This window comes from Electrona antarctica (genome assembly GCF_951216825.1).
Source record: "Electrona antarctica genome assembly, chromosome: 6".
Classification (NCBI taxonomy): Eukaryota; Metazoa; Chordata; class Actinopteri; order Myctophiformes; family Myctophidae; genus Electrona; species Electrona antarctica.
In genome coordinates, this window is record NC_136811.1 from 56,298,754 (window position 1) to 56,370,842 (window position 72,089).

Below are 72,089 nucleotides of genomic sequence, written 5' to 3' on the forward strand. Positions count from 1 at the left end.
TTTAGCGGTTATACTTTCGAAACACCATACGAAACAGAACTGTCAGTGAGAAAGGGTGGCATTTGCCAAGGTGTTATATGTTCATTCCAATCAGATTCCCTGAATAGACAGAGTTCCTCATGCTTCTTATTTTCAGTAGGTTGATCAGTGTCTGGCTGTCTGCCAGTGGTGGAAAGTACCTAAGTACTTTTACTTAAGCACTGTACTTTATTTACAATTTTGAGGTATTTGTACTTTACTTGAGTATTTACAATTTCCAGTACTTTTACTTCTACTCCACTACATCTCGGAGCCAAAATGTGTACTTTTACTTCACTACAATTATTTGAAAACTTTAGTTACTAGTCACATTCATTAAGCACTTCAACCCTATACATTTCGGCCATTTGAACAATATACTTACACTTGTACACATTTTGAACTTGTGAACTTGTAAAGGTCTGAGTGAGGCCTCACTCAGACCTTTACAGCGTTGTATGAATGTTGTGAGTGTCATGGCCGCCCCAATGCATTTCCAATGGAGGTCACATGGTCTGTTGTATGGCTTTCAGCTGTGTTTCGACTGCCCCCTCCCCCTCACACAACACAAATGTTGTGTCAAACCATGTGACCTCCATTGGAAATGCATTGGGGCGGCCATGACACTACACAACATTCATCCAACAAGCATACAGCAATGCAGTAAAGGTCTTTACAACAGATTGATGCATGCTTGCTGTATACAAAGGGTGTGACACAGCTTGCCCCAATGCATTTCCAATGGGAGTCACATGGTCTGACACAACACTTGTGTTGTATGAGGGGGAGGGGCGCAGTCGAAACACAGCCGAAAGCCATACAACAGCTTGTAGTCCAAAATGTAGTCCTCAAACCATGTGACTTCCATTGGAAATGCATTGGGGCGGCCATGACACTTACAACATTCATACAACAAGCATGCAGCAATGTTTTAAAGGTCTGGGTGAGGCCTAACAAAGTAGTTCTAAATTGCAGTATTGGTACTTTTACTTAAGTAATACAATTGAGTACTTTTTCCACCACTGACAATTGGACCCTTAAGGCCTGACTCACACGTGCACAACATATTGATGTATGCTTGTTGTATGAGATGTATAGCTGATGCAAGCTCGCAATGCATTTCCAATGGGAGTCACATGGTTTGACACAACATTTGTGTCGTATGAGGGGGTGGGGGGCAGTCGAAACACAGCCGAAAGCCGTACAACACAAATGTTGTGTCAAACCATGTGACTACCATTGGAAATGCATTGGGGCAAGATGTATCACACCCTTTGTATAAATCTAGCATGCATCAATGTTGTATGTTAGATCGAAAGGTGTGAGTCGGGCCTTACAGGTCCGTTTGTACACTCCGAGTTAAATTGTACAATTGCTTGTATAGCCTATATACTCTGTTTGGTTGTTGATTGATTTAAACAATGGAGAACAACAATGTGATTTATCCATTTTGGAACTGTTGTCAATACATTGTTCTATTCTATTTTAATCAAGGGTCGGGCAATCTTTTTGACATGAAGTTGTCTTGATAGTTAGGCCTCACTCAGACCTTTACTGCATTGCTGTATGCTTGTTGGATGAATGTTGTGTAGTGTCATGGCCGCCCCAATGCATTTCCAATGGAAGTCACATGGTTTGTAGTCCACATTTTGGACTACAAGCTGTTGTATGGCTTTCGGCTGTGTTTCGACTGCGCCCCTCCCCCTCATACAACACAAATGTGGACTACAAACCATGTGACTTCCATTGGAAATGCATTGGGGCGGCCATGACACAACATTCATCCAACAAGCATACAGCAATGCAGTAAAGGTCTGAGTGAGGCCCTAGGCTGAGCTCACACCTTTCATGCAATTCTCTGTGCTCGTTGGGTGTTGTGTCATGGCCGCCCAGCGGCCCAATGCATTTCCAATGGAGGTCACATGGTTTGACCCAACATTGTGTTGTGTGAGGGGGAGGGGCGCAGTCGTCCGCCCCTCCCGGGTTTCCGAGGCCACTGACATAGAAACAGAAACAGAAACAGTCATGATTTAGAAGACATTTTGTAGAATCAAGCTTAGGTCTACAAGTACAACATTTGAATGGACCTTTTTCCTGACGAATTAAGGCCACAGAGGCCGAAACCGTGCGTGCACCTCCTGGGATGTGCGCGCACCTCCTGGGATGTGCGTGCACCTCCTGGGATGTGCGCGCACCTCCTGGGATGTGCGCGCACCTCCTGGGATGTGCGCGCACCTCCTGGGATGTGCGCGCACCTCCTGGGATGTGCGCGCACCTCCTGACCACTAGGGCCTTTTTCCACCACTGACGTCCACCAGGTGGAGGCCACGGAGCAGCGAGGTTCGCCCCGGAGCGCGTGAGCGGCGCGTTGGGGGGGAGCGTGACGCTCGCCACCCCGCTGCTACGTCCGCCAGTCAGCTCGCCCTTCCTGTCGGTGACCTGGACGTTCAGATGGGACCGCGGCACGCCGCTAACAATAATAACCTCCACGCCTGGCTCCAACGTAACGGCGCCCGGGTACGAAGACAGGATCACGCTGGTCGGGTCCGCGGCGGCGTGTCTGGAGCTCAGAAACCTCAGTCTGAGCGACGGCGGAGAATACCGAGTCAGCGTGGAGCCGGACGCGGACGTGACAATAGAAGGGCTTTTCATGCTGGAGGTCTACAGTGAGTATTCTGCCTCGACTGTGTGAGATTTATATAGATTTTTGGGCACAAATAATATAGAGCGTCGCAGTCCCGCCCCCTTTCATGATGACACTATAGAGCGTCGCAGTCCCGCCCCCTTTCATGATGACGCTATAGAGCGTCGCAGTCCCGCCCCCTTTCATGATGACACTATAGAGCGTCGCAGTCCCGCCCCCTTTCATGATGCCGCTATAGAGCGTCGCAGTCCCGCCCCCTTTCATGATGACGCTATAGAGCGTCGCAGTCCCGCCCCCTTTCATGATGACGCTATAGGACCAGTCCCGCCCCCTTTCATGATGACGCTATAGGACCAGTCCCGCCCCCTTTCATGATGACGCTATAGGACCAGAAGTCAGTCCCGCCCCCTTTCATGATGACGCTATAGGACCAGAAGTCAGTCCCGCCCCCTTCCATGATGATGCGATAGGACCAGTCCCGCCCCCTTTCATGATGACGCTATAGGACCAGTCCCGCCCCCTTTCATGATGACGCTATAGGACCAGTCCCGCCCCCTTTCATGATGACGCTATAGGACCAGTCCCGCCCCCTTTCATGATGACGCTATAGGACCAGTCCCGCCCCCTTTCATGATGACGCTATAGGACCAGAAGTCAATTCATCATTAATTTTTCCCATAGACATTTCAAGTAAGTATTTATTTAAAGACGTTTACGCCACGGAAAAAGCCAACTCGAGTTGTGACAAATCATGACAACAAACACAACATTTTGGGCCGATCAAAATTACAAAGAAGAAAAACACAAAAAAGTGTTGTAACCTTCCGTTTTCTTCTTCTTTCTAATAGGCCTATCTCACAGCCCGTTTTTCACGCCCACTTCCGGTAAATAGTGGTGACTTTAACATGGGCATTTACACGTTTTTTTCTCTGGAGAATCTAAGTACATTTTCTAATGTAAAAATGTGACAGACCAATATTATTATGAAGCAAACAAGATGGTAAATCAGGTCGAGCAGATAGAACAAACCTTACCTTGAGAAAACAAAAGTTGTAGACTTCTTAAATAACCTCTTTTAACATGTAGCGTCTATGGAGTGACGTCACGCTATCACCACTAACCCCGAAAGGGGGCGTATTTAGGGGGGCGGGGAAATTCTGTGAGATAGGCTTATTATTTGTTCAGCCCGAAACATTTTGTTTGTTGTCATGATTTGTCACAACTCGAGTCGGCTTTGTACGACACTTAAAAGGTCTTTAAATAAATACTTTTTGAAATGTCTATGAGGAAAATGAACGGGGAATCATTTCCTGGTCCCTGGTAGGGGGCGGGACTGCGACGCTCTATATTAGACGCTTTTAATCCAGAATTGATCGATTGAAACGAAAATAAAATGAACAAACTACAAAAAAGGGCACTGTTGTCCAATAGGGCAGGTGCTTTAATTAGCACCGCTTAATGTCTATCTGTGCACGTCCCTGGAAACAGCCATCTAGCCGTGCTTAAACTAGGTGCAACCACAGACAGCCCATTCAAACAGAAAAGTCCGATCTGATTGTATTAAACAACGTCAAACTCATCAACATTGCAGCTGTACGGAAAGCTTGAATCATCCTCTTTCAATCTGTAATGTTTTAGTTTCGTAAAAATGAAGTACCCTCAAAAATGTATGTAATTGGCCGCCGACCCCCATCTGAAAATATGTAGTTCCAAAAATAGCAGACCTACAAGCTCGTAGCGCGGCACTCGGTGCCGCGCTACGAGCTTGTAGATCTGCTATTTTTCAGTAGCTAAAGTAGAACACAATGCTTAAAACACCAAAAGGGGTTCCCGGCGTCCCGCCCAGAATGGGTTAAAGTGTCAGAGTTTGGAATCGCTCGTTGGAAATCACTCAACAGCCATGCGTACACCTGTTTTGAATTTGCACATAATGCAGGAGGCAGCAGGAGGTTGCTTTACTAAAAACGAGCGCTTCCAAACTCTGACACAAAATACTCATCTGTAAGGAATTTCTTGACAGGAAGTAGCACATAACAAGTCTAGGCCTACAGTGGAATTTTTTAAGAAACAAACAGATTGAAAGAGGATAATTCAAGCTTTCCGTACAGCTGCAATGTTGGTGAGTTTGACGTTGTTTAATACAATCAGATCGGACTTTTCTGTTTGGCTGAATGGGCTGTCTATGGGAAGTTGCACCTAGTTAGCACCTTGCTGGCAAGATGGCCGCGCCGCTGCGGTCTAAATATCGCCAATTGGATGATGTTTGGGTGTGTCGGTGTCTGACTGGTCTGAATAGTGTGTCTCCTTCACTGGCATTACTTTGTCTTTCAGATCCACTTCCTCCTGGCCTTTCAGCTGCTGAGGCTGCTGGTGTCATCTCTGCCTGTTGTACGGCAGCCCTACTGCTGGCCTTGATAGTATGGACAAAGGGGTACGCGCACGCACGCACGCACGCACACACGCACGCACGCACGCATGCACGCACGCACGCACGCACGCACACCGGACTCCCTCAGGGCTCTCTCTAATAGTGTCTTTCCTGTTAAAACTTTACCGATCTACAAGCTCACAACGCGCTGCGCTCCCACCCGCTGTGAGCTTGCATATCCTCTGAACCTTCCGCCAAACCTTAACCCTTCTAAATTAGTCAGAAGGTTCATTGTTCCGAAATTACTATCCCTATATCTCTAACCCTAACCTAAACATAACCGCAAGCACGGGAGCAGTGCATGTTCGCCAACCTTAATGCATGTTCGGACTAACGGATCTATGGGCAGTTCCCCAATATACGGATGCTCAGGTTTTAACTTGTCTTTCTCCCCCCCCAACATCCAGAAACCAGACCTGCTGTGTGTCATGTGATGCAACAAGTCCATGTGATGCAACAAGTCCATGTGATGCAACAAGTCCATGTGATGCAACAAGTCCATGTGATGCAACAAGTCCAAAAGGTCTCCCTGTGCAGAAGACGTGAAGAAGTCCACATAACGGCTCCCTGTTTCTAATATATAACTCTATGGTGTGTTAATACTGTGCTGTGCTGTACTGTACTGTACTGTACTGTCCTGTCCTGTCCTGTCCTGTGCTGTGCTGTGCTGTGCTGTGCTGTACTGTACTGTACTGTACTGTACTGTACTGTACTGTGCTGTGCTGTGCTGTGCTGTGCTGTACTGTACTGTGCTGTGCTGTGCTGTACTCTGCTGTGCTGTGCTGTGCTGTACTGTGCTGTGCTGTGCTGTGCTGTACTGTACTGTACTGTGCTGTGCTGTGCTGTGCTGTGCTGTGCTGTGCTGTGCTGTGCTGTGCTGTACTGTGCTGTGCTGTGCTGTGCTGTGCTGTACTGTGCTGTACTGTACTGTACTGTGCTGTGCTTTGCTGTGTGTTAATACTCTATGGTGTGTTTCTATTTATGGTCTGTGGGCTACTTCAAAGTAGCCTACTTTTTATTTTATTTTTGGAAACTTATTGTGTGAGGCGGTTAAAAGACAACAAGAAATCCCAATACATGTGTAAACAATACAAGTACACAAATGCTATAAAACTTTAAAAGGCCTACTTTTAAGAGGAAAAACTCATACTTAAAAGCGTAATATATTAAAATCCATATGGAGCAATCTATATATAAGTACTGTAAAAGCAACCAACAGACTTTGGGCAGTATTATGCGTGTCTTAAGTACCAGGTCTTATTACTTAACTTAAGACCTGGAGGCGTGATCAATGCCATTTGGCTATTCTGAGTGGCCAAACAGCATTGACCACGCCTCCAGGTCTTAAGTTAAGTCATAAGACCTGGTACTTAAGACACGCATAATACTGTTATTTGCCTCATGTCTAGGTGTTGTGTTTATAGAGCACCGAAGTCCTGACGTCACTTTCAGTAGAGGGCACCAACACACAGGTTTATAGCTTTTTATTTGTATTGAAATCTCCATAGGGCGATTTTATGTCGCTTCATATAAGAACTGTGTTTGAAAAATAAACCGATCACCCCGGCCTTTTCACTCATATGGATATGAAGCATCGACTGAAGGTGGAAATGTACAGTACAAATATACCCAAAGAGTAACAAAATAAGCGTTAGAAACGAGCCAAACAACCCAGAGACTACATTTCCGGGTAGGCTGCTTCTGCCCGCAGCCCGTCGCACAACAGAAACTGAACGTTAATTACGTTTATTTTAATTTAAATTGTATTGATATATAATGTATCGTGGTTAGTACGAGTCGAGTCACCACCAGCTGAGCTTACGTCAACGAGGAATCTCAGGAACGCAATATGTTGACAGCTGGGCGTGACGTATATGCTCAGCGACATTGCATTCATATGTAGTTTCAAGGCTTTTGCGGTCACATTAATTCCATTTTCTCTAGAAACTGGCTGTATCAAATATGAATGGACATCATTAACGACGCACAGCCACTCCCCTGACAGAAACGCCGGGGTGGTCGGTTTATTTTTCAAACACAGTTCTTATATGAAGCGACATAAAATCGCCCTATGGAGATTTCAATACAAATAAAAAATCACACCCGTGTGAACTGAGTGGTGTAAGGTTTTATATAGCATGGTCAGCTGTGGTCTGACGTAATGTCTGACGTAATGAAATAAGGTAAGGTATTATGTAGCCTGATCAGCTCTGATCTGACGTAATGAAATCACATCCGGATGTGATTTCACAACTGGCTTTTTCTGTGCAGAGAAAATGACCATGGTTGCTACGGTCATCCAGTTCACCCGGGTGTGATTTAATTACGTCAGAAATTATTTTGAACATAGCAACCATGCTCATTTTTTTCTGCACACAAAAGCCAGTTGTAGGAGTGGTTTACACCACTCAAAAACCTATAAACCTGTGTGTTGGTGCCCTCTACTGAAACCTATAAACCTGTGTGTTCGTGCCCTCTACTGAAACCTATAAACCTGTGTGTTGGTGCCCTCTACTGAAAGTGACGTCAGACTTCGGTGCTCTATATAGAGCGTCGCAGATCCAGCAGCCTGCGACGGAACCGTAACTTCAGAGAATGTCCCATTCATGTTCCCATAAAGACGTTTCAGAAAGTATTTATTTAAAGACCTTTAAGCCTCGGACAAAGCCTACTCGGCTGCTGACAAACAGTGTTGTCAACAAATAAATACTAGACTAAAATGTTAGGAAGGGACTAGTGGACAAGAGATCCAGTACAAGTCATTTTACACTTTGTTGCATGCTGAAAATAGCAGATATACAAGCTCACAACGCATCGCGCTGCGACGCGTTGTGAGCTTGTAGATAGTCATTACGACGGCCCGCCAAAATACATTTTAGTCGACTAAATCAACTGTAGATTTAGTTGCTGCCAAAAACAACACTGCTGACAAATCATGACATTAAACACAATAAAAAAGGGTAGGCCTACAACACTTTTCTTTTTCTAATGATTTGTTCGGCCCAAAACATTGTGTTGTCACAAAGATTTGCAAAATGTCATCATGCTTTAAGTAGCAGTAAGTTTTTCCCTCACTGTATATGTTTATTTTCCCCTTTTACCTCCTTTATGATGAATTCCTGTTCTGTTCTTTGACTATATAGAAGTGTCTATTTGTACGCCTCTAAATGTTTTGATGAATTGAACATGGTGGACCCTCTTGTAAACAAGTGTAATGCTTAATTGGGTCGTCCACTCACAGTTAACAGCCTTTGTATTGAGTTTGTGCTTGAAATGTACTGTAATTCTGCAAACTGTTAATAAATATTTCAATCAATCAATCAAAAAAAAGCATGTGACGTTGTTGCGGTCCGCCCCTACTTAATTTATTCACGTCACCTTCATTCACGTCACTTCATTCATCCGTCCCTCTCATCCATTCACAAATCCTGTCAGCCAATCACACCACGTCATTTCCCTCACGTTACCTACCCCGCGTCAGTCGAATACTCGACCAGGAAATCACCCCGCTGTCACTGTTGGGGTTCCACCACACCAGCGTTACACACTGTCTGTCAGTGTAAAGTAGCCTATTCCGTGTAGAGCCCGTGCCAGTCCCTGGCCCCGTGTGTACACACTACAGTCCGCGTCGGCAGGCGATAGTTGGACGCAGGCGCGCTACTTGTCATGTCGGCGAGCAGAACAGCTGACAGAGAACCCAGACAACAGACATCATCAACAACGGCGGACCCGGCCATTTAAATCCGGAGGATCTGTCGCTCCATGGTACTGAGGTAACGGGGAGAGACTGTTGGCTTTCGTGGAGTGGGTCGGACCATAGTATGCCTCCCGAAGTGGCCTAGACTAGAGCTCAAACAGACAACGGTCTTTTGAAGAGGAGGATCTGAGCGTTTGGGTTTAGACGTCTATTTTGTTTATTTATTTATTTATTATTAGGGAGGGGCCTGTTTAGTAAACAGTTGATTTATTTTGCATTTGCTGAACTAAACTATTTAAGTTGTTTTTAACCTGAACTGAACTTTACAAATAAACCTTGTGAGGTATAATTTTCATTTAAATAAGGACTCAGTGTGGTTTACTATATGTTTCTTTTCCCTTTTTACCTCCTTTATGATGAATTCCTGTTCTGTCTATAGAAGTGTCTATTTGTACGTCTCTAAATGTTTTGATGATTTGAACATGGTGGACCCTATTGGAAACAAGTGTAATGCTTAATTGGGTCGTCCACTCACAGTTGACAGCCTTTGTATTGAGTTTGTGCTTGAAATGTACTGTAATTCTGCAAACTGTTAATAAATTCTTCAATCAGTGGCAGCGGTGGCCGAACGGATAGCGGCGCGGTCTAGATACCGGAAGGTTCCCAGTTCGAACCAGCCGTCCGACACGTTAAAATTACCACCGCTGAAATGCCCTTGAACAAGGCATCAACCACTACGATGAAATGTGTTCTATGAGCAGGGCCTGGCTGGAAACAAGTTCTTGAGCTTAGCCCAGATACCCTGGGTAAATATAGATTTCATTTCATTTCATTTCAATCAATCAATCAATATTGATACTGAAAGTGAATATAATTGTGTTGGTCCAGTCTATTGTCTGATTTACTGTGTTGTGTTGGTCCAGTCTATTGTCTGATTTACTGTGATATATTTGGTGTTGTTTGTACATTAATGGGTGCATGTTTTAATGCATGTGCCCATGTGGGTTTTGCTCTGAGGTTAAAGGTATTTAAACCCCGAAATATTGTCGGATGAAAAGCCGACTGGCACCCCAAGCACATTTAAAGGGCAATCCGCTACAACGTGTCAAACTAGGGGGTTTTCTAGCCGCAATTTGCAACTCTAGATTTTTTTATAATGGGATGAATCTAGAGTTGCAATACCCTCCATTGACTCCCCACTCATCATTTTGCGTTTGCGATCTGCTTGTCTTAAACGACGTTAAACTCACCAACATTGCAGCTGTAGTCCAAGCTTGAATTATTCTCTTTCAATCTGCAAAGCTTGTTTTTCATAAAAATCCCCCGTAGACATGTTATGAGCTACTTTCTGTCAAGAAATTCTGTGCAAGTGATTCTTTTTCTAAGTGCTGGTGTTTGGAAGCGCTCGTCGTAAGTCACTGAACGTCCCTGCATGCATCTGTTTCGCATTTGCACATAATGCAGGAGGCAGCAGCGCGACCCCTTAATACAAACGAGCGCTTCCAAACTCCAACATTTCTTCTTCTTGACAGAAAGTAGCTCATAACATGTCTACGGGGGATTTTTATGAAAAACAAGCTTTGCAGATTGAAAGAGAATAATTCAAGCTTGGACTACAGCTGCAATGTTGGTGAGTTTAACGTCGTTTAAGACAAGCAGATCGCAAACGCAAAATGATGAGTGGGGAGTCAATGGAGGGTATTGCAACTCTAGATTCATCCCATTATAAAAATATCTAGAGTTGCAAATTGCGGCTAGTGCCCATGTGGGTTTTGCTCTGAGGTTAAAGGTATTTAAACCCCGAAATATTGTCGGATGAAAAGCCGACTGGCACCCCAAGCACATTTAAAGGGCAATCCGCTACAACGTGTCAAACTAGGGGGTTTTCATGATTCTGAATCCATTCCAAGCATTAGTTTTGCACTAAAAAACACTCCTTTGGACTAAAAATTGCAGATCTACAAGCTCGTAGTGCGGCACCGAGTGCTGCACTACGAGCTTGTAGGTCTGCTATTTTTGAAAAATCGTGAAAATGTGGCGCAAATCTTTGAATATATATATTCTTTCAGAGTGAACGTTTTTAACTCAAATCTTTTCTTCTGGGGGGTCCCTGGAACTACATATTTTCAGATGGTGGTCGGTGGCCAATTACATATCATTTTTGGGGGTCCTTGACATGAAATATTGAGCACCACTGATACAGAAACATATAGGTATTTCAGAAAACTGTCAGGATTTAGAAGACATTTTTATTTATTTTGACGTCAGGCCTTATAAGTGGATTAATTATGAGCTGCAAATCAAGCTTGTTTTGCAGCCTGGAAAAATAATCTGACTTTTCACTTCTGTTTTTTTTTTTCCTGTTTACTTCCGTCGCACGTCAACCGGAGCAATACAGGCGCTATAGCGGAACAGTGTTACGAAACGGAATTATCAATAAATATAAACACGACGTCAAAAAGACGATCTCGGCGACGAATGAGTTAATTAGGCCCAATGGCAACCAGTGTTGTTTCTGTCGACTAAAACTAAGACGAAAAATGTTGGTCGACGGAAACTAAATGGAAACTAAATCAAAACTAAGCTATTATGACTAAAACTAAGCTAAATGTATTGACAATTTCGTCAACAGATAGAAACTAGATGTTATGAAGGGACTAGTGGACAAGAGATCCAGTATAAGTCATTTTACACTTGGTTGCATGCTGACAATAGCGACGCGTTGTGAGCTTGTAGATCGGCTATTTTCAACAAGTGTAAAATCAGTCATTACGACGGCATCAAGGCCCGCCAAAATACATTTTAGTCGTCTAAATCAACTGTAGATTTAGTCGACTAAAATCTTATGACATTTAGTCGACTAAAACTAGACTAACACTAAAACATTCCAGGTGACTAAAATGTGACTAAAACTAAGAAGTCAAAGACTATGACTAAACAAAAATAGAAATGTTCCTGCCAAAAACAACACCGATAGCAACACTCGTCTCTGTTGTCAGACGTTGGCGTAGATGGCGTGGTCGTCCATCGTTGTCAGACGTTGGCGTAGATGGCGTGGTCGTCCATCCTTGTTAGACGTTGGCGTAGATGGCGTGGTCGTCCATCCTTGTTAGACGTTGGCGTAGATGGCGTGGTCGTCCATCGCACATTCATACGGGTCGTCATCCACGTCAGCCTGTAAGAAGACAAACACGGGGTTAAAACATAAAATAATCGATAAATAACATATTTACACATTATAGGCTATATGTCGTCCACGTCAGCCTGTAAGAAGACAAACATGGGTTAAAAACTTAAAGATCGTGATTTTTGTACAGTTTTTCATGTGTTTATGAGGTGACAGTATATTCATTAGACAGGGAAGGAGATAGTGTCACCTGATGAAGGCCAAAACAGGCGTGTTTATGAGGTGACAGTCCTTAGACAGGGAAGGAGATAGTGTCACCTGATGAAGGCCAAAACAGGTGTGTTTATGAGGTGACAGTCCTTAGACAGGGAAGGAGATAGTGTCACCTGATGAAGGCCAAAACAGGCGTGTTTATGAGGTGACAGTCCTTAGACAGGGAAGGAGATAGTGTCACCTGATGAAGGCCAAAACAGGTGTGTTTATGAGGTGACAGTCCTTAGACAGGGAAGGAGATAGTGTCACCTGATGAAGGCCAAAACAGGTGTGTTTATGAGGTGACAGTCCTTAGACAGGGAAGGAGATAGTGTCACCTGATGAAGGCCAAAACAGGTGTGTTTATGAGGTGACAGTCCTTAGACAGGGAAGGAGATAGTGTCACCTGATGAAGGCCAAAACAGGTGTGTTTATGAGGTGACAGTCCTTAGACAGGGAAGGAGATAGTCACCTGATGAAGGCCAAAACAGGTGTGTTTATGAGGTGACAGTCCTTAGACAGGGAAGGAGATAGTGTCACCTGTTGAAGGCCAAAACAGGTGTGTTTATGAGGTGACAGTCCTTGGACAGGAAAGGAGATAGTGTCACCTGATGAAGGCCAAAACAGGTGGCTTTATTTATTTGTTTGCGTCAATGAGAGTGGACCCTGGGTTAGGTTCTATTGTTTTTGGCTCATAGGGGTGACGCAACATTGTAATTGGCTGGCAAAAGTAGTGGGAGGAGCCTATGTAAGCGACTGCACACTTTGCAATGTTTCAAAATTGCGACTTTTCTATTTCTACATGACACCACTATAATGTTTAAGACCCGATTACTGAATGTCAAGTCTCCAGGTTTTCCTCAGGATATGTTGTATGACACTGATTCACGACGACACACGTGACATGTTAGGAGTCCAGTTAGTACTAGTTCATGTTAGGAGTCCAGTTAGTACTAGGTTCATGTTAGGAGTCCAGTTAGTACTAGGTTCATGTTAGGAGTCCAGTTAGTACTAGGTTCATGTTAGGAGTCCAGTTAGTACTAGGTTCATGTTAGGAGTCCAGTTAGTACTAGGTTCATGTTATAGGAGTCCAGTTAGTACTAGGTTCATGTTAGGAGTCCAGTTAGTACTAGGTTCATGTTAGGAGTCCAGTTAGTACTAGGTTCATGTTAGGAGTCCAGTTAGTACTAGGTTCATGTTAGGAGTCCAGTTAGTACTAGGTTCATGTTAGGAGTCCAGTTAGTACTAGGTTCATGTTAGGAGTCCAGTTAGTACTAGGTTCATGTTAGGAGTCCAGTTAGTACTAGGTTCTCCAACGTTTTATTTACAAGCACCCCCTTAGCTCTGAGAGTGTATCCACGTTTTTGTGTCATGTCTGCTTATTATAAGCAGACATGTTTGACCTTTGACTTGTTTTTCCTGTAAAGTCACTTGCAAATAAATTATTGGTAGTTGCTGTTTGATGTTTTTAGGGGCTTTATTCTAAAGTGTATAGTAGTTGCGCTTATTTGGGCTTGCTTCCACATTTCTTCACATCAAGGAACCCCAGATTAATATGTAATTGTCCACGGACATCCATCTGAACATATGTTGTGCCTTTTTTGAGTGGTGCAAACCACTCCAACAACCAGCTTTGTCTGTATGTGTGTGTACCTGTGTACGTGTCCGTGCACAGGTGAGCATGGTTACCATGGTCACTGACATTTCGTCAGACCACAGCTGATCAGGCTATATATGCCTTCTCCCTCTCACTAACCACCGCTAAAACCTCCTTCTACCACACCAAAATCCAATCCTGCACTTCTAACCCAAGGAAACTCTTCTCCACTTTCTCCTCCCTCCTTAAACCCCCTCCCACCACTCAACCCTCATCCCTCACCGCGGAGGCCTTTGCCAACTACTTCGAAAAGAAGGTTGATGATATCAGTAGCTCCTTTACCCCCCTCCCCCATAAAGAAGCACTCGACTCAACCAATGCTAACCATAACATACCATGCATGTCCTCCTTCTCTCCTCTATCCCCAGATGAGGTCCTGAAACTAGTCACATCCACTAGACCTACCACCTGTCCTCTCGACCCCGCCCCGTCTCCAATCTTCCAGACCATCGCACCTGACCTGCTCCCCTTCATCACTTCCATTATCAACACCTCAGTAACCTCAGGCTGCGTCCCATCTGCCTTCAAGTCAGCCAGGGTATCACCACTCCTCAAAAAACCAACTCTTGACCCCTCAGATGTCAAGAACTACAGACCGGTATCACTCCTTTCCTTTCTTTCCAAAACCCTTGAACGTGTTGTCTCTAACCAGCTTTCTCTCCATCTCTCAGAGAACAACCTGCTGGATCCCAACCAGTCAGGATTCAAGAAGGCACACTCCACGGAAACTGCACTCCTCGCAGTCACAGAAGCACTACATGCTGCCCAGGCTGCTTCCCACTCTGCAGTCCTGATTCTCCTAGACCTATCGGCGGCATTTGACACAGTGAACCACCAGCTGCTCCTAGGCACCCTAGCTGATCTAGGCATAGGCGGGACGGCGCTGAAGTGGTTCTCCTCCTACCTCTCTGACCGGACTTACCAGGTTTCTTGGAAAGGTTTGCTATCACCCCCCCGCACCCTCCAAACTGGGGTCCCACAGGGATCTGTGCTTGGTCCCCTCCTCTTCTCACTGTACACTAAATCCCTTGGCACCATCATCTCTGCTCACAATATATCCTATCACTGCTATGCCGATGACACACAACTGTTTCTATCCTTCCCCCCCTCTGCCACCCAGGTAGAAGAGCGCATCACTGCATGCCTGGCTGACATCTCACAGTGGATGTCTTCCAACCACCTCAAGCTGAACCCAGACAAGACTGAGCTTCTGTTCTTCCCAGCTAAGTCCTGCCCTATGCGGGAGCTAACTATCTCCGTAGACAACGCCCTGGTAAAGTCTGTCCCGACAGCCAGGAACCTTGGTGTTGTCCTGGACAGTCAGCTCTCGTTCAAAACACACATCACAGCTGTCACTAGATCCTGTAGGTTTACACTCTACAACATACGACGAATTAGACCGTTCCTCACCCAGGAGTCAGCCCAGCTCCTAATCCAGACAACAGTCTTGTCAAAACTTGACTATTGCAACTCCCTCCTTACTGGCCTACCGGCATGTGCACTTAAGCCCCTTCAACTGATCCAAAATGCCGCAGCACGCTTGGTCTTCAACCAGCCAAAATTCTCACACGTCTCCCCCTTCTCCGCTCGCTCCATTGGCTCCCGGTCGCTGCCCGCACAGAATACAAAACTCTGATGCTGGCATTCAAAGCAACCAAAGGCATGGCCCCCCCCATATCTCACAAGTATGATCGTACCCTACAAACCCTCCCGCTCACTCAGATCAGCCAACGCAGGGAAGCTGGAGGTACCTTCACTAAAAACGCCGGGACAACGCTCCACACGTCCCAAACTCTTCTCCCTTCTGGCTCCAAAACTATGGAATGCACTTCCCATTGCAGTCAGAACTGCACCCTCACTCCCAATCTTCCGCCGTAGTCTGAAAACCCACCTCTTCAGACTCCACCATGGCCCGTAGCACTTGCCCTAGCCTAGCCCCTTAGATAGCACATTATGTGGACTTAGATAGTATTTTAAACAGACTTATAGCTTGTTATGTAGACAGCTCTAGAATTGCACTTTATGTAGTCATAGCACTTTATAGTACACATGTATAATATGTTATATAGTATAGTATGTATAGTTTACATAGATACTCCACTGTTACGTTCTTAGTTTACGCATGATTCATGATAACTACTTTTTATACATGTGATGTATGCCATGCTTTTTGTTATTGCTTAATGTAAGTCGCTCTGGATTAAGAGCGTCTGCTAAATGCCTAAATTGTAAATTGTAAATTGTATATAAGACCTTGCACCACTCAGTTCACACGGGTGTGATTTTTTTGTTTTTTGTATGTTTTAAAAACATTCAAATTATTTCGATTTATTCTCAATGTGTTTCTAAATAACGGCTGTACACAATGTGTCGCTGTGAGCTTGTAGATCAGCTATTTTCCTTTTGTGCTTGTTTTCATAGACCTGGCCACTTGTTTCTCTTGCAAAACTGGCAACACAGCAAGAGAAAGAGGAACTTATGCACATGACAAACGCAATGCACTATGGGCTGTATGAAAAAGGTGAATACAAATGGAACCAAATGGACCTTCTACGGGTCCATTTGTAAACTCTCAGAGTTAGACATCATTGTTCTATCATATACTGACCTCCATGTTGCCATAGAGATGATCGTTGGCGTAAACGTTGCAGAACACCATGCTGTCAGTCACTGCCTCTTTCCTAGAGAGAAACACATTAATAAAGACATGATACCATGCTGTCAGTCACTGCCTCTTTCCTTTAGAAACACATTAATATAGACATGATACCATGCTGTCAGTCACTGCCTCTTTCCTTTAGAAACACATTAATATAGACATGATACCATGCTGTCAGTCACTGCCTCTTTCCTTTAGAAACACATTAATAAAGACATGATACCATGCTGTCAGTCACTGCCTCTTTCCTAGAGAGAAACACATGAATATAGACATGATACCATGCTGTCAGTCACTGCCTCTTTCCTAGAGAAACACATTAATATAGACATGATACCATGCTGTCAGTCACTGCCTCTTTCCTAGAGAAACACATTAATAAAGACATGATACCATGCTGTCAGTCACTGCCTCTTTCCTAGAGAAACACATTAATAAAGACATGATACCATGCTGTCAGTCACTGCCTCTTTCCTAGAGAGAAACACATTAATAAAGACATGATACCATGCTGTCAGTCACTGCCTCTTTCCTAGAGAAACACATTAATATAGACATGATACCATGCTGTCAGTCACTGCCTCTTTCCTAGAGAAACACATTAATAAAGACATGATACCATGCTGTCAGTCACTGCCTCTTTCCTAGAGAGAAACACATTAATATAGACATGATACCATGCTGTCAGTCACTGCCTCTTTCCTAGAGAAACACATTAATAAAGACATGATACCATGCTGTCAGTCACTGCCTCTTTCCTAGAGAGAAACACATTAATATAGACATGATACCATGCTGTCAGTCACTGCCTCTTTCCTAGAGAGAAACACATTAATAAAGACATGATACCATGCTGTCAGTCACTGCCTCTTTCCTAGAGAAACACATTAATATAGACATGATACCGTGCTGTCAGTCACTGCCTCTTTCCTAGAGAGAAACACATGAATAAAGACATGATACCATGCTGTCAGTCACTGCCTCTTTCCTAGAGAAACACATTAATAAAGACATGATACCATGCTGTCAGTCACTGCCTCTTTCCTAGAGAGAAACACATTAATAAAGACATGATACCATGCTGTCAGTCACTGCCTCTTTCCTAGAGAGAAACACATTAATATAGACATGATACCATGCTGTCAGTCACTGCCTCTTTCCTAGAGAGAAACACATTAATATAGACATGATACCATGCTGTCAGTCACTGCCTCTTTCCTACAGAGAAACACATTCATAAAGACATGATACCATGCTGTCAGTCACTGCCTCTTTCCTTTAGAAACACATCATAAAGACATGATACCATGCTGTCAGTCACTGCCTCTTTCCTTTAGAAACACATTAATATAGACATGATACCATGCTGTCAGTCACTGCCTCTTTCCTTTAGAAACACATCATAAAGACATGATACCATGCTGTCAGTCACTGCCTCTTTCCTTTAGAAACACATCATAAAGACATGATACCATGCTGTCAGTCACTGCCTCTTTCCTAGAGAGAAACACATTAATAAAGACATGATACCATGCTGTCAGTCACTGCCTCTTTCCTAGAGAAACACATTAATATAGACATGATACCATGCTGTCAGTCACTGCCTCTTTCCTAGAGAGAAACACATTCATAAAGACATGATACCATGCTGTCAGTCACTGCCTCTTTCCTTTAGAAACACATTAATATAGACATGATACCATGCTGTCAGTCACTGCCTCTTTCCTAGAGAAACACATTCATAAAGACATGATACCATGCTGTCAGTCACTGCCTCTTTCCTAGAGAAACACATTAATAAAGACATGATACCATGCTGTCAGTCACTGCCTCTTTCCTAGAGAAACACATTAATACAGACATGATACCATGCTGTCAGTCACTGCCTCTTTCCTAGAGAAACACATTAATACAGACATGATACCATGCTGTCAGTCACTGCCTCTTTCCTTTAGAAACACATTAATAAAGACATGATACCATGCTGTCAGTCACTGCCTCTTTCCTAGAGAAACACATTAATACAGACATGATACCATGCTGTCAGTCACTGCCTCTTTCCTTTAGAAACACATTAATAAAGACATGATACCATGCTGTCAGTCACTGCCTCTTTCCTAGAGAAACACATTAATACAGACATGATACCATGCTGTCAGTCACTGCCTCTTTCCTAGAGAAACACATTAATACAGACATGATACCATGCTGTCAGTCACTGCCTCTTTCCTTTAGAAACACATTAATAAAGACATGATACCATGCTGTCAGTCACTGCCTCTTTCCTAGAGAAACACATTAATACAGACATGATACCATGCTGTCAGTCACTGCCTCTTTCCTTTAGAAACACATTAATAAAGACATGATACCATGCTGTCAGTCACTGCCTCTTTCCTAGAGAAACACATTAATACAGACATGATACCATGCTGTCAGTCACTGCCTCTTTCCTAGAGAAACACATTAATACAGACATGATACCATGCTGTCAGTCACTGCCTCTTTCCTTTAGAAACACATTAATACAGACATGATACCATGCTGTCAGTCACTGCCTCTTTCCTAGAGAAACACATTAATAAAGACATGATACCATGCTGTCAGTCACTGCCTCTTTCCTTTAGAAACACATTAATATAGACATGATACCATGCTGTCAGTCACTGCCTCTTTCCTAGAGAAACACATTGATAAAGACATGATACCATGCTGTCAGTCACTGCCTCTTTCCTAGAGAAACACATTAATATAGACATGATACCATGCTGTCAGTCACTGCCTCTTTCCTAGAGAGAAACACATTAATAAAGACATGATACCATGCTGTCAGTCACTGCCTCTTTCCTTTAGAAACACATCATAAAGACATGATACCATGCTGTCAGTCACTGCCTCTTTCCTAGAGAAACACATCATAAAGACATGATACCATGCTGTCAGTCACTGCCTCTTTCCTTTAGAAACACATTAATACAGACATGATACCATGCTGTCAGTCACTGCCTCTTTCCTAGAGAAACACATTAATACAGACATGATACCATGCTGTCAGTCACTGCCTCTTTCCTTTAGAAACACATTAATAAAGACATGATACCATGCTGTCAGTCACTGCCTCTTTCCTAGAGAAACACATTAATACAGACATGATACCATGCTGTCAGTCACTGCCTCTTTCCTAGAGAAACACATTAATACAGACATGATACCATGCTGTCAGTCACTGCCTCTTTCCTAGAGAAACACATTAATAAAGACATGATACCATGCTGTCAGTCACTGCCTCTTTCCTAGAGAAACACATTAATACAGACATGATACCATGCTGTCAGTCACTGCCTCTTTCCTTTAGAAACACATTAATATAGACATGATACCATGCTGTCAGTCACTGCCTCTTTCCTAGAGAAACACATTGATAAAGACATGATACCATGCTGTCAGTCACTGCCTCTTTCCTTTAGAAACACATTAATAAAGACATGATACCATGCTGTCAGTCACTGCCTCTTTCCTTTAGAAACACATTAATAAAGACATGATACCATGCTGTCAGTCACTGCCTCTTTCCTAGAGAAACACATTCATAAAGACATGATACCATGCTGTCAGTCACTGCCTCTTTCCTAGAGAAACACATTAATACAGACATGATACCATGCTGTCAGTCACTGCCTCTTTCCTAGAGAGAAACACATTAATAAAGACATGATACCATGCTGTCAGTCACTGCCTCTTTCCTTTAGAAACACATCATAAAGACATGATACCATGCTGTCAGTCACTGCCTCTTTCCTTTAGAAACACATTAATATAGACATGATACCATGCTGTCAGTCACTGCCTCTTTCCTTTAGAAACACATCATAAAGACATGATACCATGCTGTCAGTCACTGCCTCTTTCCTTTAGAAACACATCATAAAGACATGATACCATGCTGTCAGTCACTGCCTCTTTCCTTTAGAAACACATTAATATAGACATGATACCATGCTGTCAGTCACTGCCTCTTTCCTAGAGAAACACATTAATATAGACATGATACCATGCTGTCAGTCACTGCCTCTTTCCTAGAGAAACACATTAATAAAGACATGATACCATGCTGTCAGTCACTGCCTCTTTCCTTGAGAAACACATTAATATAGACATGATACCATGCTGTCAGTCACTGCCTCTTTCCTAGAGAGAAACACATTAATAAAGACATGATACCATGCTGTCAGTCACTGCCTCTTTCCTGGAGAAACACATTAATATAGACATGATACCATGCTGTCAGTCACTGCCTCTTTCCTTTAGAAACACATTAATATAGACATGATACCATGCTGTCAGTCACTGCCTCTTTCCTTTAGAAACACATTAATAAAGACATGATACCATGCTGTCAGTCACTGCCTCTTTCCTAGAGAGAAACACATTAATAAAGACATGATACCATGCTGTCAGTCACTGCCTCTTTCCTGGAGAAACACATTAATATAGACATGATACCATGCTGTCAGTCACTGCCTCTTTCCTTTAGAAACACATTAATATAGACATGATACCATGCTGTCAGTCACTGCCTCTTTCCTTTAGAAACACATTAATATAGACATGATACCATGCTGTCAGTCACTGCCTCTTTCCTTTAGAAACACATTAATAAAGACATGATACCATGCTGTCAGTCACTGCCTCTTTCCTAGAGAGAAACACATTAATAAAGACATGATACCATGCTGTCAGTCACTGCCTCTTTCCTGGAGAAACACATTAATATAGACATGATACCATGCTGTCAGTCACTGCCTCTTTCCTAGAGAAACACATTAATATAGACATGATACCATGCTGTCAGTCACTGCCTCTTTCCTGGAGAAACACATTAATATAGACATGATACCATGCTGTCAGTCACTGCCTCTTTCCTAGAGAAACACATTAATATAGACATGATACCATGCTGTCAGTCACTGCCTCTTTCCTAGAGAAACACATTAATAAAAACATGATACCATGCTGTCAGTCACTGCCTCTTTCCTAGAGAAACACATTAATACAGACATGATACCATGCTGTCAGTCACTGCCTCTTTCCTAGAGAAACACATCATAAAGACATGATACCATGCTGTCAGTCACTGCCTCTTTCCTAGAGAAACACATCATAAAGACATGATACCATGCTGTCAGTCACTGCCTCTTTCCTACAGAGAAACACATCATAAAGACATGATACCATGCTGTCAGTCACTGCCTCTTTCCTACAGAGAAACACATCATAAAGACATGATACCATGCTGTCAGTCACTGCCTCTTTCCTACAGAGAAACTCATATTAACCCATTTTGACCTGAGATCAGATTAAAAAAATGTCTTCTACATCCTGACAGTTTTCTGAAAAAGCTATGTTTCTATGTCAGTCGTTCTTCGATTTTACAAAAATAGCAGACCTACAAGCTCGTAGCTTGTAGAAACATATACAGTGAGGGAAAAGGGGGGGGGGGGGGGTATTCAGATTTTACGGGGGCCAGTTTCGAATTGCAGCCATCCGTAGGTGCCCTTTGAGAGTGGTTTTGAAGGAGTCAAGGGATTTGCATGTCTTAATGACTGTTGGTAGGGCGTTCCACATTTTGGTGGCATAGGAGCGAAAATAATTTAGTCCCTTGTTTGTGCCGAATCTGGGTTGTACATGGTTCGTTGCACTCCCTCTGGTGTTGTGGGTGTGGACTTTGTTAACATTAAGGAAGTATTTAGACAGGTACATGGGTATCTTGGTGGTGTATCGAATCTTGTGGACCAGACCCATTGCAAGATGCTGTACTCTGTCGTCGACCCTAAGCCATTCCAGCCTGTCAAAGTGGGCAGGGGTGAGGTGGGTTCGGGGGGTGAGGCCAAGTAGGAGCCTGACCAGTTTGTTTTGGGAAGTCTGGAGCCTAGTTTTAAGGGCCTTTGAGGTGCTGTGGTACCAGGAGGTGCATGCATAAATATTGGTACAGGTGTACAATATTACAATATTGGTACAGGTGATATTGTAATAAAATATAAAGTTAAATCTTGGTACAGTACAGGGTGATATTGTAATAAAGTATAAAGTTAAATCTTGGTACAGTACAGGGTGATATTGTAATAAAGTATAAAGTTAAATCTTGGTACAGTACAGGGTGATATTGTAATAAAGTATAAAGTTAACCGTCTTGGCGCAGGTGATATTGTAATAAAGTATAAAGTTGATTCTTGGTGCAGGTGGATATTGTAATAAAGTATAAAGTTAACCGTCTTGGCGCTGGTGGATGTTGCTCTGTAGATTTGGTTTCATTCATGCCGTGCATGCTGGCTGTCTGCTGGTTACCACGGCTCCCCCTGCTGGCAAATAATGCACATTAACAGAAAATAAATAAATACAAATACATAAAAAAATCAACAAGAGTAATCTAGAGAGCAGTGGTTCTCAAAGTGGGGTCCGGGGACCCCCAGGGGACCCCCAGGGGTTCCAGAATAGCAGGTCTGTGAGCTTGTAGATCTGCTTTTTTCAAATAATTCGCAACATTAATTATTTGCATTTCCAAAGTGTAAAACTATAGGCACATTTTAGTCGACTGAATCAACTGTACATTTAGTCTCTTTTCAGATTACTAAAGTTATGACTGAAACTAAATTACACTTTATTCAAAAGACTATGACTAAAACTAAATCAAAATGTACTGTCAAAATCAGCACTAGTGTAATTATTAGTCATTTTTTTTTGGTGAACTACCCAAAAGGGAACCCCTCTTAGTAGTATAAGAGGGAAGAAGTATCATATTCTTTTGTTCTATATATCTTTTGTTCTATTGTGTGTAATTATTAGACATAATGGACATAATTTCTATAGATTTCTATACATGCTTTGTGTGCTGTTGTCTATAGTATGTACAAAAGAAATCTATTCAGACTCATGTATAAACAAGACTCTTTAGAAAAAGGGTCTTCCTTTTGTGTGTATTTGTGTGCTTATTGTACACTGTTTGTGCATGTGTTTATGGTGTACACTTTCTGTTAATGTGTGACCGTGTCCTGCAGAGAGTGGGATGTTAGAACCGTCTCATGCCTTTTTGTCTCTATTGACAAAAGGCACTCATTAGGATGTCATTGAATTGTAATGTCTGTCTGAGTGAGTGAGTGAGTGAGTGAGTGATCCTATGGAAAGAGGGTCTTTTCTTTTGTGTTATTATTGTGTACACTTTCTGTTAAAGTGTAACCATGGCATGCCTTTTTTTGGCTCTATTGACAAAAGCAACTCATTTGGACTTGTGACGACTCAAAGCCATTGAATTGTAATGTCTGTCTGGCTGAGTGAGTGAGTGTGCGTGCGTGCGTGCATTAATTGCATGGGCTGTCCCCCATGGATTCAGTCTGTCTGTCTGTGTGTGAGAGATGTAAAGGTCAATCTATAGAAAAAGGGCCTTCCTTTTGTATTATTATCCTGTGTATTATGCAGTTTGTGTACACTTTCTGTCTCTGTGGACAAAAGCTACTCATTGGACTTGTTACGACTCAAAGCCCATTGAATGGTAATGCCTGTCTGGCTGAGTGAGTGAGTGTGTGCGTGGATGGAGGCATGTGTGGGTGAGAGCTGTAAAAGACCTTTGGAAGTAGGGTCTTTCTTTTGTTGTATTACCAATAATAGCCTTTCAGGTGTTTGTGTACACTTTCTGTTACACTTTAACAGTCCCGTGCCTTTTTGTCTCTATTGACAAAAAAGCCACTCATATGGACTTGTGACGACGCAAAGCCATTTAATTGTAATGGATAGGTCTGTCTGGCTGAGTGTGCGTGCATTGTAAGGACTGTTCCCCACTTTAGGGGCTCAGTCTGTCTGCCTGTGTCTCACTCATAAAACCTGTGTGTGTGTGTGTGTGTGTGTGTGTGTGTGTGTGTGTGTGTGTGTGTGTGTGTGTGTGTGTGTGTGTGTGTGTGTGTGTGTGTGTGTGTGTGTGTGTGTGAGATGTAAAGGCCAATCTATAGAAAAAGGGGGCTTTCATTGTAATTCATGAACAAAAGCCTTTTGTTATGGATTGGTGACTGCTTAGAACTAATGGACTAATTACTTAATTAGATCTCTCTCTCTCTCTCTCTCTGTGAGCATGTGTTTGTGCGTGCATGGGTGCAGGATGTTTATCCAATAACTTTAGAAATATAATATATATATATAATATAATATTATATATTTATTCCATGGTTAGGCAACAGTGTTAAAACAATGTTCACCCCATAACTCTGAGACATCCTGTGACATAACAGCTGTAACTAGTACTAAAAGTAAAACATTTCGTAAAATACATATAGGGCATGCATGTTTAAAAGTATAATTGACATGATTATGGGCATGTCTTTTAGACCACTAGATTTAGTTAAACAGAACTGTCAAACATTCATGTTTTGACACACTGCAAATAATTACAGTAACTGATGGTCTGCTAACATTTACACATTTTAACCAAATACATGCGTACATGCATACGTACATACATACGTGCATACGTACATACATACATGCATACACGTGTATGCTATTATTATTATGCTTTTTGCATGATTTTATATGACTGGACATGACTATATTCTATACCAAGCACCAACATGATGTTTGTTACATTTATTCAGTACATAAGTCTAACCATTAATCACTGATACCATTTTTTTCTTGTGTTTTAAAGTTACTAAAGTATGTAGAAGTATGAACAAAATGTGTTAGACACACTTTTAAAAAATATACGAAAGTAACAGATCTACAATCTCCCAATGCATCACAATTCACTGTCATTGTTTTATAGAATGCAATGGCAAATTATATTGAATACACACCATACAATTGCAACACCTAGGTCATTCTGCATTATGCTGTATTCTACTGCAATAAGCATGAGCAGAGACCGTTTTTGTTTTCTCTAGTTCTCTAGTTTCTCTGAGACTTGCAAAAGTCACTGAGTCAAGTTTTTTAAAACTGTAGTGTTTATGATAAGTTTATGATATAAATATGCTCACGTAAACAAGTTGAATCATACAACTAGAATCATTATACAAGCTTTATAACATCAGGTGTGTTTTTAACACATTTTGTAAGCCTATGCATACATGCAAATCTACAGTATCATACATATTTTATTCTTACATGTCCCCCGTAGTCCATACTCATACTCCATACACCATACAAACTTAGCTGTAACATTATTCCATGTCTTAATATCTGACAATGTTCATTTCAAATAAAATTATTTTGAAAAATCTATATCCATTATGACAAACCATTAGTATATATATATATTTAGGCTATTGTATGATCTGTCAGTGGTCAGGGGTGGATTAACCCAAGCATTATATGTGAAGGGTGTGCAACAGGGGCTACAGTAATTAGGCAACTACTGCTAGAAAAGCCATATGCTAGAAATGTTCTCACAATGATTGGTATAGTCTAATTGTATTTGTAGTAGTGTTATGATTAGGCCTAATGATCCAATCCTTGTAGGTAGATCGGTAGCGAGACAAATGTTATGCCTCCTGGTAAAAGTTATACTCCCATTGTAAAGAAACTGTGATACGCACACATGCTATGGTAGAATATCAGCATGTGAATGCTCTTGCATAAGATGGTTAATTACTAAACTAGTGTTTTTCTAGGACATTACAGTAGACCTAACTAATTTCACTTGTAGAAATTCATGAAGAATAAGCCTATAGCCTTTTACTAAAGAACAGGCAATATTTTGAAATAAGGCCTCATTATGTCCATGGCAAGGCATATGACTCAACAAGTTACATTTAGACAGTTTATGCTCAAGAGACAATCTTATTATGATATTGGGTCATAGGCACAGTAGGCATGGTGAATATTAACGGTTGTCTGTATCGTTGAACATAGGTAGTATACCAGCAAGTATAACATAGCATCAGCATGACTACCAGTTATTCAATGCAACCTATTTTTTCCTCTAACTATAGTGTTTTTTAGATAGATGCTAGTCCACATCCATGAACCTCTGCAACAAATTAACTCACAATACCAACAAAACCATTAAAAACATCTACACCTTACACCCTACATCACGAGAATGCAAAACACACGTAACATGCAAATACAGAACAGAATGTTCTGTTACAACCAATGTAATATCAAATAAATTGATACAGATCCTATACAGATCCTAGAAAAAACAAAACTATACCTGCAATCAACACAATGGACCAATACCAGATCACCGAAACATAAGTTCATCACAAATGTATAGTGACACCTACAGTATCATCAATAAGGCACTAACATCAACACCATACAATACATCACAACACCGCAAAATCAAACGTAACATGAAACATGCAAAAATAAAAAGTGCCATCTGACTGACTGCTCTATAGTTCAACAACAACTCTTAAGCCAATGCCTCCAATACACATCCATTAGCAAAAGGCATCGTTATCAAACATAATATTATGAATAGTATGATATAGGCTGCAAAGGCAGCAATATGTATGAATATATATATGTATTATAGCATAGAGGTCCATACTACAATCATATAATACACAAAAACAACTATTGCATATTATTCAGAACCAATACACATCACTACCCAACAGCATAAACACTGTACAACACCAATCAATATTAGCTGTACATCTACACATCATTACGACTAATGAAGTGCTCAACAGTCTAGTTCAACAGCCACTTAATAACAAAGTATGTAAATATCTGAATACTTTGCCTTGGCAACGTAACTGTATATGATTTCTCATATAAAACTAATTTGAAACGAATTGACCGGACTATTTAATTTTAGGTGAACACATTATGGTGCTGAAGTTAAGTAGATATTGTTGGTTATAGGTAATGATGAAGCCTTATGTCCATAGGGGATGAAGACGAGTAAGTAAGTAATAGGTAACGATGGCTATAGGGTATATTGATTGCATGATATTTGATTGATTGACATTTGATAGTTAGATAGACTATAGTCTAGACTACAGGGGTATAAACTATGCTGCTATAGGCATACAAGGATGTATTTGCAGTATATTAAGTATATTTTCGATCCAAAAACTGTAGATAGGGTCTGCACACAAAACACACTGTTTTGTGTTGACAATAACTATTGACAACAACAACCCAACATACTAGTATATATGCAATAGTATCAAGCATATATATATATATATGCTATATATATATATATAGAACGGTTCAACTACGTGCTAATATATATATTTTTTTATAACCTCCTAGAAAAAACTGTATGGTGCATACAAAACACATTAACATCAGCATGTCTGATGGTGCAGTGTGTAAATGTAACAAAGACCATTATAACAGGTTATGTATACACTATGTATACTAAAGTATGTAATACTGATATACCGATGGTTTTCCAAGAATTCAGAAACTACAGTTTAGAAAAACGTGTACACCTAAACCTGCACAAAAACCATACATCCTATAGTGTTTATCGTTTCAACGTTCAGATTATTGATATGTACTAGTTATGTTAACTTAATTAGTTTAAGAATAGCGTTAAAGTGTCAGAGAATAGTTGTGCTGTAACTGTAATTGTAACTTTAAAACCATATGGATTATAATCATATGGATAATAAACTTAGGCTAAAGGATTACTTGGGACAAAAGCTGTCCACTTCAATTATTATTATTATTATTATGTATTATATATATATATAACCTGTAGGCTACTGTCTCTACATTTTCTGTAAGAATCCATGTAATGTACCATCTAGTAAAACTAGACTCATTTTTACACTCATGTTTACACTCATGTTTATGGGTCATATGTTATATGTTGTTCGTACATTCTTCTAGACACTTAAAACTACTATGAGTGTATGATATTGTTGTTTGACAAGAAAGTATGTACATGATCATTTAGTTTACGCAGATATGCTATGCATAACGACTGAATGTTACAATTATCCACCAATGGTGGTTGTTAGTTACAGAATATATCAATTCTTAGTTTCATGAGTTTCAGTACTATACCATAATATTGAAAAACATAGATATTTAAAATCCGTACACTACCGTACAATCCCTAACCCAGGCATATATTATCTACATCTAGACATCTACTCTATGTCTGCGCTACTCTATGCCCCCATAAATTATTCTAAATGTTAGGACTACTTAAAGTAGTTTCATGTTCAGTGTATGCTACATGCTTAAATTATAAATATTACACAATATTGTTCAAAATCATATATGTCTAATAATGAACAAATATTGATACATGTACATATAGAAACCTGCACTATTTAGCGATAACTTTGTTTGAAAATGCTGTTGCATCTTGAATTGTGACATTGTAAATGTACGTATGTAAACAATGAATTGAATAATCAATGAGAGGGTGTGGTGTTTGAGTCAGCTCCCTATTTAAAAGGGTGGTCACAGATCTGCAGTCCTGTAGAGAAAAGACATCTAGCGTTATATGCAGCAGATAAGTTAGGAGATAATTCCTCAAGAAACAACTTTTTTTCTTAAATTTGTATTCCTATAATCAATTTTGTCATGGAGCCTATGGGTAAAGCACGTACCCCTAATGAATCAGTGGAACACCAACCGTTATTGCAGACTGAAACAACCGATGCAGATACAATTACAGTACCTAGGTACAGATCATACAACCCTCTCAAAGTATGGGGGTATAATCCGCCAGAGGACAGCTTTGCCTATACCCCTGATTTCGAAATATATGAAGAGAGAGCGGAGGACGATGTTATGACAGCGGACCCATGCTACATGAACATACCTGTATACAGGCCAAGAGATGATGAGGAGGACCTGGTGGACTCTGATCTGGTGGACTTAATAATCGATACGGATGACGAGTACTATGACCAGAGAGATCCGTTAGATTTGACTACAAGCAAGAAAACTCCTGGACTTTCCGAAAATTCACTACCCATCACAATCCCATCCTCCCCAGCACCGAACTATGAAACACAGAACTATTCCAAACCACCGCCATCCCCTGCAGACTCTGGTGATGAGGATGCAACATCCATTCTAGTTGCATCCAAGGCCTGTATCTCGGAGTCTGCTTTACCTACAGTCAAAACGAATTGGCTGAAACACAAAACTAGCTGGATGAAACCCAAAACTAACTGGATGAACAGAATGGAGGACATTCTTCAGGTCCCCACATACGGAATGGGTCGCATGAATGTTAAAGATATAAAGATTGCATTAAAGTTATGGGATATCGAAAACGAACAGAAAAATAGAGATTCACATGAAGGGACATAGGGAATAATAGATATTAATGTAATAGACTTAGTGTAAAAACTACTAAAAGTCATTGATTTGTAAAATAATGAGGTAATATTGAACTGTGTACTACATGATTTAATATGGATATCTGTGTCTATTAAATGTTTCTTGCTAAATAAAAAAATATCAAATACATATTCTTCCTCTTTTTTTATTACGTGTTGTTACCCATGTTAAATTCTAGTTAGATTCTGACAATGTAATGCAGGTACTAACTTGGTAAGGCTATGTCACTGTGGGAGTGGACCTAAAAACGCAGAATGCAAAATTTGTGCTATGACTAATATGACTATTGTGCATGAACAATTATCTACAATTGTCTATTAAAGTAACATTAGTACATTAATCTCTGTATCAGTGAATTAGTGTATTGGTTTTACACTACACATGTGTACTCAATGACTCAATGATAGCATACTAATAGTATTGAACTATTAAACTATTAAAAACATGACTATTACTAACTATTACATGTAAATATTATAGGCCATGACATGTTTCTCGTGAAACAAGATTTGTTCATTATTATACTATCACACAGTATGACCTCAAAGGTAATAACCATGAATAACAAAAGGAGTTATTCTTAGAAGGCTCCGCCTCTCTGAGACATGGTGTTAAATACTGCGGGGACAGGGGCCCCAGCATGAGTGAGTAAGCCTAGACACGAGCTGTCCCAAAGAAAGAAAGAAAAAGAAAGAAAGAAAGAAAATATGTGCTCTACCGGTCTGAGCTATGAGGATGAGGATAGAAAAGTTTGGGCTTTATCGGACAGGCGGAAAATACGGTTGTCTTTTTTTCAGTTCAAGAATTATCCATATATTGAACTCTATACATTGGACTCAGGGGACAGTATCTTTGAAGACAGATTGCCTTACATACGAGTCTATGAATCTGAATTTGAGAGTTTGGTAAATGGTATTTTGGACTTCTGCAATTATCTGCAGTTGGAGCAGAAGCTAAACCCTGCCTATGTCAAACCATCTCGAAGGGTGCGCGTGGATGATACAATACCAGCTCGTAGTGATGATGAGGGCTTCATCGTTGACTGTTCTAGGTCAAAACTATGGCTGTTAGTGAGATACAAATCTCAAGGCCATACTCTTTTTGAATTTCCTAAATCTATAATGGAGAAAGAAAAATACTTTCCAATCCAACTATCCGTTGGTTTGGACGATTTAGGTATTCTAAGGCATGTGTTAAGGGAAGGTACTGTTTTTTTCAAAGCAACTAAAGAGAGCCGAAAGATAGCTTTGATGGAAGAACGGATTAGAGGCTTCAATCGTGTAGATTCAGGGTATTCGGGGGATTGTCCTCGTGTAAAACAGAGGCGTGTGGATTGCAGCGCATGTCCTGGACCTAGAGTCCGTACAGGGATTTCATTTGGTGATTATATACCTAATAGGCATACTGGTATCGATCTCGCAAAACCTGCGGGAGCTACATTATTCTCAATGCCTGATGACAGCCTGGAAACTGACGCACCAACACCAAAATGATGCAGCTACTAAGCCCACCCCTCCTACACTATAGGTAAAAAGACTCACTCCGCAACCTCTACCTTATACTCTGTGTATAATTGTGATATCACCATTCACCATGGAGGACTCTACTTTTTCAGTGTGCGAATCCAGCTCAAGTGGAGGAGACAAAGCTTGGTGGATGGACCCTCGGCGGGTTGTGTATGAGGCACCATCATGGTGGAATCCCACCAGTACTGGGGATACGGACGAAGACGCTGAATATGATGATACGGTTATTGTTGTGTTACACTGTGTGTATTGTTTCACTTGTTTGTTGTGGACCCCAGGAAGAGTAGCTGATACTTCGGTGGCTGCTAATCCATGATCATCATGACAATGATACATATGAATAATAATAATGAATGCTGTGTTCATTCTTGAATATGTAATGATAATAAATATGTAATCATAAAAATGTATATTTTGTTATCATTTTTACTACATACATGGTGTGCATACATAGAGTAGATGTCTAGATGTAGATAATATATACCTGTTTTTCTGTTCGTGTACATGCACAATAGTCATATTAGTCATAGCACAAATTTTGCATTCTGCGTTTTTAGGTCCACTCCCACAGTGACATAGCCTTACCAAGTTAGTACCTGCATTACATTGTCAGAATCTAACTAGAATTTAACATGGGTAACAACACGTAATAAAAAAAGAGGAAGAATATGTATTTGATATTTTTTTATTTAGCAAGAAACATTTAATAGACACAGATATCCATATTAAATCATGTAGTACACAGTTCAATATTACCTCATTATTTTACAAATCAATGACTTTTAGTAGTTTTTACACTAAGTCTATTACATTAATATCTATTATTCCCTATGTCCCTTCATGTGAATCTCTATTTTTCTGTTCGTTTTCGATATCCCATAACTTTAATGCAATCTTTATATCTTTAACATTCATGCGACCCATTCCGTATGTGGGGACCTGAAGAATGTCCTCCATTCTGTTCATCCAGTTAGTTTTGGGTTTCATCCAGCTAGTTTTGTGTTTCAGCCAATTCGTTTTGACTGTAGGTAAAGCAGACTCCGAGATACAGGCCTTGGATGCAACTAGAATGGATGTTGCATCCTCATCACCAGAGTCTGCAGGGGATGGCGGTGGTTTGGAATAGTTCTGTGTTTCATAGTTCGGTGCTGGGGAGGATGGGATTGTGATGGGTAGTGAATTTTCGGAAAGTCCAGGAGTTTTCTTGCTTGTAGTCAAATCTAACGGATCTCTCTGGTCATAGTACTCGTCATCCGTATCGATTATTAAGTCCACCAGATCAGAGTCCACCAGGTCCTCCTCATCATCTCTTGGCCTGTATACAGGTATGTTCATGTAGCATGGGTCCGCTGTCATAACATCGTCCTCCGCTCTCTCTTCATATATTTCGAAATCAGGGGTATAGGCAAAGCTGTCCTCTGGCGGATTATACCCCCATACTTTGAGAGGGTTGTATGATCTGTACCTAGGTACTGTAATTGTATCTGCATCGGTTGTTTCAGTCTGCAATAACGGTTGGTGTTCCACTGATTCATTAGGGGTACGTGCTTTACCCATAGGCTCCATGACAAAATTGATTATAGGAATACAAATTTAAGAAAAAAAGTTGTTTCTTGAGGAATTATCTCCTAACTTATCTGCTGCATATAACGCTAGATGTCTTTTCTCTACAGGACTGCAGATCTGTGACCACCCTTTTAAATAGGGAGCTGACTCAAACACCACACCCTCTCATTGATTATTCAATTCATTGTTTACATACGTACATTTACAATGTCACAATTCAAGATGCAACAGCATTTTCAAACAAAGTTATCGCTAAATAGTGCAGGTTTCTATATGTACATGTATCAATATTTGTTCATTATTAGACATATATGATTTTGAACAATATTGTGTAATATTTATAATTTAAGCATGTAGCATACACTGAACATGAAACTACTTTAAGTAGTCCTAACATTTAGAATAATTTATGGGGGCATAGAGTAGCGCAGACATAGAGTAGATGTCTAGATGTAGATAATATATGCCTGGGTTAGGGATTGTACGGTAGTGTACGGATTTTAAATATCTATGTTTTTCAATATTATGGTATAGTACTGAAACTCATGAAACTAAGAATTGATATATTCTGTAACTAACAACCACCATTGGTGGATAATTGTAACATTCAGTCGTTATGCATAGCATATCTGCGTAAACTAAATGATCATGTACATACTTTCTTGTCAAACAACAATATCATACACTCATAGTAGTTTTAAGTGTCTAGAAGAATGTACGAACAACATATAACATATGACCCATAAACATGAGTGTAAACATGAGTGTAAAAATGAGTCTAGTTTTACTAGATGGTACATTACATGGATTCTTACAGAAAATGTAGAGACAGTAGCCTACAGGTTATATATATATATAATACATAATAATAATAATAATAATTGAAGTGGACAGCTTTTGTCCCAAGTAATCCTTTAGCCTAAGTTTATTATCCATATGATTATAATCCATATGGTTTTAAAGTTACAATTACAGTTACAGCACAACTATTCTCTGACACTTTAACGCTATTCTTAAACTAATTAAGTTAACATAACTAGTACATATCAATAATCTGAACGTTGAAACGATAAACACTATAGGATGTATGGTTTTTGTGCAGGTTTAGGTGTACACGTTTTTCTAAACTGTAGTTTCTGAATTCTTGGAAAACCATCGGTATATCAGTATTACATACTTTAGTATACATAGTGTATACATAACCTGTTATAATGGTCTTTGTTACATTTACACACTGCACCATCAGACATGCTGATGTTAATGTGTTTTGTATGCACCATACAGTTTTTTCTAGGAGGTTATAAAAAAATATATATATTAGCACGTAGTTGAACCGTTCTATATATATATATATAGCATATATATATATATATGCTTGATACTATTGCATATATACTAGTATGTTGGGTTGTTGTTGTCAATAGTTATTGTCAACACAAAACAGTGTGTTTTGTGTGCAGACCCTATCTACAGTTTTTGGATCGAAAATATACTTAATATACTGCAAATACATCCTTGTATGCCTATAGCAGCATAGTTTATACCCCTGTAGTCTAGACTATAGTCTATCTAACTATCAAATGTCAATCAATCAAATATCATGCAATCAATATACCCTATAGCCATCGTTACCTATTACTTACTTACTCGTCTTCATCCCCTATGGACATAAGGCTTCATCATTACCTATAACCAACAATATCTACTTAACTTCAGCACCATAATGTGTTCACCTAAAATTAAATAGTCCGGTCAATTCGTTTCAAATTAGTTTTATATGAGAAATCATATACAGTTACGTTGCCAAGGCAAAGTATTCAGATATTTACATACTTTGTTATTAAGTGGCTGTTGAACTAGACTGTTGAGCACTTCATTAGTCGTAATGATGTGTAGATGTACAGCTAATATTGATTGGTGTTGTACAGTGTTTATGCTGTTGGGTAGTGATGTGTATTGGTTCTGAATAATATGCAATAGTTGTTTTTGTGTATTATATGATTGTAGTATGGACCTCTATGCTATAATACATATATATATTCATACATATTGCTGCCTTTGCAGCCTATATCATACTATTCATAATATTATGTTTGATAACGATGCCTTTTGCTAATGGATGTGTATTGGAGGCATTGGCTTAAGAGTTGTTGTTGAACTATAGAGCAGTCAGTCAGATGGCACTTTTTATTTTTGCATGTTTCATGTTACGTTTGATTTTGCGGTGTTGTGATGTATTGTATGGTGTTGATGTTAGTGCCTTATTGATGATACTGTAGGTGTCACTATACATTTGTGATGAACTTATGTTTCGGTGATCTGGTATTGGTCCATTGTGTTGATTGCAGGTATAGTTTTGTTTTTTCTAGGATCTGTATAGGATCTGTATCAATTTATTTGATATTACATTGGTTGTAACAGAACATTCTGTTCTGTATTTGCATGTTACGTGTGTTTTGCATTCTCGTGATGTAGGGTGTAAGGTGTAGATGTTTTTAATGGTTTTGTTGGTATTGTGAGTTAATTTGTTGCAGAGGTTCATGGATGTGGACTAGCATCTATCTAAAAAACACTATAGTTAGAGGAAAAAATAGGTTGCATTGAATAACTGGTAGTCATGCTGATGCTATGTTATACTTGCTGGTATACTACCTATGTTCAACGATACAGACAACCGTTAATATTCACCATGCCTACTGTGCCTATGACCCAATATCATAATAAGATTGTCTCTTGAGCATAAACTGTCTAAATGTAACTTGTTGAGTCATATGCCTTGCCATGGACATAATGAGGCCTTATTTCAAAATATTGCCTGTTCTTTAGTAAAAGGCTATAGGCTTATTCTTCATGAATTTCTACAAGTGAAATTAGTTAGGTCTACTGTAATGTCCTAGAAAAACACTAGTTTAGTAATTAACCATCTTATGCAAGAGCATTCACATGCTGATATTCTACCATAGCATGTGTGCGTATCACAGTTTCTTTACAATGGGAGTATAACTTTTACCAGGAGGCATAACATTTGTCTCGCTACCGATCTACCTACAAGGATTGGATCATTAGGCCTAATCATAACACTACTACAAATACAATTAGACTATACCAATCATTGTGAGAACATTTCTAGCATATGGCTTTTCTAGCAGTAGTTGCCTAATTACTGTAGCCCCTGTTGCACACCCTTCACATTTAATGCTTGGGTTAATCCACCCCTGACCACTGACAGATCATACAATAGCCTAAATATATATATATACTAATGGTTTGTCATAATGGATATAGATTTTTCAAAATAATTTTATTTGAAATGAACATTGTCAGATATTAAGACATGGAATAATGTTACAGCTAAGTTTGTATGGTGTATGGAGTATGAGTATGGACTACGGGGGACATGTAAGAATAAAATATGTATGATACTGTAGATTTGCATGTATGCATAGGCTTACAAAATGTGTTAAAAACACACCTGATGTTATAAAGCTTGTATAATGATTCTAGTTGTATGATTCAACTTGTTTACGTGAGCATATTTATATCATAAACTTATCATAAACACTACAGTTTTAAAAAACTTGACTCAGTGACTTTTGCAAGTCTCAGAGAAACTAGAGAACTAGAGAAAACAAAAACGGTCTCTGCTCATGCTTATTGCAGTAGAATACAGCATAATGCAGAATTACCTAGGTGTTGCAATTGTATGGTGTGTATTCAATATAATTTGCCATTGCATTCTATAAAACAATGACAGTGAATTGTGATGCATTGGGAGATTGTAGATCTGTTACTTTCGTATATTTTTTAAAAGTGTGTCTAACACATTTTGTTCATACTTCTACATACTTTAGTAACTTTAAAACACAAGAAAAAAATGGTATCAGTGATTAATGGTTAGACTTATGTACTGAATAAATGTAACAAACATCATGTTGGTGCTTGGTATAGAATATAGTCATGTCCAGTCATATAAAATCATGCAAAAAGCATAATAATAATAGCATACACGTGTATGCATGTATGTATGTACGTATGCACGTATGTATGTACGTATGCATGTACGCATGTATTTGGTTAAAATGTGTAAATGTTAGCAGACCATCAGTTACTGTAATTATTTGCAGTGTGTCAAAACATGAATGTTTGACAGTTCTGTTTAACTAAATCTAGTGGTCTAAAAGACATGCCCATAATCATGTCAATTATACTTTTAAACATGCATGCCCTATATGTATTTTACGAAATGTTTTACTTTTAGTACTAGTTACAGCTGTTATGTCACAGGATGTCTCAGAGTTATGGGGTGAACATTGTTTTAACACTGTTGCCTAACCATGGAATAAATATATAATATTATATTATATATATATATTATATTTCTAAAGTTATTGGATAAACATCCTGCACCCATGCACGCACAAACACATGCTCACAGAGAGAGAGAGAGAGAGAGATCTAATTAAGTAATTAGTCCATTAGTTCTAAGCAGTCACCAATCCATAACAAAAGGCTTTTGTTCATGAATTACAATGAAAGCCCCCTTTTTCTATAGATTGGCCTTTACATCTCTCACACACACACACACACACACACACACACACACACACACACACACACACACACACACACACACACACACACACACACACACACACACACACACACACACACACACAGGTTTTATGAGTGAGACACAGGCAGACAGACTGAGCCCCTAAAGTGGGGAACAGTCCTTACAATGCACGCACACTCAGCCAGACAGACCTATCCATTACAATTAAATGGCTTTGCGTCGTCACAAGTCCATATGAGTGGCTTTTTTGTCAATAGAGACAAAAAGGCACGGGACTGTTAAAGTGTAACAGAAAGTGTACACAAACACCTGAAAGGCTATTATTGGTAATACAACAAAAGAAAGACCCTACTTCCAAAGGTCTTTTACAGCTCTCACCCACACATGCCTCCATCCACGCACACACTCACTCACTCAGCCAGACAGGCATTACCATTCAATGGGCTTTGAGTCGTAACAAGTCCAATGAGTAGCTTTTGTCCACAGAGACAGAAAGTGTACACAAACTGCATAATACACAGGATAATAATACAAAAGGAAGGCCCTTTTTCTATAGATTGACCTTTACATCTCTCACACACAGACAGACAGACTGAATCCATGGGGGACAGCCCATGCAATTAATGCACGCACGCACGCACACTCACTCACTCAGCCAGACAGACATTACAATTCAATGGCTTTGAGTCGTCACAAGTCCAAATGAGTTGCTTTTGTCAATAGAGCCAAAAAAAGGCATGCCATGGTTACACTTTAACAGAAAGTGTACACAATAATAACACAAAAGAAAAGACCCTCTTTCCATAGGATCACTCACTCACTCACTCACTCACTCAGACAGACATTACAATTCAATGACATCCTAATGAGTGCCTTTTGTCAATAGAGACAAAAAGGCATGAGACGGTTCTAACATCCCACTCTCTGCAGGACACGGTCACACATTAACAGAAAGTGTACACCATAAACACATGCACAAACAGTGTACAATAAGCACACAAATACACACAAAAGGAAGACCCTTTTTCTAAAGAGTCTTGTTTATACATGAGTCTGAATAGATTTCTTTTGTACATACTATAGACAACAGCACACAAAGCATGTATAGAAATCTATAGAAATTATGTCCATTATGTCTAATAATTACACACAATAGAACAAAAGATATATAGAACAAAAGAATATGATACTTCTTCCCTCTTATACTACTCCTCTTGGTGTTTTTAACGCATTATGTTATACTTTTAGCTATTGCAAAATAGCAGATCTACAAGCTCGTAGCACGGCACCAAGATCTGCTATTTTTTTTAAATCGTGAAAATGTGGCGCAAGTCTTTGAATATATATTCTTTCAGAGCGAACGTTTTTTTTACTTCGGGGGGGGGGGGGGGGGTCCCCTGGAACAACATATTCTGAGATGGGGTCGGCGGCCAAATACACATAATTCTGGGGGTCCTTGACATGAAAATGTTTGATGTAGAAACATGCGTTTTTTCAGAAAACTGTCAGGATTTATAATTTTTAGAATCGTCCTCAGGTCTGTGGGTTGCTGCGAGAGAGTGAGGTCTAGCCAACACCAACTCAGGATTCCTGGATCGCTGCCCTCCACAATGTCCTATCCAACATCATCATCATCAACATGGTCTAAATGGGTTCAAATGGGTTGCTTCCTTGACACCATTGGACGTGTTTGCACTTTACCCAATGACTGCAGAGCATATAATCAACTGAAAACATTTCTCTGTTAACTTACCATTTCTTAGTGACTCCCAGAGCCGTTAAGAATATCACCACCAACACAAAGAGCCCTCCAATGGCAGCCGCAACGTACAGCATCAGAGAGTGATGATCTGTGCAGGGATATATGAAACCAAAACGTCTTCAATACACAGTACATGTTTAAGTATGTTTACAGTACATATTATAAGTAATCAGAAGCGTTGATATTGTAACTATAGATGTCCCGATATACTGTATCGGTATCGGGAAAGTATCGGTGTCAGCCCTTATTTGGTCATATGGGGTCATATCGGTATCGGTGAATATGCCAGTCTGACCACCGATCCGACACAGGGGTAAGGAAGGGGTTGACACTATGCCAGTCTAACCAGCGATCCAACACAGGGGTAAGGAAGGGGTTGACACTATGCCAGTCTAACCAGCGATCCAACACAGGGGTAAGGAAGGGGTTGACACTATGCCAGTCTAACCAGCGATCCAACACAGGGGTAAGGAAGGGGTTGACACTATGCCAGTCTAACCAGCGATCCGACACAGGGGTAAGGAAGGGGTTGACACTATGGCAGTCTAACCAGCGATCCAACACAGGGGTAAGGAAGGGGTTGACACTATGCCAGTCTAACCAGCGATCCAACACAGGGGTAAGGAAGGGGTTGACACTATGCCAGTCTAACCAGCGATCCAACACAGGAAGGTAAGGAAGGGGTTGACACTATGGCAGGTCAATAAAATGTTGGCATGTGGAGTTAGCTTTGGAGTTGCCCAAACTGCAAGTGCACATGTGACTCGAGTGAGGAGTCTGCTATGAACACAACATGATATATATAGCTAGATAGCTATAAACACAACACGATATATAGCTAGATAGCTATAAACACAACACCAGATCACAACACTGCAGGTATTGGTATTCGCAGTATCGGTATCGGCTAACACAGAATTTGTGGTATCGGGATTGGATCGGGAATGAAAAAAGTGTATCGTCACATCCCTAATTGTAACCGCGAGGTATAGGGACGACCTTTTGTTTAAACACCTCAACCCACAACACAACCACTGCTTTATCTACGCTTTAGAGTCGTGGTTTGTCCATAGCTTTTGGCAGGATAGGCTACTCTGAACTCCCCTTGTATCAAATAAATCTCATGCTAAACTAGGAAATTATTTTGAAGTCAAGGTCCACATGGAAAGTGTACAGTACCGTATTGTACTGTAAAGTACTGTACAGTATGCTATGCTTTTGATGTATTCTAACTTGTGGTGTTCTTGCTTACTGGATTAAGAGCATCTGCTAAACGCCTAAATTGTATTATTTGCACATATACATTACCGTTAGAAGAAAAAGCCAGGGCGACGGTGGCATTGATTTATCTTTAACATTAGAGTTTAAATTATTGAGTTATACTTACCATTAGAGTTTAAATCATTGAGTTATGTTTTAGAGAGTAAATCATTGAGTTATAATTTACCGTTATAGTTTAAATCATTGGGCTGTCTTTACCATTAGAGAGAAAAGCATTGAGTTATATAACGTTTAAATCATTGAGTTGTAGGAGATTTATTCTCAGATTGGAAAAGCCAACGATGGTGGCACTCCTTTTAATCAGACAGAGAGAAAACAACGACAACTTGTCGCAGAGGTAAATACGTCAACCTTCGGAGGTGTGTTTCTTCACTCTTAAAGGTAACACACTATATATGCATTGCATTAAAGGAAAATACTGCCTATGGTAAGAGGAACAACCATATTAAACATGGGCAAGAACACAGTGAATTATAAATGTAATTAACAACAGTGAGTACCACAGACGAATAACAGTCTAAGTCCACACTATTGATCCATAATATATAAATTATAGATAAGGGTTCAGGACAACAAGGCCTTTTCGTGGAGGGGTCAGTCTGAAATTTGGACTTAGACTGTTTTTCGTCTGTGGTACTTATTACTGTCCTGTGTGTGCATATCCACCACAGAGTTATATAAAGTTTAAATCATTGAGTTGTGTTGTGTTTTACCGTCGGAGGGAAAGGCCAGGGCGACGGTGGCGTTGCCCTGGGAGTTTCTGGCGTGGCAGTGGGCGGGGCCAGGCGCTCCATGCTGTACCTGCAGAGTCCCGATGGTCACCACGCCGTGCGTCTCCAGCTCTGCGCCGCTGGGCGGGGCCTCATGGTGGCGACCATCGGGGAGAGACCAGTGGATCGTACTGGCGGGCCTGGAGTCCACGATGCACACGCAGGTCACGACCTTCAGCGAGTCCGAAGAGCAGGCCGAGCCCGCCTTGATCTCTGGAGGATCTGACAGGACGACAAGTCTTAAAGGGATATGTCATATAGGGCATTAAGCAACTAGTCGACTAGTTGACGACTAGTAAATCCACTAGTCGACCTTGTTGGTACTAGTTGACTAGTTTTTTTCCCCCCCGATTTTGTAGGCCTCAAGATCAGGTAGATTATAGTTATAGTCACCAATGTACACAGTTAAATTAGTAAATGTACAAATGTTTATTTAAGTCTTTTTTCGTTTGTTTTTTACATAATAGGTAGTTAAACAACTAGTCGACTAGGCAACTAGTCGACTAGTAAAAATGACTAGAAGTGAATGCCCTAATATGTCACTTTCAAACATGTCAGGACTCTGGAGTCAATGTAAGTTCAAACTCCATTATTAGATTCATTGAAAACACGTGTCCTTCATGGTTCTGGTGACTGATATTGGCCTTCTAATACGTGGGTGGGCTGCATTTGTTCCCAATTATTTTTTAAATTTATTTTAAATTTTTAATTAATTTTTAAATTTAAAATAAATGTAATGTATAATGTATTTATTTATTTTGGCCCCAAGAATATATAAAAACAAAACGAAAAAGCCAATTGAAAAACACTGATATTGTCCTCCACAATATCCGTGTTTTTTTTTTTCAATTGCCTTTTGAGTCACAAGTTAGAAGGACAATATCAGTCACCAGAAGTTAGAACCAAGGACAGGTGTTTTCTATGAATCTAGCATGGTTAAAATGGACTTTGAAGTTACAATGGGTTCGTATAGGAAGGGGGCGGGGCAGCTAACATGAACAATCCAATATCTAAATTAAATACTGAAACGAGAAACTTCAAATCTGTCTGAGGTGAAATGGATGCAGTTCAAAGTGAATTTTACTCAGGTATCCGTTTGTCGCTGTCCAGCCTTCCTAGCCTGTGCCATTACAGTAAAACGGGCGACAATGACCAAAGAAAAAAAAATAAGTCAATTGAAAATCGGCAAAAGTGTCAGTTTACAAGATGTTTTGTCCATTATCTCTGGAACGGAAGGTCCAATCTGCTCAGTTCAAAAGCGTGTTGGATGCATGACTTTGAGGGGGGGGGGGCTATAGGCGGCCCGGGGCCCCAGGCGGTCGCGTATAGTTTGCGTATACGGCGGGCCGGCAATGTGGTTTCATGCAACTACATGCAACTAATCGCAACCCTTTCGGTTGCAAGGAGTTGCGTGGGCGAAGTTGCGTTTGGGCATTACAAAGTGGGGGGGGGGGGGGGACTCACAGAGGACGTTGAGGCGCACGGTTTCGGAGGTGTTGGTGGGTTAAGGTTAGAGGGTTAGGGTTAGAGGGGGGGGACGGGGACCTTAGAGTATATATGAATAGAGACGGCACCCGGAGGAAACCCTGAGGCCAAATGGACATAGTGGCCGAATTTGGTATTGCAGCGCTGGGCCAAACTCATGAACGCGCTGGTCCGTTGACTATCATTGCGCACGTTCATGATGACACGTGAACGCTGTTTCAGTGCAATGGCAGCGCGTTCATGAGTTTGGTCCAATCAATCCCAGAATGCACTCTGTTCTTACCCGGGAAGGAGGAGTGAATTCGCCTCATGCGCTTTTGAGCAACTTAATGCAAGTGGATGGGAGGAGAAATCCGGTGACGTCTCTATTAATACGTATATACTCTAACACAGGGGTTCTCAACCCGTGGGTCGCGACCCCTCGGGGGGTCGCCAAATTATTTTAGGGGGTCCCCAAATTATTAAAAAAAAAATCACGATTTTTCAAAAATAGCAGATCTACAAGCTCATAGCGCGCCACTCGGTGGCGCGCTATGAGCTTGTAGATCTGCTATTTTTCAATAGCTAAATTATAACATAATGCTTAAAACACCAAAAGGGGTTCCCACCCAAAATGGGTTAAGGTTATTGTAGCAGTCAATTTATATTGGGGGTCGGGAGGGGGCGGGGCGGGGGTCCCGAGACATTGCCAAAGCATTTCCGGGGGTCCCCGGCCAAAAACGTTGAGAACCCCTGCTCTAACACGGGGACTCACAGAGGACGCTGAGGCGCACGGTGTCGGAGGTGCCGTGGCCCTCGGTGTTGGTGGCGGTGCAGTAGACATCTCCCGCGTCGCGCCTGGTGACGTGGCACAGCGTGTACACGTGGCCCGTGTACCGCAGGGCGCCACCGGGGGCGCCGTACCACCGGTAGATGTGGGCGGGGGGGTTGGCCACGCTGGTGCACGAGAGAGACACGTCCTCGCCCTCGCTCACGCCGTCCTCGTTGTACGAGACCCTCACGTTTACCGGGGGGTCTGCGAACGCGCGCACACACACACATACACACACACACACACACACAGTGTGTGTGTCAAGTTTCTCTTGAACCAGCAAGTGGCAGTGTACGGGTCTGTTGCTTTCTATATGTTCAAATTACTGTATCGGTATCGGAAAAGTATCGGATCGGCCCTTATTTGGTCATATCGGTATCAGCGAATATGCCAGTCTAACCACCGATCCGACACAGGGGTAAGGGGTTGACACTATGGCAGGTAAATAAAATGCTGGGGCATGTGGAGTTTGCTTTCGCGGGGGGGGGGGGGGGGGGGGGGGGGGGGGTGGCGAGTGTCGCTCCAAATTTGGTGACGTCAGTGTTCTCCGCTGTTTTCTAGTCATCTTCAGTGTCATTAGTAGTCTGACTCAGTCATCTTCAGTGAATTAGTACATTAGTACTAATACTACATTAGTAGTCTGACTCAGTCATCTTCAGTGAATTAGTACATTAGTACTAATACTACATTAGTAGTCTGACTCAGTCATCTTCAGTGAATTAGTACATAAGTACTAATACTACATTAGTAGTCTGACTCAGTCATCTTCAGTGAATTAGTACATTAGTACTAATACTACATTAGTAGTCTGACTCAGTCATCTTCAGTGAATTAGTACATTAGTACTAATACTACATTAGTAGTCTGACTCAGTCATCCTCAGTGAATTAGTACATTAGTACTAATACTACATTAGTAGTCTGACTCAGTCATCTTCAGTGAATTTTGTGGATGGCCGCTCTTTCTCAAGTCTGCGCTTCGGATCTTTTTTTTTTTTTTTTTATCCCACGATTTTGCAACCCATTTTTCACCCCTGTGTCAATTATCTAATGTGATCCTGGGCTCTACACACCCTCCGCCAACCTGGGGAGAGCAACAGACATGCTTCCTTCATGCCTGAGTGTCCAAGTTGCTCCTTTACACCTGACAGGGGGGAGTTTCCCTGGTTGGACGTAGCGCGTGGAGGGAACACGTTATTCCAACCAGTTCCTTTCCCCTCCATCAGGCGCCCTGGCTGGCCAGGGGGAGGCAGTTTAGAGACCAGGATTACTGCATGTTTTGTGTGAGGGTACCTACCCTAGGGGACACGGGGAGAACATGTGAGGGTACCTACCCTAGGGGACACGGGGAGAACATGTGAGGGTACCTACCCTAGGGGACACAGGGAGAACATGTGAGGGTACCTACCCTAGGGGACACGGGGAGAACATGTGAGGGTACCTACCCTAGGGGACACGGGGAGAACATGTGAGGGTACCTACCCTAGGGGACACAGGGAGAACATGTGAGGGTACCTACCCTAGGGGACACGGGGAGAACATGTGAGGGTACCTACCCTAGGGGACACAGGGAGAACATGTGAGGGTACCTACCCTAGGGGACACGGGGAGAACATGAAAACTCCACACAGAAAGGCCCTTTCGCCAACCCCGCCTCGGGTATGGGCACTGATGAGTGCGAGATTCTACCAGTTATACTAACGTGGGAAGTTTGGAAAATCCCTTTACACCCAAAATAATATGGGTGTGTAAAACAGCAGACTTCCCTCTCCTGATTAAGATTAGTCACTTCCTCCTGGGGGATCCCGAGGCATTCCCAGGCCAGTTTGGAGATATACGGTAATCACCGCATCTAGTCCTTGGTCTGCCCCGGGGTCTCCTCCCAGTGGAGATGTAATCCATCTAGTCCTTGGTCTGCCCCGGGGTCTCCTCCCAGTGGAGATGTAATCCATCTAGTCCTTGGTCTGCCCCGGGGTCTCCTCCCAGTGGAGATGTAATCCATCTGGTCCTTGGTCTGCCCCGGGGTCTCCTCCCAGTGGAGATGTAATCCATCTGGTCCTTGGTCTGCCCCGGGGTCTCCTCCCAGTGGAGATGTAATCCATCTGGTCCTTGGTCTGCCCCGGGGTCTCCTCCCAGTGGAGATGTAATCCATCTAGTCCTTGGTCTGCCCCGGGGTCTCCTCCCAGTGGAGATGTAATCCATCTGGTCCTTGGTCTGCCCCGGGGTCTCCTCCCAGTGGAGATGTAATCCATCTGGTCCTTGGTCTGCCCCGGGGTCTCCTCCCAGTGGAGATGTAATCCATCTGGTCCTTGGTCTGCCCCGGGGTCTCCTCCCAGTGGAGATGTAATCCATCTGGTCCTTGGTCTGCCCCGGGGTCTCCTCCCAGTGGAGATGTAATCCATCTGGTCCTTGGTCTGCCCCGGGGTCTCCTCCCAGTGGAGATGTAATCCATCTGGTCCTTGGTCTGCCCCGGGGTCTCTTTCCGGTGGGACGTGCCTCAAGGACCTCTATTGGGAGACGCTCGAGAGGCATCCTAACCAGATGCCCGAACCACCAAAGCTGGCTGCATTCCAAACAAACAAGCCGTGACTGAACTTCTCACCCTGGCCTCTATATTGGTCCATGCTAACCCCCTTATCCCCTTATCCCTAAAGTGGTGCAAACCACTCCAATAACCAGCTTTGTCTGTATCTATGTGTCTATGTGTCTATGTATGTGTGTACCTGTACGTGGGGCCCAAAATAATGAGCATGGTTACTATGGTCACTGACATTACGTCAGACCACAGCTGATCAGGCTATATAAGACCTTGCACCACTCAGTTCACACGGGTGTGATTTTTTTTAAACTATTTTGATAAACATCATTATTAGTTAAAATAGCCAATCTACAAGGTCACAACGTGCCAATGTAGATCGGCTGGTTGAACTATTATTATTATATATTTTTAAAGCCTTTCTCGTCTATATCTATATGGTTTAGAACCGCTGGTCTCTTCTTCTTCTCCTTCACTCACATTTCACCCTGAGGACGGCCGGCGGGCTGGTCTGCGTGCGGCCTCCCCTGTACGTCACGGCGCACCCTAGTGGCCGCTCGTGGTCCTCGCGGGCGGCCTGGAAGCTCAGCGTCGAGGTGGCGTTCCACTGGCCGTCGGCCAGCCTGGCCGAGCGGAGGTGGGAGTGGCCGGGGCGGGACCAGGAGAACACGGGCGGGTCGCTGGGGCAGGAGTGAGTGACGGAGCAGGAGGTGGTCACGTTGTCGCCCACACAGACCTCCTCCTCTCTCAGCCAGAACCCCATGGGCTGTGGGGAGCCTGGGACGAGAACAGTTATGTTAGTATCAACATGGGCTGTGGGGAGCCTGGGAGGAGAACAGTTATGTTAGTATCAACATGGGCTGTGGGGAGCCTGGGAGGAGAACAGTTATGTTAGTATCAACAACTCTCTCCCCCAGAACCCATGGGGCTGTGGGGAGCCTGGGATGAGAACAGTTATGTTAGTATCAACATGGGCTGTGGGGAGCTTGGGTCAAGAACAGTTATGGTTAGTATCAATAACTCTCTCACCCTAACCCCAGGGGCTGTGGGGAGCCTGGGAGGACAGAACAGTTATGGTTAGTAGTATAGGGGTGTAACGATATAGTTTAAAAAGCAGGTGGCGTTGGCCTGGGCCGTGGCTCAGCGGTCCAGGCACCTTGGCTGGTGATCCGGTCTGGCAGTGTGTCGCGGGTTCGATTCCCGATCCCGACGGCCTTTACTGCATGTCTTCCCCCCCATCTCTCTCCCCATTTCCTGTCAGCCTACTGTCTGTCCCTCCATAAAATATATAAAATAAAGGCGAAAGCCACAAAAACATTAAAAAAGCAGGTGGCGTGCGCACATCCAGTTCCTGGCTGGTGCTGGACTAAGGTAGATACATACAGAGAAGAAAGTAGTCTGCACACAGGCTTCGCTCCGGTAGTGTTTTATTGTATTTTAAAACACCATAAATTACACGACGTTTCGTCCGTGAACGGCCTTCATCAGGTGAAGGGCCTTCATCAGGTGAAGGGCCTTCATCAGGTGAAGGCCGTTCACCTGATGAAGGCCGTCTGGAGCAAAGCCTGTGTGCGGACTACTTTCTTCACTGTGTGTAACGATATAGTAACTACATCGAAAAATCGATTTTAAATTCAAGTATATCTGAATGAAAACAGCAACATTGACTACAGTATGTATCGTATCGTATCGTATCGTATCGTATCGTATCGTATCGTTTTGCTATGCAGATAATCGGTAGAGCCGCCTCAGCCCCGTCCTAGTTGTAAACCGGACTCAGCCCCGTCCTAGTTGTAAACCGGCCTCAGCCCCGTCCTAGTTGTAAACCGGACTCAGCCCCGTCCTAGTTGTAATCCGGACTCAGCCCCGTCCTAGTTGTAAACCGGACTCAGTCCCGTCCTAGTTGTAATCCGGACTCAGCCCCGTCCTAGTTGTAAACCGGACTCAGCCCCGTCCTAGTTGTAAACCGGACTCAGCCCCGTCCTAGTTGTAAACCGGACTCAGCCCCGTCCTAGTTGTAATCCGGACTCAGCCCCGTCCTAGTTGTAATCCGGACTCAGCCCCGTCCTAGTTGTAATCCGGACTCAGCCCCGTCCTAGTTGTAAACCGGACTCAGCCCCGTCCTAGTTGTAAACCGGACTCAGCCCCGTCCTAGTTGTAAACCGGACTCAGCCCCGTCCTAGTTGTAAACCGGACTCAGCCCCGTCCTAGTTGTAATCCGGACTCAGCCCCGTCCTAGTTGTAATCCGGACTCAGCCCCGTCCTAGTTGTAATCCGGACTCAGCCCCGTCCTAGTTGTAAACCGGACTCAGCCCCGTCCTAGTTGTAATCCGGACTCAGCCCCGTCCTAGTTGTAAACCGGACTCAGCCCCGTCCTAGTTGTAATCCGGACTCAGCCCCGTCCTAGTTGTAAACCGGACTCAGCCCCGTCCTAGTTGTAAACCAGACTCAGCCCCGTCCTAGTTGTAAACCGGCCTCAGCCCCGTCCTAGTTGTAAACCAGACTCAGCCCCGTCCTAGTTGTAAACCGGACTCAGCCCCGTCCTAGTTGTAAACCGGACTCAGCCCCGTCCTAGTTGTAAACCAGACTCAGCCCCGTCCTAGTTGTAAACCGGACTCAGCCCCGTCCTAGTTGTAAACCGGACTCATCCCCGTCCTAGTTGTAAACCAGACTCAGCCCCGTCCTAGTTGTAAACCAGACTCAGCCCCGTCCTAGTTGTAATCCGGACTCAGCCCCGTCCTAGTTGTAATCCGGACTCAGCCCCGTCCTAGTTGTAAACCAGACTCAGCCCCGTCCTAGTTGTAAACCGGACTCAGCCCCGTCCTAGTTGTAAACCAGACTCAGCCCCGTCCTAGTTGTAAACCAGACTCAGCCCCGTCCTAGTTGTAATCCGGACTCAGCCCCGTCCTAGTTGTAAACCGGACTCAGCCCCGTCCTAGTTGTAATCCGGACTCAGCCCCGTCCTAGTTGTAAACCGGACTCAGCCCCGTCCTAGTTGTAAACCGGACTCAGCCCCGTCCTAGTTGTAATCCGGACTCAGCCCCGTCCTAGTTGTAATCCGGACTCAGCCCCGTCCTAGTTGTAATCCGGACTCAGCCCCGTCCTAGTTGTAAACCGGCCTCAGCCCCGTCCTAGTTGTAATCCGGACTCAGCCCCGTCCTAGTTGTAATCCGGACTCAGCCCCGTCCTAGTTGTAAACCGGACTCAGCCCCGTCCTAGTTGTAATCCAGACTCAGCCCCGTCCTAGTTGTAAACCGGCCTCAGCCCCGTCCTAGTTGTAATCCGGACTCAGCCCCGTCCTAGTTGTAAACCGGACTCAGCCCCGTCCTAGTTGTAAACCGGATTCAGCCCCGTCCTAGTTGTAAACCGGACTCAGCCCCGTCCTAGTTGTAAACCGGACTCAGCCCCGTCCTAGTTGTAAACCGGACTCAGCCCCGTCCTAGTTGTAAACCGGATTCAGCCCCGTCCTAGTTGTAAACCGGACTCAGCCCCGTCCTAGTTGTAAACCGGACTCAGCCCCGTCCTAGTTGTAAACCGGATTCAGCCCCGTCCTAGTTGTAAACCGGACTCAGCCCCGTCCTAGTTGTAAACCGGACTCAGCCCCGTCCTAGTTGTAAACCGGACTCAGCCCCGTCCTAGTTGTAAACCAGACTCAGTCCCGTCCTAGTTGTAATCCGGACTCAGCCCCGTCCTAGTTGTAAACCGGACTCAGCCCCGTCCTAGTTGTAAACCGGACTCAGCCCCGTCCTAGTTGTAAACCGGACTCAGCCCCGTCCTAGTTGTAATCCGGACTCAGCCCCGTCCTAGTTGTAATCCGGACTCAGCCCCGTCCTAGTTGTAATCCAGACTCAGCCCCGTCCTAGTTGTAAACCGGACTCAGCCCCGTCCTAGTTGTAAACCGGACTCAGCCCCGTCCTAGTTGTAAACCTGACTCAGCCCCGTCCTAGTTGTAAACCGGACTCAGTCCCGTCCTAGTTGTAATCCGGACTCAGCCCCGTCCTAGTTGTAATCCGGACTCAGCCCCGTCCTAGTTGTAAACCGGACTCAGCCCCGTCCTAGTTGTAATCCGGACTCAGTCCCGTCCTAGTTGTAAACCGGACTCAGCCCCGTCCTAGTTGTAATCTGGACTCAGTCCCGTCCTAGTTGTAAACCGGACTCAGTCCCGTCCTAGTTGTAATCTGGACTCAGTCCCGTCCTAGTTGTAAACCGGCCTCAGCCCCGTCCTAGTTGTAATCCGGACTCAGCCCCGTCCTAGTTGTAAACCGGACTCAGCCCCGTCCTAGTTGTAAACCGGCCTCAGCCCCGTCCTAGTTGTAATCCGGACTCAGCCCCGTCCTAGTTGTAAACCGGATTCAGCCCCGTCCTAGTTGTAAACCGGACTCAGCCCCGTCCTAGTTGTAATCCGGACTCAGCCCCGTCCTAGTTGTAATCCGGACTCAGCCCCGTCCTAGTTGTAATCCGGACTCAGCCCCGTCCTAGTTGTAATCCGGACTCAGCCCCGTCCTAGTTGTAATCCGGACTCAGCCCCGTCCTAGTTGTAATCCGGACTCAGCCCCGTCCTAGTTGTAATCCGGACTCAGCCCCGTCCTAGTTGTAAACCGGACTCATCCCCGTCCTAGTTGTAAACCGGACTCAGCCCCGTCCTAGTTGTAATCCGGACTCAGCCCCGTCCTAGTTGTAAACCGGACTCAGCCCCGTCCTAGTTGTAAACCGGACTCAGTCCCGTCCTAGTTGTAAACCGGACTCAGCCCCGTCCTAGTTGTAAACCGGATTCAGCCCCGTCCTAGTTGTAAACCGGATTCAGCCCCGTCCTAGTTGTAAACCGGATTCAGCCCCGTCCTAGTTGTAAACCGGATTCAGCCCCGTCCTAGTTGTAAACCGGACTCAGCCCCGTCCTAGTTGTAAACCGGCCTCAGCCCCGTCCTAGTTGTAAACCGGATTCAGCCCCGTCCTAGTTGTAAACCGGACTCAGCCCCGTCCTAGTTGTAATCCGGACTCAGCCCCGTCCTAGTTGTAATCCGGACTCAGCCCCGTCCTAGTTGTAAACCAGACTCAGCCCCGTCCTAGTTGTAAACCGGACTCAGCCCCGTCCTAGTTGTAAACCGGACTCAGCCCCGTCCTAGTTGTAATCCGGCCTCAGCCCCGTCCTAGTTGTAATCCGGACTCAGCCCCGTCCTAGTTGTAAACCGGACTCAGCCCCGTCCTAGTTGTAATCCGGACTCAGCCCCGTCCTAGTTGTAATCCGGACTCAGCCCCGTCCTAGTTGTAAACCGGACTCAGCCCCGTCCTAGTTGTAATCCGGCCTCAGCCCCATCCTAGTTGTAAACCGGACTCAGCCCCGTCCTAGTTGTAATCCGGACTCAGCCCCGTCCTAGTTGTAAACCGGACTCAGCCCCGTCCTAGTTGTAATCCGGACTCAGCCCCGTCCTAGTTGTAATCCGGACTCAGCCCCGTCCTAGTTGTAAACCGGACTCAGCCCCGTCCTAGTTGTAATCCGGACTCAGCCCCGTCCTAGTTGTAAACCGGACTCATCCCCGTCCTAGTTGTAAACCGGACTCAGCCCCATCCTAGTTGTAAACCAGACTCAGCCCCGTCCTAGTTGTAAACCGGACTCAGCCCCGTCCTAGTTGTAAACCGGACTCAGCCCCGTCCTAGTTGTAATCCGGACTCAGCCCCGTCTTAGTTGTAATCCGGACTCAGCCCCGTCCTAGTTGTAATCCGGACTCAGCCCCGTCCTAGTTGTAATCCGGACTCAGCCCCGTCCTAGTTGTAAACCGGACTCAGCCCCGTCCTAGTTGTAATCCGGACTCAGCCCCGTCCTATTTGTAAACCGGACTCAGCCCCGTCCTAGTTGTAATCCGGACTCAGCCCCGTCCTAGTTGTAAACCAGACTCAGCCCCGTCCTAGTTGTAAACCGGACTCAGCCCCGTCCTAGTTGTAAACCGGACTCAGCCCCGTCCTAGTTGTAAACCGGACTCAGCCCCGTCCTAGTTGTAAACCGGACTCAGCCCCGTCCTAGTTGTAAACCAGACTCAGCCCCGTCCTAGTAGTAAACCGGACTCAGCCCCGTCCTAGTTGTAATCCGGACTCAGCCCCGTCCTAGTTGTAAACCGGACTCAGCCCCGTCCTAGTTGTAAACCGGACTCAGCCCCGTCCTAGTTGTAATCTGGACTCAGTCCCGTCCTAGTTGTAAACCGGACTCAGCCCCGTCCTAGTTGTAAACCGGACTCAGCCCCGTCCTAGTTGTAAACCGGACTCAGCCCCGTCCTAGTTGTAATCTGGACTCAGTCCCGTCCTAGTTGTAAACCGGACTCAGCCCCGTCCTAGTTGTAAACCGGACTCAGCCCCGTCCTAGTTGTAAACCTGAACTCACCCCTGTACTGCAGCCCCAACCAGCCACGGTGAAATTGCACTTCCGTGTTTGTGAAAGCAACGCTTGCAAATTAAGTAATGCAGATAACTGTTGTTATCTGCATGTTTAATAACTGCTAGTCTTAGTTGGAGACCACTGTGTTATAATGTTCTTGCTTACTGGTCAGTGCGATGGACACCTGGCTCTGTAGGTATACTTACTGGTCAGTGCGATGGACACCTGGCTCTGTAGGTACTTACTGGTCAGTGCGATGGACACCTGGCTCTGTAGGTACTTACTGGTCAGTGTGATGGACACCTGGCTCTGTAGGTACTTACTGGTCAGTGCGATGGACACCTGGCTCTGTAGGTATACTTACTGGTCAGTGTGATGGACACCTGGCTCTGTAGGTATACTTACTGGTCAGTGCGATGGACACCTGGCTCTGTAGGTACTTACTGGTCAGTGTGATGGACACCTGGCTCTGTAGGTACTTACTGGTCAGTGCGATGGACACCTGGCTCTGTAGGTACTTACTGGTCAGTGTGATGGACACCTGGCTCTGTAGGTATACTTACTGGTCAGTGCGATGGACACCTGGCTCTGTAGGTACTTACTGGTCAGTGTGATGGACACCTGGCTCTGTAGGTACTTACTGGTCAGTGCGATGGACACCTGGCTCTGTAGGTACTTACTGGTCAGTGCGATGGACACCTGGCTCTGTAGGTACTTACTGGTCAGTGCGATGGACACCTGGCTCTGTAGGTACGAAAACCTGTCGTGGTCTTTTATCTCGATCCTGAAGTGAAACGGTCCGCCGTCGGCCTTGCCCAGCGGGTCGATCCTCAGCGAGCACCGCCCGCGCCCCAGGTCGCCCAGGAGCGCGGTCCGGTTCCGGTACTTCCGGGTGACCTTGGAGCCGTCCGGGTGGTAGACCAGGTGATGGCCCGGCTCCGCCCACATGCCCGTCATCAGCTCGGAGGGGACGGGGCCTCCGAGGCCCTCTAGTGGAGGGTAGGTGAAGGAGCAGGGAATGACCACGCAGGAGCCCAGCAGACCAGAGACCCTGCTGGGAACCTCCGCCGTCCACGATGACGACGAGCAGCCCACACTGATGGCTGAGAGAGAGAGAGAGAGAGAGAGAGAGGGTGGGGGGGAGGAGAGAGGGTGGGGGGGAGGAGAGAGAGAGAGAGAGAGAGAGAGAGAGAGAGGGTGGGGGGGGGAGAGAGAGAGGGTGGGGGGGAGAGAGAGAGAGAGAGAGAGAGAGAGCAGAGAGAGAGAGAGAGAGAGAGAGAGAGAGAGAGAGAGAGAGAGAGAGAGAGAGAGAGAGAGAGAGAGAGGGTGGGGGGAGGAGAGAGAGAGAGAGAGAGAGAGAGAGAGAGAGGGAGAGAGGAAAGTGTGAGGAGAGTGTGAGAGAGAGGGTGGGGGGAGGAGGAGAGAGAGAGAGGAGAGAGAGTGTGAGAGAGAGAGAGAGAGAGAGAGAGAGGGTGGGGGGAGGAGGAGAGAGAGAGAGAGAGAGAGAGAGGAGAGTGTGAGGAGAGTGTGAGAGAGAGGGTGGGGGGAGGAGGAGAGAGAGAGAGAGAGGAGAGTGTGAGAGAGAGAGAGAGAGAGAGGGTGGGGGGAGGAGGAGAGAGAGAGGAGAGTGTGAGAGAGAGAGAGAGAGAGAGAGAGGGTGGGGGGAGGAGGAGAGAGAGAGAGAGAGAGAGGAGAGTGTGAGAGAGAGAGAGGGTGGGGGGAGGAGGAGAGAGAGAGAGAGAGAGAGAGAGAGAATGTTTGAAAGGGACTAGTGGACAAGAGATCCAGTATAAGTCATTTTACACTTGGTTGCATGCTGAAAATAGCTGATTGGCTATTTTCAACAAGTGTAAAATGAGCCATTACGACATACTGTCCACTGTACCAAGACATCAGAGACACATACTGTCTGTCCACTGTACCAAGACATCAGAGACACATACTGTCTGTCCACTGTACCAAGACATCAGAGACACACACTGTCTGTCCACTGTACCAAGACATCAGAGACACATACTGTCCACTGTACCAAGACATCAGAGACACATACTGTCTGTCCACTGTACCAAGACATCAGAGACACATACTGTCTGTCCACTGTACCAAGACATCAGAGACACATACTGTCCACTGTACCAAGACATCAGAGACACATACTGTCTGTCCACTGTACCAAGACATCAGAGACATATACTGTCCACTGTATCAAGACATCAGAATACAGTACTTTCCACGGATTACAATCACATAAGAGTTTGAAAACATGACTAATGACAAAAAGCTCCCATATCTGTTGGGTGAAGTACAACAATGTGCAAACACAGAGATGTGTGAGCTGCTGTGACAGGAGAAGGATGTCAAATGGAATACAAGCACCTTAAGGAATACAAACCATTGTGTGTACACTGTTTATCAAAAGCTAACGTCTCCTATATGGATACATTGTATAACTATCTCTGACAGAAAATGCACAATATTTTTATAGTTTCACAAGATTGTATTACCCAAAGTGTTAATGTAACACAGCTCTGTTTACACCTTTATTTAATTCCTATTTATATCCAATATTTATTTGTAAATACATTGTTTTATTTTGATTGTCTTGTTCCACTTCTGCTTTGGCAATGTAAACGTACGTTTTCTCATGCTAATAAAGCTCCTTTGAATTGAATTGAATTGAAGAGAGAGAGAGAGAGAGAGAGAGCTGGAGTTTGGAAGCGCGCGTTTGATATCACTCAACAGCCCTGCTGTTTTGAATATGCACATAATGCAGGAGGCAGCAGGACGTTGCTTTACAGAAAACGAGCGCTTCCAAACTCTGATGGAAAGTTGGCCGGCATCGGCTGCGGTCTGCAAAACGTCAATAATAGCATTTCGACGCCATCACGGCTGGCCAAAAATATACTTTTACTATCTTATGGCATTTTTTGGACTAAAACTAGACTAAAACTAAAACGTTTTAGATCACTATAGTAAAATATGACCAAAACTAAATGGAATATTATTCAAAAATGTGCTGTCATCTAGTGTTGATTTTGTCGACTAAAACTATACCGTATGATGAAAAATGTTTGTCGACTACCTTTTTTCTCTGGAGAAAACTAAATAAAATGACTAAAATTAAAAAAAAATATTTTTTATTCTCAACAAATAAAAAACAGACTAAAATGTTAGAGAGGAACTAGTGGAGAAGAGATCCAGTAGAACGACAAGAGTAAAAGTCGTTTTATGCTTGGTTGCACTCCGAAAGTAGCAGATAGCAGATCTACAAGCTCATGTAAAACCAGGCATTACGACGCCATCAAGGCGCCGCCAAAATAGATTGTAGATTTAGATTCAGTCGACTAGAATCGCATGGCATTTAGCCGACTAAAACTAGACTCAACCTACAACTTTTCAGGTGACAAAAAAAATATGACCCGAAACTAAATTAAATGGTTGTTCAAAAGGCTACGAGTCAAAAGCTAAATCAAACATCGACACCGGAGTGATTCTTACCTCCAAACTGGAGACATAGAATGAAGACGTTGGTCAAAACAGCCTCCATATTGTCCTGACAGCTGTTAAGGACCTTGCAGATATGAAAATAAAAAGAGATACTGCTGCCACCGCTTGTGAGAAGTTCCCCTTTTAATGTCAGATTACCATCTAGTTTCCACTGCTCTATAAACGGCCGCGACGCCGGAAATGACATCTATATTTCTTCATGTTTTCATTTTTGTTTTACCACCAATGACTTAGTATGTGACTAATTCCTCTTCCATTCTGGTGATGGTCTGCAACAGTGGTGGAAGGTATACTCAAATTATAGTTTTACTCATAAAGTAAAAGTATCAATGTTGCAATGTAGACATGCTCTGTTACTAGTGTTGTTTTCGTCGACTAAAGCTAAGACGAAAAATGTGTCGTCGACTACCTTTTTTCTCTTATGGGAGGGTCCCTGGCATATGTCTTCAAATGGGGGTCCCGCAGCCTAATGCGTGTCAATTTGGGGGTCCTTGACATGAACAAGTTTGGGAACAACTGCTTCACCTCACACCACTGTCACTGCCCTGCGTCCCGTTTTCTATAGCCTCAAGGACCCCCAAAATGGTATGCATTTGGCGGTCTCCATCTCAAAATATTTTGTTCCAGGGGACCCCCCCCCCCCCCCCCCCCCGAAGCAAAGATTTGAGTTAAAAATGTTTGCTGTGAAATAATGTTATATTCAAAGATTTACATGCATAAATGGTTATAATGGTTAAAGTGGTTAAAAGCTAAGAAGACACAGACTCAAGTACTTTTAATATAGTGCAGTGGAAATAATGTTTTCCTTTCATGAAACGGTTCACTTTGACCCCGAAAGCTGATTTTGAAGAAGTCACGGTGACTAAAATAAGCATCACCATGACTAAAATAAACACCACGATCTGCCACTACCGTGAAAAGAGGAAATGCAACCGGGATGGCACTCAAATACATTCCATTACAGTCACACACTAAACTCTAACACACACACACACACACACACACACACACACACACACACACACACACACACACACACACACACAAGGTGCTGCCACACGGTCAAAAGAGCTGCGCACGTTCTCGGCTGCGCGTAGCTTAAAGCTTGAGTTTTTAGACAGCTGGTGGATGGAAATTAAGCTCCACCTCCGCTGAATTCTTGCGCGACGGCCAGATTCCCGGAAACGCTCTCCTCCGCTCAAGTCTTCCGCGGAGGTGGAGCTTCTTTTCCATCCACCAGCTGTCTAAAAACTCGGAATTTAAGCTGCGTGCAGCTTAAGAAGTGCGCAGCTTAAGAACGTTTTGCGCTATGGTGTGGAGACGGTGACACACACACACACACACACACACACACACACACACACTAAACTCTAACACACACACTAAACTCTAACACACACACTAAACTCAACTCTGGGAAATACAGCTTGAAGAAAGTATTACAGTCACACACTAAACTCTAAACTCTGGGAAATACAGCTTAAAGGAGCATTCAGTGATTTGGGTGATTTGGAAAACCAAAAGGAAGTGCAACAGGCCAACAGCATGTGCACCAAGGCCCGCCCCCATTCGATCATGTTTGGAGGAAGGCCCCTCTCATCCTGATTGGATGAAGGCTTTGCCACCCGCCACCAAAACAGAAACTAGGGTTTTTTGACCCCAGGGGCTCACTGGGGACAGGGAGGAACTCCTTATATGGTCAGCACACTCTATAGTAGGGAGGATTATCCAGAAAAAAAAATAAGTGATATTTGAATTAAGTAAAATCACTGAATATACCTTTAAAGAAAGTATCTAGAAGTTTATTTTTATTAAAAAAAAATGTTAAAATTGAAGTCTTAATCCTGTCAGGTAAAGGAGCAAAGGAGCAACTTGGACACTCAGGTATGAAGGAAGCATGAGTTCAAGTCCGTTGCTCTCCCCATGTCCCCCATATATGGGGACTAGGCTGGTGGAGGGTGTGTAGAGCCCAGGATCACATTAGATAATAAGACACAGGGGTAAAAAATGGGTTACAAAATCGTGGGATAAAAAAAATTGAAGTAATGGCTCTATTAATTGTGACAGACATCATTGCTATAGACTAATGTTTCTGTGTTATCCAACTGTCCCACCGACATGTCACAGTATCTGTCTCTCCCTGTAACGTAAGATTCCATGCGCGGACAGAAGAAGCTGTGTTTTGCGTCATTTCCGGGGTTTTTAGACAGCTGGTGGATGGAAATGATGCTCCACCCACACGGCAGATCGCCACGTCGGCCAGATTCCCCGGCATTCTGCCGCCGTGTGGGTGGAGCTTCTTTTCCATCCACCAGCTGTCTATAAACCCGGGAAATGGCGCAAAAGACAGCTTCCTTTGGCCGCGCATGGAAGTTCAAGTGTGCCCAGGCAGACTGTGGCTGTGTGGGCGTTGGCTTTCCTCCCGTAGCTTCCAGCCTTCGTACACCTGTCTGTGGTCACCTCATCGCACTCAATTGACGCAACCTGCTGGCCATCAACTCATCATCAGCCCTGGTAGTATTTAAACCCTGGTCTTCACTCATCGCCAGATCATTGCACAGCCTTCCTTGGTACTAGTGCTGTCTGTAGCATGATTCTAGCCAGTTATTTCCAGTGTTTTCTAGATCTAGTATATATTCCTAGTATTTTCCTAGTGCTCCCGTCCGGTTATCTAGCTTGTTCTCCAGATGTTGCCTGCAACTTACACCTTTCTCAGTTTCTCCTCTGCTTCAGAACTCCTGTTCAAACGGACTGCTTTCAGCTTACTGTACCTGCCTGCCAGCTGCCCTGTCCTGACTGCTTTCAGCTTACTGTACCTGCCTGCCAGCTGCCCTGTCCTGACTGCTTTCAGCTTACTGTACCTGCCTGCCAGCTGCCCTGTCCTGACTGCTTTCAGCTGACTGTACCTGCCAGCTGCCCTGTCCTGACTGCTTTCAGCTGACTGTACCTGCCAGCTGCCCTGTCCTGACTGCTTTCAGCTTACTGCTCACCTCAGACTCCATGTTCGTTACTTTCCATGTGTGGCAGTAGCCTGGCTAATAAGCCAGACTAATATCACACAACACTGTCGCGGTATATTAGTCTGGGCTGGCTCCACTTGGATTTCATTTCCCGGGGGGTGGGTTCAAACATTTTCTCTTTGACGCAATTGGTCAGAGGTACTGTCAGTCAAAGGTCTCAAGCATTGAACGTCACTGTACCAAAGCCCGCCCATATTGCATACCGTGTCCCGATTGGCCCGACCTGTTCTCGGTTGTAGGAAAGAGGCGTGCTACTGAGCCTTGCCAGACCGTAATCCGCTGGCAGGCAACATTTTTTTTGCCAACGGCTGATTCGGTCTGGTTTATTAACCAGGCTAGTGTGGCAGTTCACCCTGCCACTGATGATATATTCGGGACACAGATGGGTTAAAGTTTGAATTATTATTTATTGTGTATTGCAGAGAATTATATTATTTTGGGCTATGTATGTATATGGGTGGATGCTTGATTGTTAATTGCTTGTTGTCTCCATGGTAGGGAGCAACTATCAGCTGTGGGGTGTGGGGAACATACCAACTATCAGCTGTGGGGTGTGGGGAACATACCAACTATCAGCTGTGGGGTGTGGGGAACATACCAACTATCAGCTGTGGGGTGTGGGGAACATTACCAACAGTATGAGGGTTTGTTTAGAGTACCCTGCTTTCTCATTGTTTATATGATATGGTTAATTATTGGTTGAAAAATAAGTGATGTATAATAATATGTGATGAATAATGTGTTGTCCCTGGGCATTAAGTACTACTTGTGGAATCAATTCAGGGTGGTGTGTTCCAGTGGGAGGGGCTTAGCCTTTATATGTAGGGAGGCCTCCCAGTCTGAGTAGGACTGTGGAGGTGGAAGGAGTGAGGGCCAACCGTCCAGTAAATCAGTAAATATCTTTGTTTTTGGTCTGTGTGAATAAAGACAAGCAGCATCTCTGCATCAAGGACTGCCTGGAGGTCATTTTCTATATATTTTCCTGGTTTTCATACTAGACCGTGTGACACCATGCCTCCTCCCCCATTCTCCATTTCACATATTGTGAATGAATAAATAACTTAAATTTGCCCCAGGCTGTGTTTGGCTCTGCATTTGGGTTCAACTGTCTGCAAACCGTGACACGACAGTCATATGTGTTTTCTGATTGATTGATTGAACATTTTTATTCACAGGATGTAGATTGGGTGCATTTCAGACGACAGTACAGGTCATAGGTCAATGCAAAAACTGCTGCTTGAGGATAGAAGCAGAAATAAGCACAAAGACTTGTTTACATCAGGGATCCTCCATTTTCAATTCATCAGAACATTTAATGACGTACAAATATACACTTCTATGGAGAAAAGGAAATAATCATACAGTTAAAAATGGCGAAAAAAGGGAGATGTGGAAAGGGAAAAAAGCCGGGGGGGGGGCATTGACTTTCTTTCACAGGGGAAGTTTTGAATTGCAGCCGCCCACAGGTGCTCTTTGAGAGCGGTTTTGAAGGCGTCTAGGGGTTCACATTTCTTAATGACTGTTGGTAGGGCGTCCACATTTTGGTGGCATCGGAGCAAAATTAATTTAAACCCTTGTTTGAGCCGAATCTGGGTTGTTGAACCTTAGCCTCGGTACCCAGGCTTTTATTTTGGTTCGCGTTCGGCTAGTACGGCCTGTCACAGCCAGATTTGGGAGACCGGTAGCTTTGTTGTTGAGAGGAAAGCGGTAAAGTTAGACTTTCGTGGTTGTTTTCGTCTCAGATTTAGTCCGACGGAGCGTCACAGTAGAACTCTATGGGGACACAAAAGCGACACAAAAGTGGGACCCGGAAGTATCTCTGGAGGGGGCGCTCACGTCACGGCTGAAATACTGAAGTATCTCTGGAGGGGGCGCTCACGTCACGGCTAAAATACTGAAGTATCTCTGGAGGGGGCGCTCACGTCACGGCTAAAATACTGAAGTATCTTTGGAGGGGGCGCTCACGTCACGGCTAAAATACTGAAGTATCTCTGGAGGGGGCGCTCACGTCACGACTAAAATACTGAAGTATCTCTGGAGGGGGCGCTCACGTCACGGCTAAAATACTGAAGTATCTCTGGAGGGGGCGCTCACGTCACGGCTAAAATACTGAAGTATCTCTGGAGGGGGCGCTCACGTCACGGCTAAAATACTGAAGTATCTCTGGAGGGGGCGCTCACGTCACGGCTAAAATACTGAAGTATCTCTGGAGGGGGCGCTCACGTCACGGCTAAAATACTGAAGTATCTCTGGAGGGGGCGCTCACGTCACGGCTAAAATACTGAAGTATCTCTGGAGGGGGCGCTCACGTCACGGCTAAAATACTGAAGTATCTCTGGAGGGGGCGCTCACGTCACGGCTAAAATACTGAAGTATCTCTGGAGGGGGCGCTCACGTCACGGCTAAAATACTGAAGTATCTCTGGAGGGGGCGCTCACGTCACGGCTAAAATACTGAAGTATCTCTGGAGGGGGCGCTCACGTCACGGCTAAAATACTGAAGTATCTCTGGAGGGGGCGCTCACGTCACGGCTAAAATACTGAAGTATCTCTGGAGGGGGTGCTCACGTCACGGCTAAAATACTGAAGTATCTCTGGAGGGGGCGCTCACGTCACGGCTAAAATACTGAAGTATCTCTGGAGGGGGCGCTCACGTCACGGCTAAAATACTGAAGTATCTCTGGAGGGGGCGCTCACGTCACGGCTAAAATACTGAAGTATCTCTGGAGGTGGCGCTCACGTCACGGCTAAAATACTGAAGTATCTCTGGAGGTGGCGCTCACGTCACGGCTAAAATACTGAAGTATCTCTGGAGGGGGCGCTCACGTCACGGCTAAAATACTGAAGTATCTCTGGAGGGGGCGCTCCCACGAAGGCCCCGTTCAGCAGCCCTTCTCCTCCGATGTTCGGGCTCTTCGGGCTCTGCTCACGTTGAGCCGCTCCGACGCGCCTCGTCTTCGCCTTCCTCACGGAAACTCCGCTCCGCTTGTTCCACCTAGCGCTCATCAGCTCCTCCTCCTCCTGGTCGGAGAAGTCCAGGACGATCCGGTCCTCGTTTTTGAGCCAGCAGCACGTCATCCGTTTCCTCTGGGAAGGAGAGACCATGAGGAGCCATGAGGTGGAGGAGATGGAGTTCCCCATGCTGTAGGAAGAGGTGGAGGCCTGGAGGAGGGTCTCTCTGGGTGGATGTTCAGAGGAATGGGAGGAGGTGGAGGGTCTGGAGGAGGGTCTCTCTGGGTGGATGTTCAGAGGAATGGGAGGAGGTGGAGAGTGGAGATGGAGAGACAAGGCATGTCATTGTTAGTTAGGCCTGACATAGAAATTAAAAACATATCTTCTAAATATCTTCTAAAACCTATGTTTCTATATCAGTGGTGTTCAATATTTCATGTCAAGGACCCCAAAAATGATATTTGGCCACCGACCCCCATCTGAAAATATGTTGTTCCAGAAGATTTGAGTTAAAAACGTTGGCTCTGAAAGAATATATATTCAACGGCTAAAATACATTTTTGAATAGTTAAAATGGCCAGTCTACAAGCTCACAACGTGTCAATGTAGATTGGCTAATTGAACTATTAAAAAATGTTTTTCAAAATAGTAAAAAAAAAAAAAAGGCAAAGAAGTTTAGGGATAAGGGGTTTAGCGGTGACGAAAGCATCTCAGACCCAAAACTAAAGAATATGTCCACATGCTGTATTGATGTTGGTACCTTTACAATTTAGGCATTTAGCAGACGCTCTTGATCCAGAGCGACTTACATTAGGCAAGAACAAAAAAGCATGGGAATACATCACAAAAAAAGCATTTATCATGAAACATGCGTACCGTAAGCTAAGAATGTAAAAGTGGAATATCTATATTAGGAGAGATAACAGGCTGTATTGATGTTGGTACCATTAGGAGAGATAACAGGCTGTATTGATGTTGGTACCATTAGGAGAGACAACAGGCTGTATTGATGTTGGTACCATTAGGAGAGATAACAGGCTGTATTGATGTTGGTACCATTAGGAGAGACAACAGGCTGTATTGATGTTGGTACCATTAGGAGAGATAACAGGCTGTATTGATGTTGGTACCATTAGGAGAGATAACAGGCTGTATTGATGTTGGTACCATTAGGAGAGATAACAGGTTGTATTGATGTTGGTACCATTAGGAGAGATAACAGGCTGTATTGATGTTGGTACCATTAGGAGAGATAACAGGCTGTATTGATGTGGTACCATTAGGAGAGATAACAGGCTGTATTGATGTTGGTACCATTAGGAGAGATAACAGGCTGTATTGATGTTGGTACCATTAGGAGAGATAACAGGCTGTATTGATGTTGGTACCATTAGGAGAGATAACAGGCTGTATTGATGTTGGTACCATTAGGAGAGATAACAGGCTGTATTGATGTTGGTACCATTAGGAGAGACAACAGGCTGTATTGATGTTGGTACCATTAGGAGAGACAACAGGCTGTATTGATGTTGGTACCATTAGGAGAGATAACAGGCTGTATTGATGTTGGTACCATTAGGAGAGATAACAGGCTGTATTGATGTTGGTACCAATAGGAGAGATAACAGGCTGTATTGATGTTGGTACCATTAGGAGAGATAACAGGCTGTATTGATGTTGGTACCATTAGGAGAGATAACAGGCTGTATTGATGTTGGTACCATTAGGAGAGATAACAGGCACACACGTTGATAAAAAAAATATTCTCTAATTGTGCAGACTTCTTGTAAATGAACTGAATAATGCAGATGTTTAACAATAATGTAAGTAAAATGTAACCAAATGAACCCGTAAGGATCCATGTGGTTCTTGTAAATTAACTTAATGCAGATGTTTAACAATAATGTATAATTTAAGAGTGTAAGGGTGGATCCATTTGGTTCCATTTCACACTTGAGAGTTAAAGATCTATAAGGGTCCATTTGGTTTCTCAAGATTATATAGTCCGACAGTCAACAGGCTTCTTTTGTTTAAAGTAGGACATTTGGTATATAGTCTTTTTTATTGGCCTAAAATAACATACGTTCATGAATCCACTTGCTGACCGGCTGTCGGTATATTGAGCTTTTTTAAATTTTTATACAGGTTTATACGTTACCATATATACCATTAACATCCTATATACGGCAAGCTTTTCAAAATGTCATTATGCTTTATGTATAGCATGTGGCACATACAACTAGGGGTTTTTCATGATTCTGGATCATGAAAAACAAAAAAACAAACGGCCATAGTCACTTGTGCCAAAATGTGACCAAAATGTGCCTGAGCCCTGGACTTCATCACATTTGTCTGAATCAGAATGATTTCAGAATCATGAAAACCCCCTAGTTGTACATGTCACATGCTACTTAAAGCATAAGGACTAGTTGTACATGTCACATGCTACTTAAAGCATAAGGACTAGTTGTACATGTCACATGCTACTTAAAGCATAAGGACTAGTTGTACATGTCACATGCTACTTAAAGCATAAGGACTAGTTGTACATGTCACATGCTACTTAAAGCATAAGGACTAGTTGTACATGTGACATGTCACATGCTACTTAAAGCATAAGCATTTTTTTGTCCGTTTTGCCTTATATAGGATGTTAATGGTATATGGTCACATATAAACCCCTATTAAAACAATCTCAATACTGACAGCTGGTCAGCAAGTGGATTCATGAATGTATGTATATAGACAATATGTTAGGCCAATGAAAAAGACTATATAACAAATTTCCCACTCCGTCCATTTGGTTACCAAATGCTTTCCATAATGTGGCTGAGGACCACCTGGAACCCCCTCAAGGACCACTGGTTAAGAACCATTGCTGTACAGTAGAGGCTCTATACATCCACGTATGATAACAGCATCCTAAGGTTAGCATGAAGGAATACCACCTCTAATACTAGCCATGTGTTGTATGGAGAGTATAGGTTGCTGCCTTCAGGAAGGAGATATCGGGCTCCATTTTCGTCACCGCCTTTTTTTTTTTTTACTATTTTGCAAAACATTTTTGAATAGTTAAAATGGCCAGTCTACAAGCTCACAACGTGTCAATGTAGATTGACTAGTTGAACTATTCAAAAATGTTTTTTAAAATAGTAAATAGTAAAAAGGCAAAGGAGTTTAGGGGTAAGGGCTTTAGCGGTGACGGAAATGGAGCCCATGGTGTTCCAGCGTACAATAAGGTCAGACTTATTAAGAGGTATTTTGTCCATCAATCAACTCTGAGGCTTAATCAGGATTTTGGCATCCAGGACTAGACTGAGCTGTGCTCTGTGTCCTTCTGTCTCTAGGTATATGTAACTGTATTTTATTTTATCTTTTGTCCTGTGTTATGTCAAATGTGTGTATATGTGTTGCATACAAGGCCGCTGGGTCTCAAAACTAATTTCAGTGCGAACTGACAATAAAGTACTATCATCATTTCATCATATCAGTAGATGGATCAACAACCATAGGGTTTCAGTGGTGCAAAGTACAGTATAAGTACAGTACAGTAAAGTACAGTAAAGTACAGTATAACATAGCAGTGGCGGAAAAGATACTCAGTTATTTTACTTAAGTAATAGTACCAATACTGCAATTTAGAACTACTAAGTACAAAAGTATCGGCATCAAAATGTACTTAAAGTACTAAAAGTAAAAGTCTCATATTGCAGAATGTCCCATTTCACAAGTTCAAAATGTGTAAAAAAATACATTGAAAATAGCCGATCTACAAGCTCACAATGCATCGCAATGCGACACATTGTGAGCTTGTAGATCGGCTATTTTCAAATGGCCGAAATGTATAGGGTTGAAGTGGTTAATGCATGTTTTCTAATCAAAATTAAAATCTCCAAAGTAACTAGTAACTAAAGTTTTCAAATAATTGGTTAATGTATGTTTTCTAATCAAAATTAAAATCTCCAAAGTAACTAGTAACTAAAGTTTTCAAATAATTGGTTAATGTATGTTTTCTAATCAAAATTAAAATCTCCAAAGTAACTAGTAACTAAAGTTTTCAAATAATTGGTTAATGTATGTTTTCTAATCAAAATTAAAATCTCCAAAGTAACTAGTAACTAAAGTTTTCAAATAATTGTAGTGAAGTAAAAGTACAAACTTTGTCTCTGAGATGTAGTGGAGTAGAAGTAAAAGTACTGGAAATTGGAAATACTCAAGTAAAGTACAAATACCTCAAAATTGTACTTAAGTACAGTACTTAAGTAAAAGTACTTGGTTACTTTCCACCACTGTAACATAGTAGAAATCCCCTTACCAGAGCTGTGCAGTGGTACGTTCCTCTGGCGTGTTGGAGCTTGACTGCAGGTCTGCAGGCCGTGCTGGTCAGACTGTCATTTATAGGCATTATACAGACTGATTGTTGTCATCATATTGGGGGACATTGACCAATCACATCGTCCTCTGTTTACCATCCTACACAGACCAATCAATCAAACTGCACTGATTAACGGCTCTGGTCATTCACACAATGATCACATGACGACTGTAGTGTTGTTTTTGGCAGAAATGTAGATTTCATTTTTTTTTTGTCATTTCGTTTTAGTCACATTTTAGTCACCTGGAATGTGCTCGACTAAATCTACAGTTGATTTGGCCGACTAAAATGTATTTTGGCGGGCCTCGATGCCGTCGCAATGACTGATTTTATATTACACTTGCTGAAAATAGCCGATCTACAAGCTCACAACGCGACAGCGCGTTGCGTTGCGTTTGCGATGCGTTTTCGCATTGCAGGCAATGCAAAAACGGCTTCCGTTTTCGCATTGCCTGCGGTTTCTATTGGCTTGGATTGGATTCCTCCACGATGATGTTGAAAGGTGGTGAAGTGGTCCTTTATTCTGGGCGGGAACCCCTTTTGGTGTTTATAGCATTATGTTATACTTTAGCTATTGAAAATAGCAGATCTACAAGCTCGGAGTGCGGCCAAGCTTGTAGATCAGCATTTTTTTTTAAATCGTGAATATGTGACGCAAATCTTTGAATATATATTCTTTCAGAGCGTTTTTATTTTTTTTAACTCAAATCTTTGCTTTTGGGGGCGTCCCTGGAACAACATATTTTCAGATGGGGGTCGGCGGCCAATTATATATCATGTTTGGGGTCCTCGACATGAAATAGTTTGAGAACCACTGATACAGAAACATTGTTTTTTTTTTAGAAAACTGTGGATTTAGAAGACATTTGTAGACTCGTCCTCAGGTCTAAATGTGTTTAGTGAAACAAACAGCAGACTAAAGGACTAAGATGTTGATACAGTTGACTAAGACTAGACTAAACACTAAAGACTAAGATGTTGATACAGTTGACTAAGACTAGACTAAGATGTTGATACAGTTGACTAAGACTAGACTAAACACTAAACAATTCCAGGTGACTAAAATAGGACTACAACTAAATGGTGTTTTATTCAAAAGACCATATTTTCTTTCAAAATGAACACAGCATTAAGACTAAAAGACTTAATGACCAAGATTTTTGATATTTAGTCGACTATTAAGATGAACTAAGACTAAACAATTCCAGGTGACTAAAATAGAACTAAAACTAAATGGTGTGCTATTCAAAAGACTATCATCAGTCAGACTAATCATAATTTGCCGTCAGTTACCACCATGGCAGCTGAGTATACCAGAGCCATCTAATAGAAGGGGCAGAAACCGAGCGCTCTAGCGCTGTTCATGCAGCCTGATGAACTGAGCCAAGCTGGAGTTGGAGTTTCAACGAGGGCGCCGCAAGAGCTTTTTTAAGCATGTGTGCAACATGACAACTGTTTTAAAGTATTGTACAGTAACAACTAAAGTCTCTGTAACGTTTATGTCGTACTATTACTACAAAACAATCTAAAATAAAGGGATTTAAGATCATTAAAGCTGGGCTGTTGCCTGGGTCCAATGCATTTCTGCCTACTTCCGGTCCAGGACTTGTCCCAGTTGGTTAATTGTCCCCATGTACAATAGAAGGACTTGTCCCAGTTGGTTAATTGTCCCCATGTACAATAGAAGGACTTGTCCCAGTTGGTTAATTGTCCCCATGTACAATAGAAGGACTTTTCCCAGTTGGTTAATTGTCCCCATGTACAATAGAAGACTTGTCCCAGTTGGTTAATTGTCCCCATGTACAATAGAAGGACTTGTCCCAGTTGGTTAATTGTCCCCATGTACAATAGAAGGACTTGTCCCAGTTGGTTAATTGTCCCCATGTACAATAGAAGGACTTGTCCCAGTTGGTTAATTGTCCCCATGTACAATAGAAGGACTTGTCCCAGTTGGTTAATTGTCCCCATGTACAATAGAAGGACTTGTCCCAGTTGGTTAATTGTCCCCATGTACAATAGAAGTATATGTACTGTAGTAAGTAAGTAAGTAAAGTTTATTTATAGAGCACCTTTCACAGACAATTACAGTCACAAAGTGCTTTAACAACAATAACATTAAAACAAGTCAATAGTCAATAAAACAAGTCAAGAACTAAATCACTAATAAAGTAAGACAAAATAGAAAATAGAAAAAGTAGTAAAACAGTAAAGGCCTGTTTAAAGAGGTGAGTTTTCAACAGTCCTTTGAAAATGTCCACAGAATCCACAGTTCTTAGGTGGAGTGGGAGCTCATTCCATAGACTAGGGGCAAAACCTGCAAAGGCTCCATTGCCTTTGGTTGTTCGTTTTGTCTGAGGAACAACCAGCAAAGCCTGGGATGTGGATCTCAGTGACCTTCTGGGCACGGTTGGAGCAGGTCAGAGAGATAAGGAGGTGCCTGGCCATGGAGGGCTCGGTGTGTAATGACTAGGATCTTAAAATGTATTCTGTAATAACTGGGAGCCAGTGTAGGGAGGCAAGGACGGGTGTTATATGACAGGATCTCCTGGACCTGGTCAGCAACCTAGCAGCTGTATTCTGAACCAGTTGCAGGCGATCTAATGCGGTTTTAGACAGACAGGTAAACAGAGAATTACAATAATCAAGACGTGACACAAATGCATGGATAATAGTTTCTAACTCCGGGTGTGAAACAACTGATCTTAGTTTGGCAATGTTACGAAGGTGATAAAAGCAGGTGCGCGATACAGAATTAACGTGTTTGTCTAAAAGCATGGACTGATCTAGAATAATGCCAAGGTTTCTGGTGTTGGTGCATATGTTCTGTTTTAATGACCCAAGGCGATCGGCAACGTATGCAGCAACGCTACTTGGGGCAACAATTTAGAACTTCTGTTTTGTCTGGATTCAGTTGCAAGAAGTTGCTAGACATCCAATTCTTGGATGTCTAGCCCCATGAAGTGAACGCAGTTTGCGTAACTGTCTATATCTGAGGCTCTGGAGTATACCACGACTGTCAATCAGGTCGTATGTCATATTCTTTGAAGTATTCCTGAGGGCAGCAGCATTGTTCCAGTGTACTGAGATCATTAGTATGCTAATGATCATGATTCTGATCATTATAGGCCTGCTTTTACTGTTGGCTGATTCAATCAGTCGATTGTTAACAAATCCGAGGCACAACAGCTGAATTAAAGAATTAAGAATTAAAGACTTTTAATAATAAATAACATACATCTTTTAAACTTTGAAGAGTGCCTTGAAATATGTTTTCCACTTTTTTTACATTGTGAAAATATTTTCAATTTATTTGTGGCTGGACATTTTTTTTAGTAGTAGGCCTAATAGTTGATTACTTTTGATGCAGTAATGATATTTTTTCATTTCATTCCGTTTCTTTTTTTCATCTTCCTTTTTCATCTGCCTTAGGCCTGACTCACACGTGCACAACAGATTGATGTATGCTTGCTGTATGAGACTTATTGACTGATGCAAGCTCACAATGCATTTCCAATGGGAGTCACATGGTTTGACACAACATTTGTGTTGTATGAGGGGGTGGGGGGCAGTAGAAACACAGCCGGAAGCCGTACAACACAAATGTTGTGTCAAACCATGTGACTTCCATTGGAAATGCATTGGGGCAAGATGTAAACAAACCCTTTCATACATCTAGCATGCATCAATGTTGTATGCTAGATGTAAAGGTGTGAGTCGGGCCTTAGTCATATCAAGGGCCATTATTGTCTCCACCAGGCCGAAGGCATGGGGAGAGAGTATGTTTTGCACTCCGTCCGTCCGTCCGTCCGTCCATCCGTGTGTCTGTCCGTCTGTGTACAGCTAGACTCCATCACCGTTAACCCGGTCGATGCCAAATTTTGCACACACACTCCCTGGATGCCAACGATGAACCTCTGCCCCAACATTTCCAGAACGGCCTGTTATATATTTTTTGATATTACTCCTCCAGATTCTGTCCAAAAATCCCGCAAATCCTTACACACTATCTCTATAGTCATGTGTTCAAGATGGATCCGTCCGATATTTCATATTCCATCCTAATCGGCTAACATAGGCTTTCAAAGTTTGCAGGATTGGCCCTTTTGAAACAAAACGCGTCAAATCATGAATGCAGCGTGCAATTTACGTGAAACCTTTCACAGACTGTCCTACTAGGCTGAGGAATATATCCCACCCTTTTCACATTGGCCTGTTATAGCGCCACCAACAGGTGGATTTTTGCAAAACACATTTTTGGAACAAAATGCCTCAAATCATCCAATTGCCATTAATGGTGTAAGAACAAATGGCAACCTTTTCACATTGGCCTATTATAGCGCCCCGAGGGGCACTTTTTCTAGTTTATTCTGCATTTGAGCCACAGGCCATCATTTGATGAGATTATAGCCTCTTAGACCCAAAACTAAATACCTTTGTTATTGGAAAACGATTTCTCCACATGATCTATTTTTTGCTTGTACCTATAGCAGAAGATAACAGGCAATGGTTGATGAAAATAAAATAAAATAAATGGTTTTGCATTCTCTAATTGTGTAGACTTCTTGTAAATGAAGTAATTTAACAATAATTTAATAATAATAATAATAATAATAATAATGAATTTTATTTGTATTGCACTTTTCACAGGGATTCACAGGGAATCTCAGAGTGCTACATGGTTAAAACATATAGTTATGTTATAACACTCTCAGGTCCATGGGGAGGCTGTTCACTCTCAGGTCCATGGGGAGGCTGTTCACTCTCAAGTCCATGGGGAGGCTGTTCACTCTCAGGTCCATGGGGAGGCTGTTCACTCTCAGGTCCATGGGGAGGCTGTTCACTCTCAGGTCCATGGGGAGGCTGTTCACTCTCAAGTCCATGGGGAGGCTGTTCACTCTCAAGTCCATGGGGAGGCGGTTCACTCTCAAGTCCATGGGGAGGCGGTTCACTCTCAAGTCCATGGGGAGGCTGTTCACTCTCAGGTCCATGGGGAGGCTGTTCACTCTCAGGTCCATGGGGAGGCTGTTCACTCTCAGGTCCATGGGGAGGCTGTTCACTCTCAGGTCCATGGGGAGGCTGTTCACTCTCAGGTCCATGGGGAGGCTTTTCACTCTCAAGTCCATGGGGAGGCTGTTCACTCTCAGGTCCATGGGGAGGCTGTTCACTCTCAAGTCCATGGGGAGGCTGTTCACTCTCAAGTCCATGGGGAGGCTGTTCACTCTCAGGTCCATGGGGAGGCTGTTCACTCTCAGGTCCATGGGGAGGCTGTTCACTCTCAGGTCCATGGGGAGGCTGTTCACTCTCAGGTCCATGGGGAGGCTGTTCACTCTCAGGTCCATGGGGAGGCTGTTCACTCTCAGGTCCATGGGGAGGCTGTTCACTCTCAGGTCCATGGGGAGGCTGTTCACTCTCAGGTCCATGGGGAGGCTGTTCACTCTCAGGTCCATGGGGAGGCTGTTCACTCTCAGGTCCATGGGGAGGCTGTTCACTCTCAGGTCCATGGGGAGGCTGTTCACTCTCAGGTCCATGGGGAGGCTGTTCACTCTCAAGTCCATGGGGAGGCTGTTCACTCTCAGGTCCATGGGGAGGCTGTTCACTCTCAGGTCCATGGGGAGGCTGTTCACTCTCAGGTCCATGGGGAGGCTGTTCACTCTCAAGTCCATGGGGAGGCGGTTCACTCTCAAGTCCATGGGGAGGCGGTTCACTCTCAAGTCCATGGGGAGGCTGTTCACTCTCAGGTCCATGGGGAGGCTGTTCACTCTCA

The 72,089-nt window shown here is 43.2% G+C and overlaps 1 protein-coding gene across 1 annotated transcript; it reads right to left on the reverse strand.

The window, feature by feature from the left end:
* Positions 1-11,830: 11,830 nt before the first annotated feature.
* Positions 11,831-56,020, reverse strand: LOC306925180 (B-cell receptor CD22). Its single transcript, XM_079503870.1, has 9 exons — positions 55,971-56,020; positions 53,192-53,575; positions 46,586-46,882; positions 43,514-43,774; positions 41,218-41,496; positions 39,215-39,311; positions 22,752-22,841; positions 16,432-16,504; positions 11,831-11,962 (listed from the first exon to the last, which is right to left on the reverse strand). The coding sequence occupies exons 1-9, from the start codon at positions 56,017-56,019 to the stop codon at positions 11,897-11,899; spliced, it is 1,596 nt and encodes a 531-aa protein (XP_079359996.1). The 5' UTR covers position 56,020; the 3' UTR covers positions 11,831-11,896.
* Between the last annotated feature and the right edge of the window lie 16,069 nt (positions 56,021-72,089).

What these genes read in the sequence shown, in the direction of transcription:
- LOC306925180 (XM_079503870.1), bottom strand. Translation starts at nt 56,019, where the DNA reads ATGGAGGCTGTTTTGACCAACGTCTTCATTCTATGTCTCCAGTTTGGA. An exon ending in GGTGTCCATCGCACTGACCA is followed by an intron (nt 46,883 to 53,191) that starts GTAAGTACCTAC and finishes TTCTCGTCCCAG; the next exon opens with GCTCCCCACAGCCCATGGGG. An exon ending in ATCTCTATGGCAACATGGAG is followed by an intron (nt 11,963 to 16,431) that starts GTCAGTATATGA and finishes GTCTTCTTACAG; the next exon opens with GCTGACGTGGATGACGACCC.